This window comes from Hibiscus syriacus, unplaced genomic scaffold, assembly GCF_006381635.1.
Source record: "Hibiscus syriacus cultivar Baekdansim isolate YM2019G1 unplaced genomic scaffold, ASM638163v2 tig00110864_pilon, whole genome shotgun sequence".
NCBI classification, from domain to species: Eukaryota; Viridiplantae; Streptophyta; class Magnoliopsida; order Malvales; family Malvaceae; genus Hibiscus; species Hibiscus syriacus.
The window spans coordinates 3,677,028-3,739,947 of NW_024062893.1; the positions used below are offsets into that span (position 1 = coordinate 3,677,028).

The following is a 62,920-nucleotide window of genomic DNA, read 5'->3' on the forward strand; positions in this document are numbered from 1 at the left end:
TAATGGTAGCAAGAAGAGATTAATTTAGAAAGATACAGAGAAATTAAAAATTTTAATGATTGATGAAAAAGTGAAATCATCACTAACGTGATATCAGCAATGGTTGCTATTAAGATGATGTAAAAAGAATGCATAGCTTTTCTAGCTAAGGTGATAGATACTCAAGTATCTGAAATAAGATCATATGATATTTCCATAACTTGGGAATTTCCATATGTCTTTTTAGATTTATTATTTGGGTTACCTTCATATTGAGAGGTGAAATTCAATATTTATGGTTATCAAGGCATTGATCTTGTATCTATGGGTTCGTATCAAATGGTTGCAATTGAGTTAAGAGAATAAAGAATCAATTATAAGAGTTGCTAGATCGAGGATTCATTAGACAGCGTATTTCAACTTTACTTGGATTAATTTGAAGTGGTATGTATTAATGAAATTCTGGTATACTCGAAGACAAAGATAGAGCATAATGCTTATCTTTGTGTTGTGCTCGAAATAATTAAGGGTGAAAAGTTATATGTCAAACTGTCAAAGTATGAGTTTTAACTGTTAGAGTTATTTTTGTTAGTCATATTGTCTCTGCAGAAGGCATAAGAGCTAAAATAAAGAAGAAGAAGAAGAAAAGGGGAAAAAAGAAAAAAATGAGAGATGAGTAAAAAAATATATTTCACTTGTGAAAAAAATGAGACTAAAGATTTTGAAGTCAAGTCTGATGGGTGCCTATTTTATCAAGGAAGAATTCGTATTCCTCATAATGATGAGTTGAAGAAAGATATTCTTTCTGAGCCACATTATAGTCCACTGACTATACATCCAGGTGGGAAAAATGTATCAGGATGTAAAGAGTCATTTTGGTGGTTAGTTATGAAAAGAAGCATTATTAAGTTTGTTGTTAGGTGTTTGACGTGTCAGCAAGTTAAAGTTGAACATCAAGCTCATTCAGGAATGTAGCAACCAATCTTTATTCTCCAGTGGAAAAAGAAGAATATGAAAATGGACTTTATGACGTGGTTATCTCTAACTCCAAATAAAATAGATTCGATTTGGGGTGATAGTTGATCGATTGACCAAGTCAACACATTTCCTTCCTGTTCGAGCTTATTTTTCTACGGAAAAATATGTTGAACTGGTATGAACTCAAAGATCAGAGTATTGTTGGTTCGAATTTAATTCAAGATGTAAAAGAGAAAGTTCGAGAGATTCAACATAATCTCAAAGTGGCATACGATAGACATAAGTCGTATGTTGATCATAAAAGAAAAGAAATTAAATTTCATGTCAGAGATAAAGTATTCCTGAAAGTTTCTCCTTTGAAAAAGATTTTTCGTTTTGGGTGAAAAAGGAAACTGAGACCTACATTCATTGAACCTTATGAGATCTTTAATAGATGTGGATCTCTAATATAACAGGGAAATGCAAATAAGATATGAGTAGACAATTTCTCATCTCTTTGTGCAATGAAAATTCGAGGACGAATTTTCTTAAGGGGGAGAGATTTGTAACATCCCAAAAAGTGGGCTAGTGATCAAAATGCAAAATTTGAAAGTTTGAGGATCAAAGTAGAAAATTGGGGAAAGTTTAAAGACATAAATGTTATTTTACCAAAAATAATTTTTTTTCTATAAATGGATTCAGTTTAGTGATCAAATTATAAGATTTTGAAAGTTTGGTGACTAAAGTATAAACTTTGAAAAGTTTAGGGACCAAAGTGTAATTTTTAAAAGTTACAAATGGGTCATGAAAATAATAAAATAAAAATATTATTTTCACATTTTTTAAATGTTGGAAAATAATATTTAATGGTTTTATTTCATGTTTAATTTGAACCTTTGCATTAAGGTGACTAAATTGTAATTTTTTGAAATTACAAGGGCAAAATGGTAAAGTGGGAAAATATTTTGTCCATCTTTGACTATTGGAAGATGATAAGGTTACTGTAGCTTGGTATTAATGTAAATATCAAGTTCATTAAGGATAAATTAGTATATATATTTTAATTTCAAGGGTAAATTAGTAATTTAGTATTTAATGAAATTTTAATTCATTAAATATTAAAAAAAGATGATGAATTGTCAAAGCTTCATCATCTTCTCCAGCATCAATACGTGAGTTCTCTTCCAAGGTAAGAAAATATTTCTTTTCCATTTTTGAGCCAATTTCCTTGGAATTTAAGTTATGTCGTGAATTAGGAAAATGATCTACGCGAAAAACGCTATCATTTGGTACCAATATTTCTTTCTAATCTTGCTGAATTTCAAAGATCTCAAATCTAAGGGTTTGTGTTCATATAAGGGATCATGAAATTGATGATGAATCTTGATGTTTTTGAGGTTGTAGATTCATATTCAAGCTCGATTGATGGTTATAACATGTTCAATCTTTCTATAATTAATTCTTCAAAATTTGGTCAAATCATAAGTTGAATAAATTTGTGTTTTGATGAGAATTGATAAGGGATTTGATTATAGATATGTTATAAGGTTGATTGAAAGTTGATTTTATGCTTGAATCGAATCAAAATCGAGCAAAATCATGGAAAACCAAGTTTTTTATCTTTAAATCATTAGGCTTTTATCTTAAATGATGAGAAAAATTATGGAAAATTATATATGGGTTGGAGATGATGAAGAAAGTATTCTACAAGCCTTAGAAAAATTTGGGGATCATTTCATAATTTTTGAAAAGTTGGAGATCAATTTGTAAATTTTGGAAAATTGATGAAGAACCTAGGGATGAAGTTAAAAGAAACAGTTAGATTCTGAATTTGGCAGTAGGTTCGAAAATTCACCGGAAATTATATAAAAATAATTTGGAGATTATTTTTATATATTTGTGTTCATATATCGATCTAGTTTTGTTTAAAACAAACAGGAATCAATTTCAAGGTGAATACAAAAAGATATGAATTTGTAACCGAGGAAAGGTCAGAAAATTCAGACAGCAGATTTTGTAAAACAGATTCTATTTATCAACTTTAAAAATTCACCATAAATTGTACAGAATGAATTAGAAGGAGTTCTTTATATGGATAGATTTTTATTCGAGTATAGTTTTCAACGGAATAAACGGAATTACATTCCAGTGTGTATATCAATACATAATATGGAGTCTTTAAAGGTAGTGCAAGTTGTCTGAATATGGAAAATTGATGGGTTGTTGTGTAAGTGTTGTATAATTGATGTACTATGCTAGAAATGTTGTTTTGGAATTGAAATGAGTGTTAGATGTGAAAAATGACTATTTTGGAAGTTTAAAAGGATTGTTGATTTAAATGCAACAATTATATAGTTGGGGTGCTTAAAGGTAATTGTATCTTTGTAAAAGTAATTGGTTGGTAATAATTCCATTACTGGAATTTCTTGAATTTATGGAATTTTTGGTATTTAAAATTTAAGTGATAAAATGGTGAATGACCATTTTATATAAATTGGAAAAATTAGTGCCAATATTAAAAGGAATTATTAAGTGTTAAGTATTTTGATAGAAAATGAGTTTCAAGTATATTATGGATTTTGTTTTGGGGATGTATTTATGTTAGTAAAACACTAACATATGTATCGTTATAAAATTGTGATTTGTACAGATTGTGATTGATTTGTGACTAAGACAAGTCAAGTATAAAAGGATTGTTGTGGATTATATTGAGGAACATCGTTTGGATATATAAAGTGTCAAGGTGAGTGCAAATTTAATTTGTACTTATGTTATAGAATAAACATTGGCTTGCGATGAGCCAGTGATGGAGTTACTATGGTAAGAAGTGACTCCTAAAATGTTATTTGATTTGTGGTGCATGCAAAACATTATATATGGATATTTTATACATTATTGGGAAGTATTTTTGATAAGTATATTTCCATGTTTGAATGCATAATTCCATAAGCACAAGCATGTGATTGATATGGATATTATGTGTGCATGAGTACATGAAAGTGGGCATATGTGTCTTATGTTATAATATGTGATATTGTATTACATGAATATATGAGAATATGATATCAGTTGTGTGATATGTTTGACATGTTATTTTATGTGACATGATTGATGTGAACATATGAGAATAAAATATGAGATACGTGAATTTAATATATGTGAATACATTCATATGTGAGAAAGATATAACATATGTGTTTACATGAACACATGAGAAATGATATAAGCTATATGATATGATCTACATGATTACATGCACATATAATACATGTGATATGATATGAACCTATGTGAAATGGGTTATATGAAAAGGGATCTATGAGATCATACGATAATGTTATACAATGATCTATGAGATCATACAAGAATGATACAAGTGATGTGAACAATAATAAATGATAATGCCCATGTTATGTGATATGAGAGCTAGTGGTATAGTTGGTATGCCAAGAGTCAAGGGTTACATATGTCCTATGAGACATATGATAGGTCATACGGGATACAGATTACATCCTTCGGGATGATAGGTCCTTCGAGACACAGATGACATCCTTCGGGATGATAGGTCCTTCAGGACATTTATACGAGCTGTGGTGACAGCATCTGTGTGCACAATCTCAGTGTACTCGCATACCTTGAGTACTCATGGATTAATGCATTATTATATGATATTATGTTATTATTGTTTACACTGAATCAAAAATATACATGGGCTAGTGCATGTACTATTAAAAGAGATAGCATAAATACACTGTATGTTATGTATATGCTTTGTCATGTGAAAAATACATTACCAGATTTATATGTGATACTGTGTATATTACTTGGTAAAATGTATTATATGATATATTACAAAGGTTAAGTACAAGATGACATGTTTTATATGGGTTCATGATAATGGTATTGATGTTGATAATGACGGTATTTATGCATGTATGTATTATGTTATATGAAATGTTCTATGGTTTATATTATATGCTTTATAATCCTCATTAAGTCAATGACTTAGCGTGTGATTGTTTCACACGTAGGTTCCGAAAAGAGGAAGATTGATAAAAGTTAAACAAGACAGGTCAGTTTATCCTTTCTAAAGATCAGATCAGAAAAGAATTGAATAGTAAGTATTTTGTAATACTGATTGTAGTTGGCATGTAAATAATGATTTAAATCCGTTATGCGCTAAATTATTTTATGTAAATTATTCAGTCTTATTTGGCGAAAGTTTTAAAATTATTCACTATTTTGTACAAGTAAATGTTTTGAAAAGTCAATGTGACACCTCAGACTTGTATCCGGGTCAGGTACGGGTTGGGGTGCTACAATTATGCACCTCTATACATTCTTAGATGGCTCCCACTCAACTACGGCTTGAATCTTTTGAGGGTCTACTCAGATGTCAACTGTTAATATGACATGAACCAGAAATGAAACCTCTGGTAACCAAAACTTACACTTCCTAAACTTCACATATAATTAAAGGTCTCGAAGTGTCTGAAGGATGACACGGAGATGTTGATAATGCTCATTCTCTTATCGGGAGTACACTAGGATATCATCTATAAACACTATGAACTGATCTAGGTAGGGGTGAAAGACTTGATTCATTAAGTCCATGAATGTCGTTAGGGCATTGGTGAGTCCAAATGTTATTACTAGGAACTCATAAAGATTATATCTTGTCTTGAAAGTTGTTTTTAAAACATCAGCATCCATAACCTTCAACTTATAATAACCTAACCGCAAATCGATCTTGGAGAACACACGCGCTCTCCTAAGTTGGTCGAAAAGATCATTTATCCTTGGAAGTGGGTAACAATTATTGATGGTTAACTTGTTCAACTATTTGTAGTCGATGCATAACCTCATTTACCCATCATTCTTCTTAACAAACAAGACTGGTGCTCCACATGGAAAGATGCTCGTTCGAATAAATCCTTTCTTTAAGATCTCCTAAATTTATGGCTTTAACTCCTTCAATTATATCGGTTTCATGTGATAAGGAGAAATGGATATCAGAGATGAACCCGGAATTACTTTGATGTTGAACTCTAGTTCTTGGTCAGGCGATAAACTCGGTAACTCTTCTGAGAACATATCGGGGAAATCTCACACTACTCAGATATACTCAAGTGTTGGAAATGAAATTCGAGTGTCGACCATATGAGCCAAGAAGGCCTCACAACCACGGTTGATCATCCATTGAGATTTTATAGCTGTCATGATCCTCGACTATCTTGACTTCTTGCTAGTCACCACTAACTTGGTATCATCGTCTGTCCTGAGCTTAAGTTGTCTAGCTTTGTATTTCAAACTAGCGTCGTGCTTGGTTAATCAATCCATACCCAAGATTATGTTGAACTCTCTGAAGGGTAACTCCATCAAGTCTACTAGGAACGTCTGACCATGGATTTCTACTGGACATATTCACTGAATCTTATCTACTAGAACATCTAGACTTAAAGGGCTTAATAGTCAAAATTCTACCTATAAGTCTCTGACTGGGATTTCTATCTCTTAAACTAGGTCGAAGTATATGTAAGAGTGGGGGGAACCAAGATCATCAATGCAGTAAATGGAGTGGAAAAGATTGTGAATGTACCTAATATCACCTCTGCATACTGTTTGGAGGCTATCCTCGGCTCTATACCGGCCACAGATCTGGTTGTCCCTCTACTCTATTGTCTAGATATGTAATATTACCTCTGTAACACCCGAAATCCATATATTTATACCTATACAGATTACGGATGTCAACCGTATTTCGAAAACCATTATCCAATTAATAACAGCGATTTAAAATTTATTTTCTTAAAATGGTAATTGATATTATAAAAATATCAAATCATGTAATTTATATTTTTGTTATAACAAATTTAATTCAAAAGATTTTTTTTCTTTTAATGAACAGTACACGTGAACAGAGATGAACAATGAATAGTAACGTGAACAGTGCATCGATGCATCAAAACATCGAATTTATAATATGCATCGATGCGCTACAGTAACGTGAATAGTGTATCGATGCATCAAAACAGCAGATTTATAATATACATCGATACGCTACAGTAACTGCTACAGTGCATCGATACACTACAGTAACTGCTACAGTAATTTCAGCATTATACAAAACTCATAAAATTACCATTTTGTTTCCAAATTTATTCAACAAAATAAATTAAAACATTTATAATTACATGCCACTAATAAAATTAACATTACAAATGAGGATGTCTTACTGATATTGAAATATACTTCTTGATCTTTGATGATGCTTTAAACTCTTTATTCCATTACTGACTTTTTACCTACGCGTGAAAATCATAACACGCTAAGTATATACTTAGTGAGGCAATTAAAACAATAAACAGTGCAATACAAATCATGCATTTCAATGTCAAAAGCAAAATGCCATAAAATCATGTTATCAATATGTCCAATATTTTACCATGATCAAAATACTATGAAATTTCTTATCAATATACATACCATTTAATCCATAAGCTCGTAAGCTTATTTTACCAATATACTTACCATTATTCCATAAGCTCGTAAGCTTAATTTTACCAATCTACTTACTATAATTTCATAAGAAATTTGTATAATTCGTATAATTTCCTTATAATATTAGCACTCTAAGTGCTCTATCTGGAATATCATATACTTAATATGATTTCCTCCTCATTTTAGCACACGAAGTGCCCTATGCGAGAATCCATACCATTAGTATGATTCTCTTACCATTTTAGCACATATAATGCCCTATCTGGAAATCCATATATTCAATATGATTTTCTTATCACTTTAGCACACTCAGTGCTCCATATGGAAATCCATACACTCAGTATGATTCCCTTACCATTTTAGCACATATAATGCCCTATATGGAAATCCATATACAATATGATTTCCTTATCACTTTATCACACTTAGTGCTCCATATGGAAATTCATACACTCAGTATGATTCCCTTACCATTTTAGCACATATAATGCCCTATTTGGAAATCCATATATTCAATATGATTTCCTTATCACTTTAGCACACTCAGTGCTCCATATGGAAATTCATACACTCAGTATGATTTCCTTATCATTTTAGCACATATAGTGCCATTTGGTAATCACTATACATACATTAATAAATAATGTTATTTTAATTATTACCACATGTATGTGCATAATTAAATGCACTCACCTGGTTCGCCTTGCTTATAAATCCTGATTAGCAAGATAATTATTCTGAGACTTGGCCCTTGCCTTTCGCCTTACTCGACTCGGAAGCTTTATTTCGATCTATCTCCCATTCATTGAGTACATGTATATATTACCAATTGTTAGTGTATTTACTAACCATTATAACTTGAACATTAATCAAAATATTTATTATTAATCTTTCTACAATATTTTCGTCCCAACTTAACAATTCTGGCCCTTATGCATCGATGCACTCTATAGTGTATCATTGCACAGCCTATGAATCGATGCACTTATTGCATTCGATGTTTTTCAATTGAAGGGTGTATCGATGCACCACCTGTTCATCGATGCACTCTGCCCAGAAATCTCATTTTAAGCACGAAATATCACTCCTTGCAACTTCAATACTCCATGTTTCTTCCCCTTTCATGTTCTTAAGTCACATACACATGCTTAAACTCATTAATACTCATTTATCCCATCCTTAACCACAAAATCCTATCTTCTACATGAGATTTAATAATCATACTCAAATTTCAACATGTTTTAAATCCAGTTCTAACACCTCATATCTCTTAATTAAATTTATGACAAGTCAAATATACAATAAATTATCCATAAACCTTCATATTCCATCATGTCACTCAAAAACCCATTATCTTTAATCTCTAATATCTCATCAATAACTTAGTTTTAATCTCATTTAAACCTTCCTTTAGCTTTCATAATATACAAAGCTTCAATCCACATCAAAAATCGAAGGAAATAACCATTAAATTGAAAACTTACCTTTGAGCTGAAGGGGGGAGTTTTCCACGGCAAGAAGAGATGAAGATGAAAAGGTTGACTTCCAATTCCCTTCTTCATCTTATCTCTTATCCTAACCCCCATTAATTGAATATTAAATTCAATTTAATGCAAATGACCAACATATCCTTTTAATCATCCTTTCCTACCATCTAATTTAAACATGAATCATATTTATCCTCTTCTTTCATTATTTAATTTAATTAAATACTCATATTTTAAATCATTTCGATTTAGTCATTAAATTCTATTATTTCGATCAAATCTGACAAATTGCATATGTCCAAACCAAATTTCTCTGATCTAAAATATTAAAATAATATTTCCAACCATTTTATAACATCCTTCAAATTTTTGTAAAATTCCAATTTGATCTGAATTACCAAATCCTTATCAGCTTTAACCCTTTTCAAATTTTTCTTTACTAAAATTCCAAATCCAAATATATGATCTCCATAAAACTCCACTCTCAAGAGTAAACCATCTATTTATGGAATAAAATTCTTTTTAAGAAATTATCACTTAATTCCCTAAACTTTTTCCCAATTTTCTAATTTGACCATCAAACTTTCAAAATTTTCATTTTGGTCATTATCCAAATTTTTGGGGTATTACAACCTCTCACTAGTCCTAGACCTCTTTTTACAAATGAATCTAACCTATGAGTCACTGGTGGAGTTACTCCTTGAGTCCCTAGATAGTCTTTAACAAAGTGGTAAATGGAGCCACAGCTGAAGCAACCCCTAGATCCCTACTAACATGTCCCTATGTGTCTCCTCCTACACTTAGAACAAATAGGATGAGTGAAGACCCTCACTTAATCATTAACAGTAACTCTAGAGACTAAAGGTAGGGGTCTCTTCCTAGACTCAGACCTACCTCTATGGTCCGACCTCGGACTAACTCTCTTTAACTACGTCGTTAGGGGTCTCCATGACCCTTGACTATCCCTAGCCCTCTTAGACGAAGTCTGAGATGGCCTCACCGGCTTAATAACTCTCTTGGACTATCCCACCACCTTGCTCAGCTATCAAACCCTCCTGCTCAGGACCCTTCCAATCGTCTTTTCCTGGCAGGATAACTCAGTGAAAACTCTAGGAGGGTTGGCTGCAAGGTGTGATAGAATATCGAGGTTAAGCCCTCTCTGAATCTACTTCAGCGATGCTCATTTGTCAAAACCAAATCAGGTGTGTATCTACTTAGCCTGAGAAACTCTCACTCGTAGTCCATCACTGAGTGATCCCCTATAGCTAAACACAAGAATTGCTCTCTCAGATCATCGGTATGGGCCTATTCGATGTATTTTTGTTTGAACTCGAATAGAAATGGTTGTCATGAAGTTCTATCTGGTTGAATAGCCAACTCTATTATTTTTTAGTATTCGATAGCGTCATCTTTGAGTAGGGCGGTGACACATTTGAGCTTACTCTATAAGGTAAGGTACAACTATCGGAAGGTGCAAAGAGTCCCCCTAAGCCACTGGTTTACTGCTATGGGATCATCATCCCCTAAATTGTGAAATTCAGTGGTCTTGTATCTACGAAGTCTCTCTACTAGGGACTCTTGGGGAACTATTGAAGGTTGGACTAGAGGTGCTAGTAGGGGAGGTGGTACAGCTAAGTCATTAAGTATAACCTTAAAGATCTGCCTAAGTGTCAAGGTCAAATCTCCAAAGAAGGTCGCCTCTTCGACCTATACATCTATTGGTACATCATGTTGGTCCCTATTTGGGACAAACTAGTCATCGATATCGATTGCTAACAAGGTTGGCTCTCATATCTACCATTCTGACTATGTGATGGGTCATTTTCATAGGTTTTCTCAAAAATTATAATGAAACGTACAGACGCTGACTGGCTCTAACCCGCGGGTCCTAGGAATGACTAAACTTGATACTCTGATACCACTAAATATAACACCATATTCTAGTCTGATCCTAAGACCGATGGGTTATGATGTCACACAAGACCATTGAAGTGGCTAACCCAATTTTTTTAAAAACCATTGTAAACAATTATATAAAACATCATTCATAGCAACGTAAATAAAATATAATAAATATATTTTACAAATACAGGGGAGCTCCTAAATCAACCAAAATAAATACAATGAGTTTAAACCAAAATAAAGTTACGATTGAATATAAAAAGGGTCTACAATAGTACATGTCCTTTAACACAAATCAAGACATACTTTGGAGACTCTACTGAGTTGGAATATCTGGTGAAGATAACTCCCCACGTACAGTTTTCTAAGAACCTACACACAGAAACACATTTTGAACTTTGAGCTTATGAGCTTAGTGTCACACTAATAATTGTATTATAATACATGAACTCACTAAATGAGCATGTGAGTGACATAATTATGAAGACATAGAATACTTATATGACATGCTGAGATAGGAATCATAGTTTGATTGAGGGATCTGTATCTCGGAGCTTACACACCCCTCTAGCCTTACTATATACCCTTAGGTATCTGGGATGAGATCCAAAACTACATCAGAAACATACAGTCGACCAACTTACTCCGTCAAGTATTGAGCCATCTGCGCCCAGCTGGCAATAGAAGTGCCTTGGCACTGACTGGGATATACAAATTGTATGATCGTTATCTACTAAAGTAATTCGAGTGTCCTGACTATGTCCCGAGCATCAAACAAGGCTAGTTTTATGTCGTCTTGGCTTTAATTATTTTTAACTATTATGAGTTTATTACTGTTCTCACTTATAGTTTTATTTCATGGCTTTATGGAATTATTGGGTCCCTTAATTCTGTCCCTTAAAACTCTTGGATTTCTTATCCAAACTTTTTGTGGGTATCGATGTTAAGCCTCTAAGTATTAGTACTAACCTCTGGGTATTGATACTAACCTCTACATATCGATACTACTAACTTATTAAAGGCTGATAGAAAAGAGTTGGTATTAATACTCTATTTTGAGTATCGATACTTTTGGTCTAGGGTATCGAAACTTTCCTAAGTATCGATACCAATTTTGTCTTCGATGTTTTGAAAAATACCTAAGTATTGATAATCTTATGATTACCAATACCAAAAATGGCTACTGAAATCTACTGAGTAAACTTGATATCGATACAATCTTGAGAGTATTGATACCTTACCTAGAGTACATATACCCATTGATGAATATTGATACTTCTAACCCAAAAACTCTTTGTTTTAGCATCTACAGAACAATAACAATATTGTTCTTCCAGTATCGATACTCATGCCAAGAAATATCTTGTTTTGGGAATTAAAATGCCTCTCCAACACTCCCATGAGTCCTATTGAGCCCTTAAATGTTATTAAATTTTTATGTATGATAATAGGGGCATAATAAGTCCATAAATTTGCTGAGAAACATCAAACACTAAAAACTACCAAGAACATGCTTCATGACTCATGCAAGCTAACAAACTCACCTAGTGATCTATATTGTAGTAGAGTTGAGTTAGAAGTAAGTTACCTTTAATTTCTAAGTTGCTGGAAACACCCAAAGTTCAACCAAGCACTAGTTCAACCGAGCTTTAGAGTTTTATCCAACTTCTCTAACTATACAAGAATCAATCACAAGTGTTACTAACTTTGATAGGGAGTTTAGAAAAGATATTAGGACATTTCTTGAGCTTGAATCTCTAAAAAAATGAGATGGTATCTATAGGTTTCTAAAACCCCCACTAAACTCATATTTGGATACCTTGAAAAAATGAAAATATTGAGGGCTTGAATGATAGCTTGGAGGGAGGGGATTAAGATTCTTACCTTACAATTTTCTTGTTGTACCTAGAAATCCAAAAAGTTACTACCTTTGTAACTTAGGCTTGAGGAAAAAGATGAAAAGAAAAGATTAAGCTTTTGGGAGAGAAAAAATGACAAAGTATAGGGAAAAAAAGAGATGGTTCATTCATGATATCATCAAATTTTAATGGAATCAACCTTTCAAACTAAAGAGGGTATAATTTCTCTTTGGTCCTTCTAGCTTTGATCACAACATAAAATACCTTTTTTATCATCCATTGGACCCATGTCAAGCCTAAACCAAAGCTTTATTGGACCAAGCTTCTATACAAAGCTAATAGATTTATTCTAAGATCCACTTGGGTTAACCCAAAACTACTAACCTGGGATTCGAGGCATTATAGTATTCTTGCATGAGGCAAGGAAGATGTGGCATGAGAGATGATGAAGTTGAAGGTAGACAAACCGAAGAATAAACAAAGGTAATAAAAGTAAGTTTATGATATTAAGCATTGAAAAAACTCATATAATTTTATCATTTTATTTTGGAAATTATTGCTATCAAGGAAGAGAAGTTATAAAAGAATAATTTTGTTAAGGGGAGTGATATGAGTGCGATGGTTGTAGAGAAACTTGAATTATGTATAATGAGATTAAATGCATTATTTGTGAGGAATTTGTAAGACAAATCAGAATTGAGGAGATGATTGACACACTCAAGTTTCAAGAAAGATTGCCATATAATAAATTGGATGGGTTAGTTGTGAAATGAAGGAGATGAAGAGTTATGTTGGATCAATTGAAAAGAAATTTGTTGATGGACTTGATGAATTGAAAGAAGTTTGTAACATTTTAGGTTGTGCCTTTATTAATTTTGTATCAGTTAAGTTTTAAGGTTGCAACCAGATTTATTATTAAAACATATTATAAAGTTGGTTGTGAAGGTATCTTTTTAGGTTGTCTTTATAAATATATTTAATGGTTAAGCTTGAAGGTTGCAGAATTTATTATAAAACCTATTATAAATTCAGTTACGAAGGTAACATTTTAGGTTGCGTCTTTATAAACGGTTAAGTTTAAAGGTTACAATCAGATTTATTATTAAATTTTTTTTATAAATTCAATTGTGAATATGACGTTTTAGGTTGTGCCTTTATAAATATATTTAAAGATTAAGTTTGAAGGTTGCAGCCGAATTTATTAGTAAAATTGTTAGGATTTTGAGACTCTATGAATAATTGAAAGTGTTGCCAAAAATGGGTGAAATGGCCTTTTGAAAAATTTGGGAATTGAGGAGAAAGAATAGGAAATATTTACACAATGATTTATAGTGGTTCAACTTCTAAACCAAGTCTACATCCATTACCTTAGCTCCACACTAAGGATTTTCTAACAAATTCATTAATTTGTTTCTTTCCATTTCAAGTCTCAAGAATACATTTACAAAATTCCCTAATTTTTCAAAAGTTAAATTAAAACCACTTTTTTTTACAAAAAAAGATAAAAGAAGTAAACAAGAATATCTCACAAAGGTTGGTGTTTACAAAATTAAGCTCACAAAAATACTATGTACAAGAGAAAAGAAAGAATAAAGAGTGAAAGATATTTTCTCTTGATCTTGATTGCTTAGATAGGTGTTGTAACCTTATTCAAGTGTCCTTCACTTGTTTTTATATGTTAGAATGAGTTTGTGGCCTTATTTAACCATTGAGATTAAATTTCTACAAAACAACCTAGAATAAGGAGTATAGTACTCGATCTTGGAGTATCAGTACTTCCTTTATAATATTTAAATAAACTATATGTTATCGACCGTTGGGCTTGACTAGTATCGATACTAGGATTTCATGGTATCAATACTACTGTGTAAAGTAGTATTGGTACTTCTAGAGTATCAGTACCAATTTTGCATACTGGAATTTAAACACTTAGGAAAACAACATATAGTATCAGTAATATCATGAGAGTATCGATACTTCTCTTGCCTTTGGCATCGGTACTACAAGAACAATATCGGTACTGGTCATGCAATATTGATATTGTATAAACAATATTGATACTACTTACCCAGAAAATTATTTTATGTTCAAATTCAAGTTTTATGGACTTGGAATTATTTTTCAAAACTTTGAATAAATTTAATTCAGTTCAAAAACATTTTCCCTTAAATTATTATATCAAAATAGGTTCAACAAAAACCTATTATAAAGTTGGTTGCAAAGGTAACGTTTTAGGTTCCACCTTTATAAATATATTTAATGGTAACGTTTTAGGTTCCACCTTTATAAATATATTTAATGGTTAAGTTTGTTGGTTACAACTGGATGTATTTGTAAAACCTATTATAAAGGCGATTTTGAAGGTAACGTTTTAGATTGCGCCTTTATAAATATATTTAACGGTTAAGTTCAATGGTTGCAACCAAATTTATTTGTAAAACCTATTATAAATTCTGTTGCGAATGTAACATTTTTAGGTTGCGTCTTTATAAATATATTTAACGGTCAAGTTTAAATGTTACAACCACATTTATTAGTAAAACTTGTTATAAAGTCGGCTGCGAAGGTAATGTCTTAGGTTGCACCTTTATAAATATATTTAACAATTAAGTTTAAAGGTTGCAACCGAATTTATTATTAAATCCTATTATACAGTTAGTTGCAAAAGTAATATTTTAGGTAGCGGCTTTATGAACATCATTTTAAGTTGCAGCCTTTTAGTTTTTTAAGTTATTTTATATTTAAATTTATATCGATACCTGAGCATAAATATCAAAACTTTGTTCCCTATCAATGTTGGTGCATATGTAAAGATTGTAATCGAATTTATTATCAATACCTATTAAAAATTCAGTTGCTAATGTAACATTTTAGGTTGTGTCATTTTAATTTTTTTAAGATATTTAAAAGTTAAGGTACTATCCATCATCCTTACACTTCCCCGTTTAAATTTGTCGCTCCCCCAAAACATATATATCTCTTCACTAGGAAGAATCACCTAGAAATTGCATCGATCTATATTCCATAAGAAGGACTCCTTCAACCTAACCATTGAACCCCTATTTCGAAGGATTACGATCAAATTTTAACGAATATTATAAATGTGTGTGATATTTCCATTTACTAACATAAACTAGGAATTAGGGTTTATGATTTATGTTTAAGGTTTTATATGTTCACACCGATTTCGCTTGTAGTTATTTTAGGTTTTTAATATATATGTTCTTATAGTGATTTCGTTTCATGTTACAGGATCTATACACATTCAAAGTTTTGTTACCAAAATGGCTCCAAAATGTCTCCGAAATGTCCTCGACATAATATTGTTCAAGTAAAGTCTTTTGTTGAACTAAACTTTAGAATTCAAAAGGAGAAAACCAAATTTTCTAAGCATATCAATGGAAAAAAATCATGTTGAACGCGTTATAGACATAGATTTCATGTTTAATCATAAGTATAAATATAGTTTTAAAGACACCTTTATAAATTGGGGTTAACTCAAGTTACTTAGTGTATAGCCTAAATGTTGAACTAACCTTTAATTTTGATATAATATGAATTTTTAAATGTTTTAAGTTGTTAAAATATACATTTTATGATTCTATAAATAATTTGTCATAAACTATTTTCAAGTGTTTTTAAGTGTGAAAAATAATAATAAGTACTTTAAAGTAATTTCACACTTTACAAATATGGTTTTAAAGCTCAAAACACTTGATTTTAGCCAAAAACCACTTTCAGTCTCGAGACCAACATGGCAGTCTGGATACTAAAATTCTTTGGCATCGATACTGGTAGGTGAGTATCGATACTCACATGAACAATATCGATATTGGTGGTTCAACAGTAATAATTTGACTGTTAGGATGGTCGGTTTTGATACCCACTACCTGATATCAATACAAAATGTGTATGTAAGTATTAAATGCTCAAAATTAATGAATCCAATGGCTCTAATCAATCCCCAATAGCTCCAAACAGTTAGAATTATGTTAGAAGACATAAAAGGGACCAAAATTCAAATGGAGAACAACAAGTAAGCCAATTCTAAGATCAAACCAACATTAAAAGAGTTTTAGATCTAAAATTATCATATTCTTTGTAACACACTTATGAGTTTCTTTGTTTATTATTGCTCAAGTGCGATTTAGGTGTGTGCTTAATTTGTTGCAAACTCATTTTCCTTTGTAAGATTTTCTTTTGTTTATTAAATTTGTAATCCCTCTTGTGGAGAGATTGTAAGCAATGTTTTGGGGTATAACCTTGTGTGTTATTGTAAGGTTATACCTTGTCCTCAAAGGTTAGCATATCTAGTGGAATTGAGAAATCCTTAATGTGGATGCTAAGGTAGTAGATGTAGACTTTAGTTTAGAATGTCGAACTACTTTAAATTCCTTGTGTAAAAGTTCAATTTTCGGTTGCTTCCACCACAAAGTTTTTAAAGGCCAATTTCCTCCTTCTTAGCATATTTTAAGCGTTAAAGCTAACAATTGGTATCAAAGTGGGTCTCTATCGACGGTATAACAACCTTTAGAAGGTCCTTGAAAAGCTCTATAATCTTCTACAATCAACTGATAAAGATGGCTTTAACTTAGGACTTCTACAATTTTGAAGAATCTCAATCCATTACAAGACCTCCATACTTCAATAGTGTAAACTATTCTTATTTGAAGAATATGATGATGTTGTTCGTTCAAGCTACCGATTATTCGGTTTAGGATGTCATCATTGATGGTTCACCTAATATTCTAAAGAATAAGTCGGAATGGACCAATAAAGATAGGAAGCTAACTCAACTCAATGTCAAAGCCATGCACATTCTCTTTTGTGCACTTGGCCCTGATGAGTATAGTAGAGTTTCCTTATGTTCTAATGCTGAAGAAATTTGAGACAAGCTTGAAGTTAGACATGAAGGTACAACTCAAGTGACCAAATCAAAGATTGGCATTCTCACTCTCAATTATGAGAATTTCAAAATAAAGTCTGATGAAGACATCAAAGCTATGTCCGATCGATTCACCGCTATCATCAATGAGCTAAAGGGTTTCGGGAAATTATAATCAAATGAATAAATTATGAGAAAGTTACTTAATAGCTTGTCTATGTCACGGGAATCTAAAAACACATTCATTGAAGAAGCCAAATATCTTAAAATTCTTACTTTTGATGAACTTTTTGGATCATTTCTCACTCATGAGACGAGACTTCAATGGAAAGAAGTTGAAGAAGAAAAAGGATGTTGGCATCACTTTTAAGTCAACATATTAAGTTAAAGAAGTTTCTAGTGAGGATGTAGATGAAAAATATGAAGAGATGGCCAAGCTCTTCAAGAGATTCAAGCAGTTCATGTCATCCAAAGATAAATAGATGAAACATGAATCCAATAAGGACAAGGATCATATCATATGCTAATATTGTAAAAAATTGGGACACATTAAGTATGATTATCCACACTAAAAGAAGAAAGGATCAACCAAGCCAAAAAAAGAAATCTTTTGTGGCTACATGGAGTGATGAAGACGTCACTGATGATGAAAGTGATGAAGTAGCCAACTTTTGCCTAATGGGCATACAAGAATATTCAAAGGTATCTTCTAACTCATGTAATTCAAATTCATATACATTTGATGAGTTGCATATGATGAATTAGTGTTAGAATGTGAAGTTATAATTTCAAAACACAAAAAGATTCACTCAAAATTGAAAATTGAAAATGACTCACTTTCTAAGACTAATAGTGAACTTGAAAGCAAAGTAAATGGTTAGCAAGAAAAATTAAATGATTTTGAGAAAAAGAATATATACTTACAAAATTTGCTTTCCAAACTTCATGAGGATCATCAAAAGAAAATGACATAATGCAATAAAATACCCCTAACGTTTGACAATATTGTTAAATTTACCCTTATTTTTTTCACACATTTGGTCGCTTAATGTTTCATTTCGGGTCAAAAACCCTCAATGGATAAAAACTGTTAGTTAACTAATGGTCAACGGCTAACGCTGACCAAGCACGCACACGTGGAGGAAGATACTGACGTGGCGCGTCCAGGTCATGGTACATGATGACATGGTAGTGCCACGTCATAAATATTTTTTAAAAAAATAAAAATATTATTATTAATATTTATTACCAATCAAAGAGTGACACGTGTCCTCTCCAAATGGTGTTGGTTTAAAGGAAAATAATTTTTATTTCAACAAAATGATGACATGTGTCATCATATGGTTGGTTAAAGAATATGAAGTAAAGAAATCAAAACATATATAATTAATAGGTTTTGAACTCAAGACTTAGGGGTGAAGGTTAAACACCTTACCGTTGAAAGAACATGCTATGTTAGTAAGATTATACAAAAATCTATACTTATTTTATAGACTGGGTATACCATTTAGTATGGAGATTGATATATTTTTCTTAAAAGTAATATTATAATTCATAACATTTTATAATTAATTAAAGGTTAAAAATTACGTATCCATTCTCTTGTAAAAAATTAGAAAGCTTAAAAAATCATAGGAACTATTTACATAAAAATAATTTTTAATTTCAAATAAATTAATTTTTAATTAGATAAATATTTTGACAATCTAATTAAAAATTAATTTTTTAATATAATAAAAATTAATTTTACAATTAAAAACTAATTACGTATATAATTTTACAATTAACTTTTTACAATTAATATTTTAATAATATAATCAAAAATTAATTTTACAATTAAAAGCTAATTACATATTCATGTTGTAAATGGTATACCCAGTCTAAAACATAATTTTACAATTAATATTTTAATAACATAATTTTTAACCTTTAATTAATTATAATATGTTATGAATTGTAATATTATTTTTAAGAAAATTATACCAATCTCCAAATTAAATGGTATACCTAGTCTATAAAATAAGTAAAGATTTTTGTATATTTTTTACTAATATAGCATGTTGTTCTAGTGGTAAGGTGTTTAGCCTTAACCCCTAAGACTGGGTTCAAAACCTAGCAATTGTAGGTTTTGATTTCTTCCCTTCATATACTTAAATCCAACTATACGATGACACGAGTCATTATTTGGTTGGTTCTAATTAATGAAATAAAAATATTTTCTTTAAACCAACATCAGTCAAGAGTGACACATGTCACTCTCTGATTGGCAATAAATATTAATAATAATATTTTTATTTTATTTTTAAAAATATTTCTGATGTGGCATTGCAATGCCATGTCATCATGACCATGCATGGATGCGCCATGTCAATATCTCCCTCCACGCGTGCATGCTTGGTCAGCGTCAGCCGTTGACCGTCAGTTAACTAACGGTTTCCATCAACCGAAGGTGTATTTTGACCCGAAATAAAAAGTTGAGTGGTCAAATATGTCAAAAAACAATAAGGGTAATTTTGATAATACTATCAAATGTTAGGGGTATTTTATTGCATTATGCCAAATAAAATTGATGATATTGAGAAAGAAAAAGCTAATCTTATAAAATTATAAAAAAAAATTTGAAAGAGAAAATTGCTCCAAATCAAATTTTGTCAATAATAGTTTTTACAATAGACATGTTTATTCCCCTAAATTTTATAAAGGAAAATTGATTAAAAGTATATGAGTCCCTAAACGACTCATTGCTACCAAAGATAAAGATATACTATCTCTATGGATACCAAACGAGACTAAATTTTTTGAAATTAACATCAATGGACCCAAAAAGATTTGGATACCAAATGTTGTATAATTGTCTCTTGTAGGTGTGTTAAAGTTTTTGTGAGCAAAGTCAAGCTATTTTGAAGCTCTAAAACTAATAAGTTTTACAATAATTTATAGCCATTAGATTTAAATAAATAAATGACTTATATTTAATTAAAATTTATAACCAATAAATAAATATCTTTTAACTCGTAGTAAAACAATATCTCTTTTTACCCTAATCCTAAATCCTAAATCCTAAACCCTAAAATTACAAGCTATAAACCCCAAATCATAAACAAAAAATCATAAATCATAAACCCTAAAACTTAAATCCTAAATCCTAAACTCTAACCTTGAAAGGAAAAAATAGTTTTTAAGAGTTAAAAAAATATTTATTTATGAGTTATGAATTTTAATTAAATATAGGTCATTTGTTTATTTAAATCTAATAACTATAAATTGGTATAAAACTTATTAGTTTTACACGGTGAAAGTGAATCGTAGGCTTATATATATATCGGATTCCCTTGCCACCATGTTAGGTATAAAAAAATGTTAGGTCTTTCGATGAAAATAATATAGAGGGAATTTAACGTGTGAATATGAATAGCCTTAGTCTAAATTTAGAGCTAAGAATATTCCACCTTCTTGTCTCTTGGTTTATTAGACTTTATGTTAGAAAAGCGTAGCAAATTCAAGACTAGATTATCGGTGGTTAGAAAAGTATAGATAAAAAACATATCCAAACATTGCAAAAATCATTTTCTTTCATCTTGTTAATTTTGTGACTAAGGGTGAATGCATTACAATTTCACTACCTTATGCACGTGTCATTAGCCATATTTTCAGTAAGTTTTAGTTAGATGTTCCGCTTAACAACCTGTTTCATTTATCCTAGAAGATTGACATTCATTCGAATATAAATGTGGGTATGAATTTATCGGAAATATTGATTAGACTACAAAGGGTGATAAGAAAGATACCGTTCAAGCGACACAAGACGAAGATCAATTGGACGTCATGGATAATAACGAGCAACCATACATGGAAGACGATGGGGCTGAAGAGAACATTATCACAAAGTCACTTATATACTACATAGTTAATTTCCAACAATATTTTGATTCTTAAGTGGGCCACTTGAATAAAGATGTCGAGGTAATGCGAGCTAAAATTTTGTCAACGCGTGACGAGATTCGAGTAAAAATGTCTAATATGCGTAATGAATTCAAACCAAAAAATCTAAAAGTTAAGTATTTAATACTTGATGTTCTAACTTGTAATATTAACATCTTATCTTATTTTATTGTATTTTCTTTTCCTATAATAGAGCTGGAGATTGAAGAGGAAGAACTTACAAATAATGAAGATAAAGACCTAAATAAATATTTATTATATGTAACACCGTCTTAGAGAAAATTTCTCATTTTTGATGTTAATGGAGTTCTTGCCTGTTTTCCAATTAAACCAAAAAGTATGATAATTTTTTTTAAATTCTATACAGGAGTTAAATCCCTCAAAGTACAATTCTCATTTATTTTTGTCTATGTAGTAGATGTTAAAATGAGACTAGTTGTATCACAATTTATTCAATTTTTTTTAGATAACTTCTTGTTGCCATTTGGTTTTTTAAGTTGAGGAAATAAATTTTATTATGTTGAAATACTATAAATAATTTACCATTGTATGTTTCTCATGTTAATTATTACTAACAATCCAGACGTAACATTGATCGTGCACTTAATCAATTGCATGGTTTATCTGAGCAATTTCTATTCACTTGGGTAAGATATATGTATTTTTAATTTTTAAGGGTAAATTATACCAGTGACCATCTAACTATAGTCATTTTTCATTTTAAACACCATTTTTGAATGTGTCAATCAGGTCACCAAACTATTTAAATGCATTCAATCATTCCACTTGTTGTTAACGTTTAACGGGAGTGCTGATGTGACAGTTAATAAAATTCATATAATTACACATTTAGTCCTTATAACTTACACAATCTATCAAATTTGACATGATTTTAAATTAATTCAATATATTTAATCGTCTAATAATATGACAACACGTGCCACAATATCATTGGAGGGTTTTTTTAATAAAAAATTATTGTTATTCCTTGAGTACCCGGGTTCGAGCACCATAGATGCCAGTGGTCTGAGCGTTCAATGTCGAGAGGTTGAGAGTTATCTTTGAACAGATATTGCCTTGTACTTATCCCAGATTAATAAAAATAAAATAAAAAAGCCCTCCAATGATATTGTGACACATGTTGTCATATTATTGAAAGATTAAATATGTTGAATTAATTTAAAATTATGACCAATTTGATAGATTGTGTAAGTAATAAGTACTAAATGTGTAATTATACAAATTTTATTAACTGACAAGTCAACACTTCCGTTAAATGTTAACGACAAGTGACCTAATTAAATATATTTAAATAGTTAAGTGACCTTACTGATAAGAATTTAAAAATGGTGGTCAAAATGAGAAGAGACTATAGTTGAGTGGCCATTGATATAGTTTATCCATTTTTTAATTTTGTGTACGATCTTATTAGAAAATATTGTTTAATTCTTTCTTTAACTGGGATCAGAAAAGTGAAGATGATTTCACATTTTGTAAAGATTTATACGATGTCAATGTGATTAATAGTATTTACCGTTTATAATTTATTTTATTATTGTTTATTATATTTTAGGCATAACTGGATATATTATTACGATTGATAACATTTCTAATTGTCAAACTAATATTTTAAAGTTATTATTTTGTTTTTCTTATTTTATATAAAATGGTAACATTTTTCATTTGCAATCATTATTGTTATCGATATGATTAATTTTTTCGATTCTTATTTATTATATTTTGTATTTTATTTTTAATATGTCACCGTTTTAAGCAGTAAATAGGTGTGTGCAAATTAACATGTAACTGTTAACAGGAACAGTTAAGTGGTATAATTGTCATATTTTACAAGTTAATTAACCAAACCGTTAAGATTAAACAGCTTTGGTTAACCAAACCGTTAAAAATAAAAATTAATGATTACAGTTACGTTTACAGATTTTGATAAAATGGTTAACCGTTATTAAATTAATTTAGGAGACTCGTCCTTTTATTTTTCTTTCTTGGTTTATATATATATATATATATATATATAAACAAATTTAACTTGCAAATTGAGAATTGCAAATTGATTAAGGGTGCTGCAAATTAAATTATAAATATTATAAATTGAGTCACGATTGATTCAAATTGATTATAAGTGATGTAAATCGAATTCGAGTGTTATGAAAAGATAAGTTCAAGATTCAAACTACTATTTTATTATTGATTTTTTAATTATTTATTTAACTTTAGAAATATATATTTTATATTTTAGTTGACAAAAATAATAATAATAAAACATATTAAAAAGAAAAATTCATCCTCAAGATGGCTGAAACAAATTTCATTTCGGAGGAAGTCAATGAAGACTTTGGGTATTGATGAGTTGATATTTGAGTTAATTTTTTGTGACTTACAGTACTACATCATAGAAGTTTCATTTACCTTATGTTGGAATTATTAGAGACTTTGAGTTGTCATATTTATTTTTATGTTTAACAAAGATTTATCTTTAAAAACTTTGATTGTGTTTTGGATCATTGTTAATTGATATGTGCTTAAATTTATAGAATGTTTAATTATGTATTTTGTGTATATTGAAACTTTAACCTAATATAAAAATATGCAAATGTAGTTTGGATATGTATTAAGTACTATGTAGAGTCAATATATATTTTTAAAAAAAATTAAGGAGTAAAAATATGAAAAATATATATATAAAATAAGTTACAAGTTAGTCTATTTCTTAATGGTTAGATTATGGTTAATAAAATTCAATAATTGTTTTAATGGTCAATAAACTCTGAGTAAATAGTAAAGTTAACTGATCGCGAACACCCTATCAATAAAGTGACGCCATTTATTAGACTTACTTTAATTCTCTCACACCATAATCACTCAATAGTAGGATAATATTTCTAAAATTAGAAAATTAAGTGTTTAAATAAATGCAATTAATTTTCAGATCTGGTGTTTTTATCCAAATAAAACGAACTTTAAAGGGCCGAAGCGGTAAGTCAACAAAGGCAGAACAGGTAAGGGTGTTAAATAACAAGAGAAATCTGAAAAATGTCTCAAGTTACTAAAGAACATTGAAGTTCAACTTGCATCGAAGATATCTTCTTTTATAATCTTTCCATATATTACATTTACACTGCACATGAGTGTAAACCAACAGTAAAGCAAAGACCCACAGCAATGGCAGATCCCGTAAAGAAGAGAATGCTGAAAGAAGAAATCGTTACCTACGCTTATCTCATTCTCTACATCGCTCTCTCCAGCGGTCAAATCTTCTTCAACTAGGTGCCTTTTCTCTTTCTCTTTCTCTTTTGGATCTCTCCTTTTTCATCTCCTTGATATGAATTCCTGACGGTATTAAGTTCTAGGCTTGGCTTTGGTGAAAATGCTTATAACTTCAATTAATTTAATTCTATGTTTAGCTTAATTATTCTAGATGGAGTTGTCGTCCCTTCCCTTCGAAAGTAAGCTCGTAATCTGATGTTTTTTAATTGGTAATTTTATATTAAAATTAGCGGTAATGCTTTGCTTGTAATTTGATAAAGATGTGGATGTTGAAATTTTCAAAGTCTTATAAAATTTGCTTCAGAAAAAAAGAGTTTTAGTTCTATTCAATGATTCACCTGGATTCCCCTAATTGAAATGCATAATCTTCCAGCATTCAAGCAGGAAATGAGTGTCAAGTAGCTATAATTTTGGCCTTTTTATGAGTTAATGCGAGCAGATATATTTCCTTTATAGTCTTCTCGCTTTCTTGAGTTCTTTATATTTCGGTGACACTAGTTTTAGGGTATCTATGTGCATTTATGCACAAGGTTTATCATGATGCTGGATACTTAGAACCTCATGTGACAAAATATTGTTATCGTTTGTTACATGTGCCCGAAAATGGTGCCCATTCAGGTGAATGAGTTTAATAGGGGTCTAGAACTGTGTTAACAGTTAACTTCTTATGCATACACCTTTCTGGCAAACCTTTTCGATTTCTGAGTTCAGATCTATGTTGTTCATGTCAAATGCAATGCATTTTGTATAAGTTTTTAATATTTTGTGTTGTTCGTTTGGCCATATTATTCACGATTTTTTTAGTGTTGTTATTTTTCCTCCATAAAATTGTTGTTTGAGATGGTAAAGATCGAGAAATGCTTTTAATTTTTCCGGTAATCTTCTTGTTCACTTGAATTCCCCATACTATATTGGCAATAGGCCGACAAGGATTTAGAATCTCATGCGTAAAGAATGTCATTACCCTTTGTAACATTTGTCTGAAAATGGTCCATTCAGGTGAGTGGGCCAAATTTGCTATTGATAACTATGGTAATCCCTATGCATACCTGATTGTGCAAACTTGTTTGACTTGAGGGTTCAGAATAGTGTTGTTAATGTCAAACTCAAATACAATGTTTTCTCCCCCAGTTCAAACATTGTATATATTGTTAACTTAACCATGTTATCCATTAATTTGCAGTGTTGCTCGCCATTTTTTCTCTTTAGAATGATTGTTTGATATAGTAAAGAACAAGAAACACTTGTGACTAAAAATTAGGATAAGTGGAAAAGTTCACGTGTTAGTGAGAGAAGCTCTAGCTTCTCTCTAACCTAGGTGTTTTTCAAATTTCAAATATCCCAGGCGTTTTTGAAATTTATTCTCCCCTCCGACATTCATTCGTTGTCCGCCGCCGCCGTCCGCCACCCACCGCCGCCGTTTGTCACCGCATCGGCCGCCACATCCGGTGGCTGTTGACCACCAAATCTTCCAGGTTTTTTCGTCTCGGCGCCATCATCTCGGTTCTAGGCATCATTACGTCAAGGTGAGCCTTCAACTCAGTGGATCTTGGACGAGGACCTTCGGCTTTCAGTTGTTGGCGACGCATCTTCTTCTCCGTCAAAGATCTTTACGCCTTGGTTTCCGTTTTGCCAGCGTCTCATCGCCTGTACATCTTCTTCCCGCTGGACTGGCCTTTTTCTTGCGAACATTACAATTTTTTTCCTATCTTCCAGACCCATGGCGTTTTTCGTGTTTTAGTTTTTTGTCGGGATAACTACGAAGTTCATCTGTCTTCAGGTCCTATATCTACCTGTTGGACTCTATTCATCACCTACTCCCTTCTTTTTTCGCCGGCAGTCACAGCCTCCATCGCCGGTAGTCACAGCCTCCATCGTCGGCAGTCACAGCTTCCATCGCCGGGCGCTAACAGAATAGTTCCGTCAAGTCCCTGGGTTGTTTTTACTTCAACGGTTTTCTTCATGCGGGGTGCTGGAATCCTCCCTTCTGTCCAGCAGAAATCGAAGGGCCAAACTCCTTCATCCTCTGCAGACGCGCTTTCTCCGTCATCTCTCCCTTCTCATCTTGAGGAGGTTCGTACCATCTTCATTATGGGTCTGCCTGTAGATGTCAAAGAGAGAGAGCTGCAGAATCTTCTGAGATGGCTTCCATGCTTTGAAGATTCTCATTTGAGTTATAAAGGAGAAAAGCTTAAGGGTTTCACTCTCTTCTCAAATGCAGAATTTGCAGTTGCTGCCAAGGATGCTCTCCAGAAAATGGTTTTTGATTCTAAGTTGAAGTCCCTTTTGCACATTGAGATGGCAAGGAAGAATCTTGTTGTTAAAAGAGGTATTATTTCTAATTCTGATGCTCCTGTTCCTCCAGTACAACCATTGCCAAATCCAGCCTCTTTAGCATCTCCAAGTATTCATGTGCCTTTTAAATCTGGGAGTTGCGACGAAAAGTCAGCAGTTGATGGTGTCCACGATGGAACCAGGGAATCTATCACAAAGGAGTGCAATGTTGATAAGTATGGATGCTACACATTATTTGTTGAAAATTTACCAGAGAATATCCATTGGAAGAGGCTTGGATCATTTTTTTGCTCCCATGGTCGGGTTATTGATGCTTTTATTCCAAATAAAAGAAATGCAAAAGGAGTTCGTTTTGGTTTCATTCGCTTCGCTTCAATTGAAAGAAGCAAGGAGATCGACCTCAAAAAATGAATGGCTCTTATATCGACGGCAGCAAAATTGGCGTTTCTTTCGCTAAATTCAAACCTCGTCAATCCTATTGGAGAAAGTCTTCCACAGGTGTTCTCCACAAGTCCGGGATGGAAGATGATTCGAGGAAGAAGCATTATAAAGTCGAAGGTGTTATTGATGAAGAAAAACTTTAGGTGTTGAATTATTGTCTAGTGGAGTGGTGTAAAAATTTCATCAAAATCAGTCATCTCGCTAGACAAATGCATGCGAAGGGCCTCACTGGCTTCTCCTTAATGAGAGCTGCTGGAAATGCGGTATTAATGATTTTCGAAGATTCTGCTTCATTGAGAAGTGTGAAGAACGATAAATCAGAGACTCTCGCAGAGTGGTTCTCTATAGTCGAAGCTTGGTCAGAGAGTTTGGTATTGGAGTGTCGCCGAGTATGGTTAGTTTGCGAGGGTGTTCCGTTTCACGCATGGAATTGGGATACCTTCAAGAACATTGCTGATAGTTGGGGTCAGTTACTAGCAATCGACGAAAGCTGTCAGTCACCATCATCCTTTGATCGGGCAAAAATTCAAGTCCTAGCAAAGGTTGGTGCGAGAATTGATGCGACGTTGGAATTGAAGGTGGGTGACAACTCCTTCAAGATCATGGTGCATGAGATAGAGCCTTCATTCAAGCCAAACTCGTGGGCTCCTGAAGAAGACGAATCTAATTAGATTTTGCCTTTCTATTTGTGGTTTAATTTAGTTTATATGGTTGCAGGTGTTGCTTTTATTTTGTTTTATGTTCTGTTGCGTTGTTTAAATTCTATTACTGGAGGTGTAATTAGAAATAAGGTGTTTAGATTACGACTTTGGTTGAGGTTATATGAGGTTAAGGTGTTTGTTGTAATGGTGTTTATCACCATAGGAGGATATTTCGTGTAATCTTTTGTATTGGGTATTGTTATTAATATAATTTGAGGTACTCTTTTCTTCCTTCCAATGTTCGTTAACATACTTCTTAGTATGTGAACGAATAAGAAGGGAGTTTTTAATGAGACCTCCAACTTCTATCAAAAAAAAAGAAACACTTGTGACTCTGATTCATAAGGCTGCTATTATTATTTTATGTTCTTCTTTTTCTGTGAAAACTGGAGTGGGCTTTTTCATCAAAGGAAATTAATTTTCCATATCCCCTTGGGTTGACTCTGCTTCACATGGCCTTCTCCTCTGTTCTCTGTCTCTTACTCACTAAGGGCTTCAAGGTAACCCAGCACTATATATTTATGTAAACTGATATATGGTGATGATTCTTAATTTCTCTCATGTGGAAACCTTGATCACCCTTTTTTCCCATGTCAGATTTTGAAAGTTGAAGAAGGAATGACATTAGAAATGTAAGTTAGTAATAGACCACCTTATTTATGATGCTTGAATTTGTAAGGTTTGACTTTGTATAGAGAAGCAGCAGGCTTATTTACTGCTTGATTTCATTAATGTCTTTACTGGTGATTGAATATGACTTGTTTCTCTTCAATGAAAGTTTAAATGACAGATGTGACGAACCAGGGAAAGAGAGAGAGTAAAACATGGGGTAAGCACACTTATTAAAAAAGGGAAAGAGATATATAGAAGGACAAAACAGTTGCAGAAAGAGAGAAATTAGACAGAATGAGAAGAAAATATTCAACAGAGTGGAACAACAACAACAACAACAAAACCCTATTCCCATATGTAATGGGGTAAGGGGGAGGTAGGGTAGTAGGCTGCCCCCAACGCCAGGTTGAGAGCAGCTTCCGTGTAAGACCTCCGACAGTCAGAAAATTAAAAATAAAGATAAAATACAAGGCATGTATAAATAAATAAATACATAGTTGAACAATCTTCATATGCAGAGAAGGATACACAGAAGTCATCGATAGCAAACTACGAGAACGAATAAAGTCAAATGGGTTAAAACCTAGACTAAGGCAATACTACTCCACTATCCTAGTTCTAAGCCTTCATAAAATCCAATGACAGAAACGTATAAAAAATAGAGGTCAATGGAAATTACTACAAAGGCAAATAAAAAGAAGAGGTCAATGAAAGAAATGGGCTGGTTGCCTTTTCTTTTAGTACTCAGGCAAATCATAAACTGAAATGATATAAGCAGTTATAGATGACTTTCTGAAAGTGATTGATAAATAGTAACCTTTTCTTTTTTCCAGGTAATTTCAATAATTTAGATGACCCAAAATACTTGAAACTAGAAATAAAAGTTTAAATTGTATGAAGTTATAACGATAAACTCCTAAACTATGCAGTCTCTTTATGTGCATCTTCTCTTGCATCAAATATTCTTAACTAGTTGTTGATTGTGGTCTTACTAGTCATTTGCTTTTAGATTAGGGAAGGTATCATTATTATGGTGCTCAAATAAGAACTTGGAAAGGGAGAGTTCTTTTTCTGTTGGTGATTTAGAGAAGCCCTTCAACCTTCCATACCTTCCTCCTTTCTGAAATTTGTTTGTATTCTCTCTCTTTACAATAATTGCACAGTGTAGCTGGTCCGTCCTTGGCTCCATTGGGGTTAGTTACTCTTTAAGCACCTTACTTAATAGGACTCCTATTAGAAAAGAAAGTTGTTTTTAACCTAGTTTAGCTGTCTCCCTATTTTTCTGGTATCATGTACTCTAGAATATAGACAAACACTTCCAGTAAGTTTTAAAAATCATAGAAAGATGAGATAAAGTAAAAGATTGTGTTAATTGATTTCACTGTTTCTGATTCATCTTGTTTCTTGCTCTGGTACTTGATCCAGTCTAAATATTTAGAACTCATGCTATTCAACTCATGCCAATTCTCTTTTCTCTTTGGAAGGTTAGTCATGTTTTTTTTTGATAGGAATAAAAGGCCTCCAAAAAACCCCCTTGGTGGTTAACGGAACTTAAAAATAGTTCCTTGACCCACACAAGGAGGAAAGGAGTGCCCTAGGATTCAATAAATTCAAATAAAACAAAGTATACAACCCATCTCCCTCAAGAGAGATAAAACCAAAAAGAAACAGTCCTTAACAGAGCATAATTCACCCAATACCCGCCTTAGCTAGGACATCCGCCTCTATATTGGCTGTCCTACTAACCCACCTAATAAAACCTTCAAAAACACTAAGCTTTTGAATAATGTCTTTAACTATTTGAACATAAACAACAGGACAAGAGACCACATCCTTAATCCAGTCAACTGCCACCTGACTATCACTCTCAATAATCAGTCTATCTTTAACCCTATGACGAATAGATTCAAAAAAATCTAAACCCTTTAGGATAGCCTTCAATTCCATTAAAGTTGGGGGCCCCGGACCAGCCGGCTCTTTGAAGGAACCAAGAATCGAACTAGACATGTCTTTCAAAATACCACCTAAGCCACTCCTCTTCCAATCACTCGAGGTAGCCGCATCCACATTAAGTTTAACAAAACCTTTTGGAGGTGGGGACCAAGGAAACACGGTTGAAACCCGATAAGAATGGGATGAGTAGGAATCCACTATGGACGGGTCAGCAATAATATCATCCTTGGAAATACTAACATGAGTTTCCTTAGCTAGAAACCATGAAGCAAGCCTGCACCTTGCAAGAAAGAAAATCTCTGCTCGATCAAGCTTCCCTCCTTCAAACACAATAAAATTCCTGGTCTTCCAAATTGTCCATAGAACAGCTCCAGGAATGAATGGCCAGATAAGAGAGTTGGACTTCAAGTCATTCCAAGCCAATAGGAATCTTTTAGCCTCTGTATGAAAAACCGATTGAAAATTCCAATATCCCAAGAATTTCATCCAAATTGGCCAAACAAACGAACATGAAAAAAATAAATGCGATGAAGACTCCTCTTCAAGATTACAGAAAGAACACAAAGTATCATTTATGCCCTGAACACCTCTCTTAACCAGAGCTGTCTTGACCGCCAACTTCTTTAATATAACTTGCCAAAGAAAAGTCTCAACTCTTGGAGGCAACAGACCCCTCCAAACATTAGACTTCCAAAATTTAGCTTCCTCTGAATCGGGAGAACCCGAATAAGATAGGTTGACACATGATTTCACTGTATAAACCCCTTCCCCATTCCCCTTCCAAAACAATCCATCAGTGGCATCAGCAGAAATAGAGAAATCAGAGATCACAACCATCAAATTTGCCCATTGCTCAAATTCCCAGTCATTCAACTCTCTCCTCAACTGAACGTTCCAAATCCAACCCCTTGAACTGAACTCCCCAAACTGAGTTAATCTTCCTTCTTTATTTACTGCAATAGAAAATATTCTAGGGAACAATACCATCAACGGATGATCCATAGTCCAATTGTCTTGCCAAAACCGAATGCTCCTCCCATTGCCAATTTTAAAGCTATATTTACCTCTGATACTACAGCCCAACGAATCAGCATTATAATGGTTTCTCACCATATCTCTCCACATCCAGGATAGTTTAGGAGAGACTTTACTGTCAAACTGCATCAAGGAAGGATCCAATTTATATTTGATGCAGAGCAATTCCCTCCAAACCGCCTCCCTCTCAATAGCAAACCTCCAAGCCCATTTTTCCATGAGTGCCCTATTCACCACCTTTAAATTAGGAACCCCCAATCCTCCTTCAATTTTAGGTTTACAACATCGGACCAGCTTACCCAATGTATCCTCTTTCTCCCATCACCACCTCCCCACAAAAAATTTGACATGATAGAATTTAGAGTCTTGTAAACTGATGCTGGAACCTTGAACATTGACAAAAAGTAAATAGGGAGTGAGCATAGCACTGATTTAATTAGAACTAGCCTGCCTGCCAGTGACAGAGAGGAGCCTTTCCATCCCGCCAGCCTCTTATTAAAGCTTTGAACCACTGGATCCCATAGGATGTTGGAGTTCCTATGTGGACCTAGAGGGAGTCCCAAATATTCTGAGGAAAAGAGCCCACTGAACATCCAATCATAGATGCCCAACCCTTAATTTCCTCTTCCTTTAAGTTCACTCCAAATAATTTACACTTCTTTAAATTCAGCTGTAGACCAGAAATAATTTCAAACACCCGAAGAACCCTCTTTACATTCAAGATCTGTTTTTTCGACGCCCCACAGAACGTAATAAGGTCGTCAGCAAATTGCAAATGGGTTAAATTAAAATTCCTCTCCTCCTTTCTAATGACCAGACCCGAAAAGAGCCCTCGTGAAACAGCCTTCGCTATTAAAAGATTCAATAGTTCCCCAACTATATTGAACAACAATGGAGACAAGGAACAGCCCTGCCGAAGACCCCTCGCCATAGGAATTTCCTCAGTTGGGACTCCGTTCACCAAAACTGAAACAGTCGCTGAAGTGACACATTTCGAAATCCAACCTATCCATCTAGAACCAAAGCCCATTTCCTTCATTATTCTGAACAAAATAGGCCAGTCAAGAGTATCATATGCCTTCTTGAAATCAGCCTTAAAAACACACCCTTTCAAACCATTCTTCCTCCAAAAGTCAATCCCTTCATTTGCTATAAGAGAACAGTCCAGGATTTGCCGACCGGGGATAAAAGCGAATTGACTTGGACTGATCAAATCTGAAATGCAGCTCCTAAGTCTTCTTGACAGACATTTCGATAGTATCTTATACAATCCACCAACAAGGCTTATAGGTCTAAAATCGTCCAGTCCACCAATGTTAGAAATCTTAGGAATAAGAGTGATGAAAGTGTGATTTACACCATGTTCCCATTCCTTCCCCAAGTAAAAATCATGAAAGAATTTCATAATATCTACCTTCAGGACCTGCCAAAACCTCTTAAAAAATCCCAAATTAAAGCCATCAGGACCCGGAGCTTTGTTGCTGCCACAAGATTTCACCACTTCCCACACTTCCTCCTCAGAAAACTCCTGTTCTAAGAACTGCTTCTGCTCCAAAAAAATTCTGGGAAAATCCAGATTCAAATCATCAAGCTCTAGAGTAGTTCGTTCATTATAGATCTTAAAAAAATACTCTTTAACTATGGCCTTAATTGCCTTTGGGTCTTCCACTGTTTCCCCTTTGAAGTTTAAAGCAAGTAGAGCATTCCTTTTATTCCTAATCGTAGCACAAGTGTGGAAGTATTTAGTATTGCGATCCCCATCAACAATCCATTTAGTTCTCGAGTACTGAAACCAGATCTGCTCCTGAATCCTGTAAAGCTTCCACAATTCTGCTCTTAGATTCTTCAATTCAACTAATACCTCACTGTCAACCGTTCCTTGCTTCTGTTGAATATCATCCTCTATCAACGAAATTTTCTTCTCTAACTCAGAAATCAAAGCACCTGGATATTTCACTCTGTTCCCAGACCACTTCTTAATTGCATGTTTGGTGTTCCTCATCAGACTAAAAACGCCTGCCTCGTTCTGACTACCCTTACCACTCTGAAAAGAAGAAACAACCAGATCCTCAAAACCCTCCTCATCCATCAAATAATTGAATAATCTAAAGGGTTTTCTGCCCCAGTCCACCCCTTTATTCTCCAGAACTATAGCATTATGATCTGACAAGGATCTTGGTAGAAGCGACTGCACAACGCCCGGAAACAGCTCTAGGAAGCGACAATCAACCAAAAAACGGTCCAATCTAACAAAAGTGGGATTATCTTGGTTATTACACCAAGTGAACCTACCCCCGTTCAAAGGAAGATCAATCAAACCCGTATGGAGAATGAACTCATTAAAGATCTCCATTGAACTCCTACTTTGACCCTTCCCAATTTCTCATCTTCTTGTAAATATACATTGAAATCCCCTCCGACACAAATGGGATAAGTCTGTCCACTAAGAAAACTGCTTAATTCTTCAAAAAAACCAGATTTCTCCTCCTCCACTGATGGACCGTAGACATTGATGAAACCACACCCGGAATCAATACTCCGAAATTTACCGAAAGTAGCAATGAATCTCCTGCTAACAAACTGATTCTCCAGCTCAAAAACATTATCATCCCAACAACACAACAGGCCCCCCGCTGATCCAACTGAAGGAGATTCCAAATTCCTTTAAGTTTATTAATTCCACTTCTCCTAAAAAAAGACTTCCTAAATTTCTCAGTCTTAGTTTCTTGCAGCCAAAGAAAAGTAGGGTTAAAGTTGGAGACTAAATTCTGAACAGCCCTCCTTTTCTCGTTTTTCCCCAAACCCCTAACATTCCATGAACATATTACTAGCTTTGTCATCATCAAAAAGGAAATAGGTGCAGACACACTCCTCAAACAACCAATCCTTTATTAACCCCATTTACGCCTTTCTCTAAAGCTATGATTTTATCCAAAAAGGCTTCTTTCCCTTCCTTAAAAGACACACCCAAAAGCTTGCTAACCTCCCAAGTTTCCACCGCTTCTTTCAACAGAATCGAAAAAGCTGAGGAGGATGCTGTATCAATGCTCACCTTGTCAAGGGCTTCACGATACAGGATCCTTTTAGTTCTTCTCTTCCTTCTAATCAGCAAACCAGATTTGGACTTTAGGCCACCACCTTCTGAAAAGTAACCTTCAATCTCCCTTCCTACACTCCCACCCCCATATCCTTTGTCAAGATAAGGATCAAGACTCCCCTCAGCAATGTTCTCTGCTGATAAACAGAGCTGAATATTCGTACTGGAATCAACATCTAACTCCCTCTGCTTAACTACGGCATCCCCTGTTTCAGACGAGATGTTAATGCTGGTAAATGAAGAACCAAAATGTTAGCAGGGTTTCTAGTAAAGAATTAATCAGAAACTTAAGGTTCAAATGCAAGCCAAGAATCCAATCCAATTACAATTGATTTACAGCAACCCTTATCTGAAAGTTAGCAAGATAGGAGGATATTTGTGAAGTAGAGAAAGTTAAAAACTCTCTGATGATAAATTGAAGTTCCCTTTCAATGCAGCACATGTCATCTCCTTGGTCATACCATATCTTTCTAAGCATTCTGATATAATTCCATTATCATGCTTCTAGTCTTTAATTGATATTATCTTAAGAATAGTAATTCATCTTTTTTACCGCTTCATCATTCTGTGTATATTGTTATTCTTCTTTTATATAATGTACCCTTAATTTGATGAAGTTAAACATGCACAGATATACGACATCTGTGGTTCCGATTGGTGCCATGTTTGCAATGACTCTTTGGCTGGGAAACACTGCCTACCTGTATATATCTGTCGCATTTGCACAAATGCTGAAGGCAATTAGTAAGTTGTCGAAATTCATTGAGCAAATTACACTTAATACCCATGTTCTTTTTGTTGAATTCCTTTTGGTCACACGTGCCATAAAAATTTATACTTAGCCCTGTGGTTGTTGCTGTTTGACTAGTGGGGTTATGCTGTCAAAAGATGGCATATACTGTGATGTTATCTGATTAGTTTCTGAAATAGAAGAGCATCACCTGCTTCAGTTTCTTGGCCCTTTTCTTGATTTTGAAGTGAAGCAAAATCTTGTTGTAGATAATGTGTAGGTGTATATACGTACATATATCGGACATATTGATAAGGTTTTTTGTTTGATAGTACTAATAAGGTTATTTTTGCTACTCTATTCAAGTAGGGAGTGGTGTGACTTGTTGATAAGTCAAACAGTGAGAATTGTACTAGGTCAAGAGAAATGTTTTATATCTTTTTAGATGAAGTTAATTTTGCCCGAACCACCAAGGATTAACTGTTATTATCTCTATATTGAGTTTCAGATGGGTAACTAATGCCTGTATAAATTGAGTTGGTCTCAATGCTGCAACATTTTTTTTATTTTGTGAAAGATATTAGGCTGGTGATTAAAATCCTTGGCCAGATGGGTAACTAATACCATGTATTAGGGTCATGAATGTGCCAATAAATACATTTCTGTATATTACTGTTATTTAGATGGCAGGTAAGAAGATTGTAATATCAGTACTTTTCTTGAATGAGCTTTCAGTGCCAGTGGTTGTTTTCATCCTTGGAGTAGCAGCAGGACTGGAGGTAATGAGCTGCAGAATGCTTTTAATAATGTCAGTGATAAGTTTTGGTGTTCTGGTGGCTTCTTATGGAGAAATAAATATTAGCTGGATTGGAGTTGTTTACCAAATGGGTGGTGTTGTCGGAGAATCTTTAAGGCTTATATTCATGGAGATTCTGGTTAAGCGAAAGGGTCTCAAATTAAACCCTATATCTCTCATGTATTATGTTAGTCCTTGCAGGTACTTAATACAACATTCTTCTTATTTACCTTTATTCTCTTGGCAACATTCCATTTCTTCCCGTATATAAATTTAATTCCAGTTGGGATTGAAGGATCGTGTCTCTTGTGCAGTGCTCTTTGCCTGTTTATTCCTTGGCTCATTCTGGAGAAACCAAAAATGGATGCCCATGGGATGTGGAACCTTAAGCCTCTTGTGCTAACACTCAACTCTCTCTGCACATTTGCACTCAACTTGTCAGTTTTCCTAGTGATCTCGCACACTAGTGCTCTAACCATTCGTGTCGCTGGAGTTGTCAAGGATTGGGTGGTTGTTTTAGTATCTGCCCTACTCTTTGCAGATACAAAGTTGACAGCCATAAATTTACTTGGTTATGGCATCGGTAAGTATCGTAAAGTGAATTCTTTTTTATATCTTCATCTCTTGTAACGAGCATTATCTATTACACCATTTTGAGGGAATAGTCTAAATCCAACAATCCATTCATATGGAGGGCAAGGATGTGGTTCAGCCTTTCTGGTTATTCTTAACAGTACCTTAGCAACAGCAGATGGTTTTAAGTATAAGCGAATTATAGAAATTTGAATTAGTTGATAGAAACAATGGATCTTTCAAGCATGGTGGAGCTAATCCATGGTTTTTCTGGACTGGCCTTGAATACTTATGCCTTAGATAAGCTAAACACTGCATCACTTCTCTTGTTCTTCAGAAGCTTATGCCATGGTATTGCTGGAATGTTTAGGAGTATTTATACCCCTTTATTTAACAAAGCTATGCAATCTGCATCACTGGTTTAAACTGTTCGTAGAGGTATCTGATGCTACGTGCTATTAGTGATTTACTCTGATGGGGTCTGTGAGCGCATATATATATTGGGGGAGAGCATTTATACTCACTTTTTATATTTATTTTCTCAGTTGGAATGAGACCCTAGACCCTAGAGAAAGCTAAGTGAAGTTGTGTTGTTGCAGTAAGGATGCACATAAGTCACAACTGAACTAACTAGTTTGATATTAAGGCCGACAACAACTTCAATAAATTTGATATGATAAGCTTAGTTAGTTCATTTTTTATTTACTTTATTTCTCTTAGTTGTAACTACCAACTGGTTTCTCCATATACTTTTAAGGACAAGAATCTCTTTTTCTTTTCCTGAGGTAATTTATGATCATGGAGGTTACCAGCTTAAGATAAAAATCTTTTATAATTAGATGCATTTCTCACATACATAATCACCAAATTTCCTTGTGTTAATGTGTGGTTGCTTCGACTTTCAATGAAGTACCATAAGGCATTCATTTCATTATTGAAAATTGCATGGAGTTTAAATGGTACCGAAGTTCTGCTGTCAAAGACAGGTTCTTGGCTGGGCTTATCCTGATGCAGTCCTAGGGTTCATTATGGTTTTTTGTTGTATTGTTATATATTTAGAGTAATTTCTAGCTTTTGTTGTGGCATTTTGAAGAAACCATCTGCTTCAGACATAAACTCTATCGGTCTTTCCTGTTTCTCCTATAATTTTTTTATATAATTATTATTATCATTATTTTGTGTAGCCATTGCTGGTGTGGCGGCATACAATAATCACAAGTTGAAGAGGGAAGCATCTCGGAATATATCTGACAACTCCCAAGATACCCTGACCATACCGACGACCACGTCATGTTCATTACAACATGAACAGATAGTAATATACAACACAAATCTGCCAAGATGATGTTGAAAGTAAAAAATAATTGCAAGCATGAGAGCTACCCAGAACCACCAGTTAATCTCATTGCCCCAACTTATTTCGGCATGTTCATTACACACCGCAGGCAAAACACACTACATCCGGACTTTTCAATTACAGATTTGCTGTAGTTTTAACTTGTTTTTCCATTGATTATGCAGCAGATTATTTGGGGCACTTGTTTCTGCCATTATCGCCCGTTATATTTGGAGAAAGTGTCCTCCTGGGATGAGGAAAAGTAAACTGTAAAGAAATACTTGGACTGTTTTAAACTAGTGTTACCATAATTTTTGCTTTTGCTGTCTTAAATGTAGTCTGCTTTACTGGATCGGATTTATAGTTTAAAATAATATTAAATACGAAAAAGATCTATATTTTGTCAAATTTTAATAGTTTTATTATTATTTAAATACTAAATGGAATGTATTACTTTTACTAAATTAAAAAATACATCAAAATATTATCCTAACCTCTACCACTAAAATCTTGTCAGTAATTTTTAATATATGAAATAATAATAATCGGAAGCTTTGAAATCTATCTAAATATAATTTGTATTTGTAGCTTTCAATTTATATTTAAATATAGTTATTTTATTTATAATATTACCTTTAAATTTCATTTTTCTCTTAAGATTTAAGTAGCACATGAGAAAAGGAGAAATAGGTCTAATATCGCACTTAGAAAAAAAAATGAGGGTTCGGACACAGACTTTTAATTGGGAGTTTACGGTATTTATTATTGTGTTTAACAAACTCGTCACATTAAAGTGATAAATTTATCTAAATATGACGAGTTTACTTAAATAATAATTTTTTATTTAAATTCGTCACTTTAATATAAAAAATTTCAATAAAATATATTTTTATTAAAATTATCATTCTAACATGACAATTCTATACACAGCAACAAATATCATAAATCTTAGTTTAAAAGTCAAGAAATGACCATCCAGCTCAGTTGGTAGAGCACAAGGTTCTAAACCTTGAGGTCGTGGGATCAAGTCCCACGGAGGGCATTTTATAATTTGGAGGTCTCCTACGGAAGCTGCTCTCAACCTGGTGTTGGGGGCAGCCTACTATCTTACCTCCCCCTTACCCCATACATATGGGAAAAAAGGGACAGCCATTTTTTTTTTAGTTTAAAAGTCAAACTGTTATAATTCTCCTAAAAGAGGTTCAGAGGTTAGAGTTTACAGTATCAACTAATTTAGGAAAGGAAAAGAAATAAAATCTAAAAATAAATTAAATTAATTTTCGAAGCAACTAAACCTCGAGAGATTTTTCTTATTCATTTGAAAAGTTCGTAAACGGGGAAAAGGGGAAATTTTAATTTTGAGAGCAAATTTTCCCGGAAAAATTGAAGGAGATGTGATTCTGGCGGTGTGGGTGGTCGTCCAATGAGAGATCGACGGAGGAGGATCATCGCCATTGATGGGATTTGTCGAGTTACAACTGACTTGGCTGCTGAGTCTACTCGGTGAAAAATGGAAGAAGGGACCCCCTTTAGGCTTAAGAAACCTCGGCAACTCGTGTTACCTCAACAGCATTCTTCAGTGTCTCACCTACACTCCACCGCTCGCCAATTTCTGCCTCCGCTCCAAACACTCCTCCTCTGACGCCTCCGCCTCCAAAAACCCCCGCGATTGTCCCTTCTGTATACTTGAAGCGTGGATTACATGCTCCTTAACGCTCAATCTCACCCTCGACTCGTCTTCCAAGATCTTAAGTTGCATTAAAATCTTCACTGAGCACTTCCGATTCGACCGACAAGAGGACGCCCATGAATTCTTGAGGTATGTTATCGATGCTTGCCATAACACTTGTCTTTGTTTAAAGAAATTGCGGCGAAAAGGAAATGAAGGTGTTGGAGGTGCAGGAGAATCAATGAATGGCAATACCGTAGTTAAGGAGATCTTTGGGGTTGCTTTGCAAAGTCAGGTTAAGTGTTTGGGCTGTGGTGGGGAGTCAAATAAAGTCGATGAGATTATGGATATTAGTCTTGATATATTGAACAGTGGTTCTCTCAAAGAAGCTATGCATAAGTTTTTTCAGCCTGAGGTTTTGGATGGAAATAATAAGTACAAATGTGACAAGTAAGTTAATATTTCAATTAATTGCATTATATAGTTATTATTTTGTTTAGGTATGGTTTCATTGTTGTTCTTCTGACCTGTTTTTTTTTTCCTTTTAAGTTGGGATAACATTAAACATTATTGTTGAAGAATATCACATTCCATTTTGTTTACTTTATTGTTGCTTTTCCGACTTGTTTTTTTCTCTTTTGAGTTAGAATAGAAATAAACTTATTTTTGAAGAATATTTCCCTTTAATAACCACTTAATAAGCAAAAAACAAATTAAAAAGAAGTTTTGAAAGTAACAATAAAATGGAGACTTATTTGCTTATGTATTGTTGTCTTTTGGTTGCTTTCGATACATGCTTCTACTTTGGTGAAATGTGAAAGAAAGAAAGAAAGAACTTAAAAATAGTAATATAGTGTTGAAAGAACTTAAAAATAGTAATATAGTTCTTCTAGAGAACAAATTTATTTGTTTTACCCTTGTATATGTTAGAATTGGCCATTTCATTGGTCATTTCCTTTAATCTTCTTCTCATTTTAGATTTATTATGATCTTTTTTTATATGAAGTTTTTTTTTTACTTTATTTGGTCTCTTTAGGATCTATAAACAAATATCAAAATGCAAGAAAAATAAACAAACTAAATTGAGCCTAGTTGAATACTTTGCTTTTAATTTGTTTTGAATTAGAAGCTTATGGTTGTTTAGTTGTAAGAAATTGGTGGCAACAAGGAAGCAAATGTCTATACGTCAAGCGCCAAATATCCTTGTTATTCAACTGAAGGTGATTTACATAATCTCTTTAAAGTTTTCATTCTGTTTTTATAGTTTCTTGTGTTAGTTTTTATTATAATTATTTTTGGAGTAACAAAATAATTGTTAAGATTGTTAAGGCAAAGATTTGAGGGAATACTTGGTGTGAAGATTGATAGGCTTGTTACATTTGATGAGGTTTTGGTTCTTTCAAGCTTCATGTCCAAAGCAAGTCAAGTTTGTTAAGAAGTTGGTTTTATGAATAAGTTTGTGTGGTTGATACCAGTGGCTGCATTATATGAATTCTAGTATTAAATTTTATGAGCCTTTCATTAGCCTTCCAATGGTTAAGGGAATTAGACAGGGTTGCTCTCTCTCTCCATTGTTATTTAATTTGATTGGGGAACTTCTTAATTTATTGTTGTTGAAGGCGGTTTCTACTAGGTTGTTTTATGGTTTGAATATTGATAAGAATGAAAGATCTTTCAAATTGTCGCATCTATAATTTGTAGATGACCTTATAGTTTTCAGCAATGCTTCGAAGACTTAAATTAGAAATGTGAAGAGAGTATTATGTGTTTTTGAAATTATGTCTGGTCTTCTGCTGGATTTCTCCAAAAGCAAATTATTTGACATTAACACAAGTGAATAAGAGGTGAATGATTGGGTGCCTTCTATCGGATGTGCAGTTGGCATATTTCTGTCTGAACACCTTGGTCTTCTGCTTGGAGCTAAGAGGAATTCAGCAACTTTGTGGGAACCTGTCATTCAGAAATTTTACAATAAACTTGCTGGTTTGAAGGCATCAACTCTCTCTTTGGCTGGGAAATTGGTTATTAAAAGTTGTTTTGTGTTCTCTCCTAACTTATTTCTTGTTAATTTTCAAGCTCCCATCAAGTGTGAACAGGAAGCTTAATTCAATTATGGCTAGATTCTTACGGGGAAGAGGATCATAAAGGAATAAGATACATTGGGTAAATTAGATGATTGTATGCAAATCTAAAGATAATTGAGGTTTAGGAGTGTTGGATATCAACCTAACGAATAAAGCACTTTTAGGGAAATGCCCTTAGAAGTTTGCAAATGAAATGGATTCTGAGTGGAGGAAGTTGATTTCTAGTAAATACAATTTAGATCAAAGTTCGCTGCTACTCAATAATAGTGTACCAACTCAGGCTTCCTGGATGTGGAGATCGGTGGTGAATAATCATTTTAAAAATGATTCTTTTGGTTCCAAATATCGCAACCAGTTTCAAATCAGAGTGGGTAATGGTGAGAATATTCGCTTTTGGCATGACATTTGGGTTTTAGAATCCCCCCTCAAAGAAGTTTTCCATATACTTTTTGCCATCACTACTAATCAAAATGGAAAGTTAACGGAGTTTGGTGAATTTGGAACTTTAGGATGGTTTTGTCATATTGAGTTGAAAAGGAATTTGAGCGATTGGGAGTTTGATCAATAGGCCGATTTGTTGGAAACAATTAGTAATATAAGTCTCTTGGAAAATTTGAGAGATAGTCTAATTTGGAGAGGAAATGGGCATTGTATTTTACTCATTTTTTATAAGAAGTGGAGACCTCGTTAAAAAATCCCTTCATGAATATTATGACACCATATGGTGTTCCAGAAATCAGTGGAATGAGGAAAAGAGTCTCAAATTTTATATATAAAAGAGTGATACAAAGCCGAAGACGACAACAAAAAATTTCCCAAACAACCACAAGACGAGAAAAATCAAACCCCAACCCATCTTCCTAGCTTAGCCAATTTCAGACTATGCTAAAATGTCTATCTCTAAGTTAGTTGGCCTAGCTATCCAACGGATAATGCCTTCCAAGTTCCTAATCTTATCCACAATTTCTTTCGAAATTGAGGTATACAATATAGGGCAATTATCCATATTCTTAATCCACTCCAAAGACATTTTACTATCACTCTCCACAATCAACCGTCCCTTAGAGCACCATTTAGAAGATTTGAAGAACAATAAACCATGTTTAATGGCCTTCAGTTCTATTAAGGAAGGGGGACCCGGACCATCATCTTCTTGAATTAAACCCAACACTGAGTCAAACTCATCTCTTAAAATCCCACCCAAACCACTAGCCTCCCAATTACCATTGACCCAATTACTATTGACATTAGCATCCACGTTCAGCTTTAGAAATCCCGCTGGGGGAGGGGACCAGGAAATCTGTTTAGCTTGAAGACTTTCTAAAACAGAACAAGAATCACCGAGAGATGGGTCACCAATAAGGAAATCCAACAAAAAGGCCATGTTGGAGAATTTGGATAAGAACCAAGATGCTAATCTGAACTTTGTTGTAAAGAACAATTGAATCGGATCGAACACTTCATTCTCGAAGACAATGGCATTCTTGTATTTCCATATTGTCCATAACACTACACCAGGAATAAAAGTCCAAATAGTTGAATTAGACATCAATTCCTCCCAAGTAGAAAGAAAATAGTAAGCATTCTCATGTAAGATAACAGAAATCTTCCACAATTTCAAAAACCTATTCCACAATAGCAGTGCAAGAGAATAATAAATTTGGAGAGGACTCTAGTTCTAGCTTGCAAAAAAGGACACAAAGGCAAATATCCTCGGTACACCTCTCTTTCATAATTCAATCTTTACCGCTAGTTTTTTTATAAACAATTTGCCACATGAAAGTTTCCACCCTTGGCGGCACCAACCCCTTCCAAAGGTAACCCTTCCAAAAATGATCGACAATCTTATCAATGGAGCATGTTTTCAAACAAAAGCTAACTATGTAAATGCCATCCCCATTCCCTCGCCAAAATAGATCATCTCTCAAGATTTCTGAGAGGCTTATATTGCTTGTTGCAAAAAATTTGACCCATTTATCAACCTCCCAATCACTCAAATTCATTCTCATCTTTACAAGCAAAACCCAACCTAAAGTTTCAAATTCACCAAACTCACTTAACTTTCCGTTTTGATTAGTAGAGAGGGCAAAAAGTTGAGGGAAGATTCTATAGGCCAAACATCATACCAGAAGCTAATATTCTAATCATTTCCTACTCTAATTCAAAATTGGTTACGACATCTAGAGCCAAGAGAGTTATCTTTAAAAAAATATTCACCACTGATCTCCATATCCGGGAAGCCTGAGCTAGTAAACTATTATTAAGTAGAAACGAACTTTGATTTAACTTGTACTTGCTACAAATCAAGTTCCTCCACTCGGAATCCTTTTCGTTTGCAAACTTACAAGGCCAATTCCCCAAAAGGGATCTATTAATTAGATTGATATCTAGCACTCTTAGACCTCCATTATCTTTAGATTTGCATACAGTCGTCCAGTTTACCCAATGTATTTTGTTCATCTCTGATCCTCCTCCCCATAGGAATCTAGCCATGATGGAATCTACCCAATTTCTAAAGAAATTGCAGAAAAGATAAGGAACTTGGAGGGCATTATTCATTGGATTGCTAGGCCAACAAACTTAGAGGCAGACGTTTTAGCAAAGTCTGGAATTGGCTGAGTTAGGGAGTTTTGGTTCGGTTTTGTTTTTTTCTCGTTTTTTTTGTTTTATCTAGTGTATGGGGGGTAAGTTTGGTTGTAATCATATGCATTGTACTACTATTTTATTAATAAATTTTGAGGCACTCTTTTTCTCTTTCCGCTGATTTCTGGAACACTTTATGGTGTTCTAGTAATCATGAAGGGGGTTTTTAACGAGGCATCCACTTCATATCCAAAAAAAGATAACATGGTGTGGTTTTGGGTTAGCACTTTCTGTGGGTCAATGAAACAAATATTACATTTACTTCAATCATGTTGTTAGTTTGTTAGCAATGTTGAGTAAGTCTGGTGCCATTATGTTGGAGGAAGGAGAGTGAATGTTAGTGATTTACAAGGATTGCATGATTTGTTCCTTAAAATTTTTACATGGTTCTACCAATAGAATTTCGTTATTCTGTACAAAGTAATCTCATATACTGGTTATATTCAGTTATCCTATATTCCTTTTTTTTGGTATTTTCAATGTAGGATCCACAGCCAGTGTATAACCTATTTGGTATTATTGTGCACTCAGGATACTCACCAGAATCTTGGCATTATTATGCATATATTAAGGTTCTTTTGTTCTCCGATTTCATCAATTTTTTATATGTATGCTTCAGTGCCATAAATGTTGATTAGTTGCTGACATTAGTTCTCTATTTGTAAAGGATGGAATGGGCAGGTGTTATTGCTGCAATGACTCTTTTGTCTCACTTTTAACCCTATAAGAGGTCTTATCCGAGAAGATTTATATTCTTTTCTTCTCTCGTGCTAACCAAAGGCTAGGGTCTCAAGGTACTGCATTTTCTTCCAATGGAGTTAAACCAACTGATTCCAATAGAAGTGAGGCATCCAAAATTCTGAAAGCAATTCAATTGAAACCAGTCCAAAAAAACCTAGTGTTGAACTATCTTCACAGAATGTGAGGAAATTGTCTTCTAGCTTACATGTGAAATTCAATATTTTTGAAAAGCCTGGTCCTAGAAAGCTTCCTGTTATGAGTAACAGAAAGATTGGCTTCCATAAGACTCAGAATATTGCTGGAAATGGAGTCTCAGTGGAGTCACTTTGTTTGGAGAGTGTAGACACCCATTTTTGTCCGGGTCTACAATAACATTATATTATTATTTTATTATTATTATTATTTTTTTTATTTTATTTACACATATTACATTTTGTTTTTGCAGGCCTAAGGTACAAATAGACCACCCAGACCCAAAATTTTTTTTGGCCCAAGACCCGAAGACCTAAACAGCAACCCAACAGTCCACTACAACCTGAAACCAGGAGTCCAAGATCCGACTCGGCCTAGTTTTAAATTAGGGTATCAAAACCCTAACCCTAAATATTACAGCCACCTTAAACCAGTAGGTGAAGAGACGCGTCACCGCCACTGTACCGACCTATTCCTGACGATCCGACCGCCATTTCAACCGCCCCACCGTCATCTACAGTAAACCACATCAAGCAAATCAATCCAAATATCAAAATCAACAAAAACGTCAACAGTGAATCTAAATTCATTAAAATACCGAGTTAAATCCCAAAAAATCAGGGATCTCACCTGTTCAAGCTAGGGAAAATAATTACCGTACAATCGATCTACAAAAGTAACCATAAATCAAGGAAAAATCAACCATTTGGAAAAAAGAAGATGAGAGCACTCGGGGGGCAGAAAAAAATAAAATACGGGGAAACATTCGAAAAAATAGAAGAAAAAATTAAACAAAAAAAGAAAAGAGAGTGAATCGAGAAATTACCGTTCGAGCAGTCATCATCGGGATTTTCACCGAGTCAAGCTCACCGAGATTCGAATATAACCACTTGATCTTTTAGATCTAGGGTGAGGGGTTGTGTTCTATGGGTTTAGGTTTGGTTTTCAATTCAAAAGAGAGATGTGATAAGGAGGGCTTCTAAGGATATTTTGTTCCCCATGGCCACTGATCTACGGTGGTCGGGGAACTGCGTTTATGTCTCCTGTGGTGGGGATACGAAGAGAGGAAGAAAAGAGGGAGAGTGAGAGGTTATTTAGCATTAAGGGAAAAATGAGAGCTGCTGGGATTTTCGGGCTTAATTGGTTATATAATCCACGCACGAAGTGACGTTGTTTTGCCAAAGAGGATTAGCGTGTTTTGGGTTTGGGTTTATTGGCAATTTCGATCCTTCACCTTTTGTAATCTCACCCGTGTCTTTTTAATTGTTGTGGGTTAATTTCTTTTCAGGTCCCTCTTCGTATGTAACATTTTAGTTAGCCACTAATGAAACTTTTGTGATATACTACTTTGATCACTTATCTTTCAATTTTTTCCCTTAAGCTATTATCCTATATATTATGATAATTATGTTGATTTTGGACTCTGGTCATAGTATTTGTAGTTCATTCATTTCAGTCCTGCCTTTATATATTGTGGCTTTTAGGTATAATTTTTATTTACCTTACGAACTTCTATTTTGTTTCATTTTGGTCCTGAATGTAACTTTTGGTTTTATTTCGGGATTAGTACTCATATTAAATAATATTTGTATATTAGCTATGATTTTATGTTTAGTTATTATTATGACCATAAAGTTTTTGTTTTGATGATTTAGTCCTTTATTTTACTAAGCATGTCTATTTTTTATTTGTATTTTAGCATGTCATGTTTGTAAAGGAGCATTTTAGTCCAAATTTGTAAATGATTTAGTCATTTATTTTGTAAAGTTTATGCTTTATCGATCATTATAATTTTATATATGTTTTTATATAAATTACGTATTTGTTATAAATATTCTTTGTATAGAAATTTTTATTTTTCTTTGTTTTATTATGTGAATGTTTAAATATTTATTAACATTTTTATGAACCATCATTGTTTTCTAATATACGAAAAGGGTAAAATTTCATTGTAAGAGAAATCTACGAAGACATTTCCCAACTATAAGAGAAGATATCTTTTCGATGATTTTCTCACAAATGTTTTTCTTTGTTTTACCTTTACGTTATTTATTTTGACTATTTTTTACGTATTTTCATTTTATTTTATCTTTTCAAAAAATTTGAAATAACGTTTTTGTTAGGGGAATCTATAGGAAAGTCTCCTAACTATAAAGGAAATGCTTTCCTGAAGATTGTTCATACTTTTTGAATAAAATAAATTCAAATGAATAAAACGATCATAATTTTAATACATTTTTAAGTTTGTAATTCTCAATATTTAAACAACATATAATTGTTTAGGTACCAAAATTTAGGCGTTGTGGGGGTGTTTACCCTTCCCCACACGTAATCGACTCATGAATCCTTAAAAACAAATCTTTGGTAAAACGCAGACGTTTTTTTAAGGTTTCCAACCTTTCTAACTTAATGGTTTGTGGCGACTCCGAAATCAAATCGTTTTTCAAAATCATATTTCATCGTCTTTCCCCTGAAAGTTAAATTTTTTAAGTCTAACGGATTCCCCCGCGGAAACGTTATGACAGCTTAGCGACTTTGCTGTTGACTTCGAGAGTCAGGCCATGAACGATTACATATTTTTATTTTTGGGAATTACATATTTAAATATTATTTAATTTATGATCCTTTTATTTATTTTGAGTTTCAACATATTATTTTTTAAACTAATTGATTTTTTATTTAAGTGGTTTTCATATTCGAGCCGATTTTGGAAATTGTGAGTGTTATTTTTGTTATGTTTTTAAATGTTTGTGAGTTTCTCCTCACACACAGCACATACATTTTCATACCATAAGCTCACTTACGAGCTTTGTTCCTTTTAAGTTAATGTGAAAGCTTAGCCTACATGAGATAAATTGTTTCTCGGCATGACTTTTAGAAATTAAGCGTTGGGGTTCATATACATTATGTCTACGTGAGAAAAATTGTTTATCCACATGGACATAAGGGAATGTATCCTCTCGAATTGAACTCGATCCGTATGAGCCTATAATAGGCTAGGTTAAGGGTTTGGAGCCTAAGGAGGCACCAACATGAATAATTCGAGTACCTTTTTACTCATAGAGTCGAAACCATCCATATAGTGAACCATATAACGGTCACCCCGATAAAATTCATGTCGAACCTCTGTTCATAGATAGGTGCCCGAATAAGTGTACACAAAAGAGAAACAACTCTAAACCTCTTCTCTTTACCTGTATTATTTTATTTTCTTAATATTGGCTTGATATTTGACTTCTTTTATACTGACACATTTTCTATGTTTATTTTTTTTTATTTTGTCATTGCATGATCATCATAAATAAAAGAAAGGTGTTGATTAACCAAGTAATCATTATAGTAGAAGAGCGACCATTAAAATGGAAAAGAGTTTTCATAACAAGAAAGATTGCAATTCGGTGGTCCGAGCTTGGCATTTTTCCTGAAGGTTACATATCACAAACCATATTTGAGTATGGATCTCTCTTGTAAAGATGAAAATTCTTTTGGGTGAATGAAACTCTTTCTAAAAATGATTACTTTTAGAAATCGATACCTTTTGTATTTGCATTATACACTGCATTTATTTAAACATTTTCACTTTTTTTACATCTGCATTTGCATATTCGCATTCTGCATGGCATTCATTGAAGTATTTTTTAAATGCATTAATCATGGAATAATGGGTTTAACTCGTGGAGGAATTTAAAGAAGTGTTTCTGATTATGCAAATTCGTTCACACAGTACTGAGAATGGAAGCCAAATTTGAGAACCTAAAGAAATAACTGGAAGAGAGTTTGTAAAAGATGCAAGAAGAGTGGGAAGCCAAAATGGAGCAAGAGTAAAAGGCCACCATGGATCGTATTTTGCAAAACCAAAACAACCTGATGAATCAAATGGTAGCCAAAATGATTGTACTCAACCAAGAAAGAAACCTCTGAATACGTGAAGGCACAAGCTAGTTCACAACCACTCATTTCGCCCCACAAGCTTCTAAGCCACCAAGCACGTGTCTCCACCGCTAAAACGCATGCAACTGTTCTAGGTCCTCGGGATCATTCTACTGACCACAACATATCCACTCCAGATAAGATGAAAAGATCCAACAACGAGATCCCTGAGAACTTGAAAAAGTGGTACAAAGAGACATTCAAGGGAATGAGAGGACAAAGCTCTCACAACGAAATGAATGCAAATGAATTAGTTTTAGTTCCCGACTTGATGTTTCCTCATAATTTAAGATGCCCGACTTTGAGAAGTATGATGGAACCAATTGTCCTAGTGTCCATCTCACAATGTTCATTCGAAGGATGACTGAGTACACCAGCAATGATCAGATGTTAATCCACTGCTTCCAAGACAATTTGACTGGACATCTTCTAGATGGTATAACCAATTAAGTCGTGCCCAAATTTGCACTTGAAATTATTTGGATAATGCATTTCTAAGCCAATACAAACACATGACTGATATGGCCCCCGATAGAACAACACTTCAAAATATGAAGATAAGGAATGATGAGCTTTCCACAGTACGCACAACGATGAAGGGATGTCGCATCTCAAGTACATCCACCGATGACTGAAAGAGAGTTCATCACTTTATTCACCGATACATTGAAGTCTCCATATATCAACCACATTATATGAGCTACCAATAATAGTTTCTCTAACATCGTCATGTGTGGAGAAATGATCGAAAGAGCTGTCAAGAATGGCCAGATAGGTGGCACTATCTATACCGATAATGAGGAAAGAGCTGAGATTAACATCATGGGATCTTATCTAGCTAGTCTGGGGACCAAACCTCATAAGGCATTCCGTGAAAAGACTCACATTGAACCAATCCCAAAGATGTATGAGGAATTGCTCTCAATGCTAGTTGAGAGGAACCTTGTGACTCCAGTTCAATCCAAACCAAGAGAAGCCCCATATCCTGAAGGCTATGATAGTAGCGTCATATGCAGCTATCATATTGGGAGCTCGGGAAATACCACTGAGAATTGTAAGACATTGAAGCGCAAGGTCCAAGATCTAATTGATTCTAGGTCATTGACATTCAATGTGTGATGGGGCATTCTAATCGGGAGTCAGCTGGGGCATCCATCAGGAGATTTTGTTGCATGACAGCTTGTTTGAATTTGTTTTTCTTCTTATGTTTAAATGTTTGTAATTTACGTGAAGTTCAAACATTTTCAATGAAATGCTTCTTTCTTAGGAAATGAACAATGAGCAAGTTTTAATCTTGAATTCTTTAAATGTCATCTTAATTAAAAGCTCTTTAATAATTAAGGTTGTAAATCTTTGACAAATGACAAGATTGAACCCAGCAAAACAAGGACCCTTTTATCTGGATCTAAAAGTACATCAGAATGTATACCCTTCACTTGAAGGAACCAAGCTAGCTCTCTCCTCGCATGTTTAGTCAATCATCTTGGCATTCAGGTATGTGTTAGGAGTAGACAAAATGGGGCAACTAGCAAATGAGTTTGCAAAACTAATTGGTTTCTATTTCTGTTGATGATGTTCAATGATGACCATAATCTTCTTAGATGGAATGGTCAAGTAGATGAATCTAGTTTAGGTTAGTTGCTTGGGACTTGAACTCTAACCATGAGATTTTCTGACCATAAACAAACATCGGAACTATAGCAGGTTTTCCTCAGCAAACTTAAGAAATGGAATACATATAGCCAGGAAAATATATATGTATATAATAAAGCTGAGCTATTCCACTAAAGCTATTGGTTATACAGTAAACTTGAAAGCCATGGCTTTATGAATATATTACATTCAAACTATGACATTGATCGAGTACTAGGAAATCTGGTGTATGCTCCACTGTGGTTGTCAAGTCGAAGATTTTGTGACGACATGAATCCTTTAGCTAGCGAAACAAAGGCAATTATAAAATATATATACAATAAAGTTGAATTCAGTTAGTCAAACAATGGCAAATTAAATCAAATTTACTAAATAAGGAGTTTTGTGAATATGGACTAAGGGAGTTGAGGAACATCTGTTATAGTCAACTTCACACAAGCACTCAGAAATCTCATTTTTAGACCGATATTTCTGCATTGCCTTGACTAGAGGAGTCTACGAAGGTTGAACAAAGGGAAGATTTCAGAGAACTTAAATAGAAGTGTTCTGAAAAGTCTAGCTATTGACTATTCTAGTTGTGGCATTTTGTTCACCTCTGATTAAAAGGCTAAACCAGGAAAGAGGGGCATGCCATGATCTTCACAAGGTCAAATCGATGAAATAAACCTTAGAATTTAGGTAGCCAACCTCAAAACCATCCTTTCTATCTTTATATTTGTCAAAGATTTGCAGCTATCAAAGATTAAAAGAGCAGTTGATTTTTTATATTCAATGAATTCATATTTTTGTGATTTGCTCCAATTGTGAGGCCGAAGAAGGGGCATTATTTTAGTTCATATAAAAATTCACATATTCTTTCTTCGTCAAGTTGTTTTCAAAAGGAGAAAAATATCTTAAAACAAGATAATCTCTCTAGAGACATATCTTGGAATTCAACGAATATCTCTCTGAAGCTCAAGATTGAAGCTAGGGCAAGGGAAGCTAAATTTTGGGGCAAAGTTTGATAGAGCAAGGAAAAAAAATTGTTTCAGGTCGAGGTTTAAAAGAGTACACCTTGGTGGAAATGAAGACAAACTAAATCAATGATATAGTGAACAATGCTCTCGCAATAATTCTCCGTCCAGATCGAGAAAGCATACATCAACACATATATACATACATACACATGCATACATGACGCATGAAATTTGCATCTTTACATTCATTATCATCTGCAATAAAGACTTTCATTTTCCCTCTCTTGAGGAAAAATTCAATAATTCATCAAATAAAATACAAACTTCATCATGGCACCTATAAACATCCCAAAAAGGCAGTCATAAATACATCATTTAAATTTTTCAGGAAATAAGAGCTCGGAAATAACCAGATGTCTTCAACCTGAAAGAACAATGCCATACACATATTTGACTTCATGAAGTCAATAATCAGATCATTTGAAGACATTTCCTCAACATGCTGGAATCGATAGACGGACTATGAGCTCTTGAGATTATCTTCTTAAAAAACAAAGTGTCGTCTCGCTAGAGACAGTTTTCTTAAAAACAAATTTTGTCTCGCTTGAGACAACTTTCTCTAAAAACAAATTTTGTATCGCTTAAAACAATTTCTCTCGAAACAAATTTCGTCTCGCTTGAGACATTTTTTCTCTGAGATACAAAATTTAAATTTGTTTCACTTGAAACAAAATTAAAACCACTGGAGATTTTCAAAACCAATTCGTCTTACTTGAGACAGTTTCCTCTTTAAAAACAAATCCTGAAATTGTTTCACTAAAAACAAAATTGATAATCTTTGAGTATTTTTCTCTTGAAATAAGTTGTCTCTCTTGAGAAAATTCTTCTTGCAAAATCATCTATGAGTAATTTTCCTTGAAACGAATTTTGTCTCTTTTTAGACAGTTGCTTTTGAAACACATAATCTTTGAGTCTGTTTCTTTGAAAACAAATTTTTGTCTCTCTTAAGATGATTTCTTTCAAGAAACAAAATCTTTGAGTATGTTTCTTCTGAAACAAAACCATATTTGCGTATGTTTTATTTGAAATAAAACACATATCTTTGAGATCGTTTCCATGAAATAAATTTTGTCTCTTTTGAGACAGTTTCTCTTGAAGCATCATCTCTGAGTCAGTTTCCCTTAAAACCATCATCCCTAAAGATGGCATATCTTCCGCATCACGTAGGAACCGTGTCATCTCCTGACCAGAACTCCTCATCACATAGGAGACGTATCACCCTAGATAACCACCGTCCTCATCGCGTAGGAACCATGTTATTGCCCTTCCTAAAGATTGCCAGAACTCTTCGTCATGTATGAGCCATGTCACCCTCGACCAAACCTCCTCATCACGTAGGAGCCGTGTCACCCTTGATAACCAGTCGACCTCATCACATAGGAACCATGTTATCATCCCTAAAGATGGCCTACCATCCTCATCGTGTAAGAACCGTGTCATCCCCCGATCATACCTCCTTATCACGTAGGAGTCGTATCACCCCTAGATAACCAGCCATCATCATTATGTAGGAACAGAGTTATCACTCTCCCCAAAGATGGCCAAGAACTCTTTATCGCATATGAGCAGTGTCATTCCCCGACCAGATTTTCTCATCACGTAGGAGCCATGTCACCCTTAGACGACCATACCTCTTCATCACGTATAAGTCGTGTCGTCCCCTTAATACCAAACACATCAAATTTTAAAAACAAAAAGAGAACCGGACAAAAACTTGTTATCTTTTTCATCTTTGCCCTATTCTTGTTAACACAAGAATGTGCAAAGAGATGCAGCTGTAGACACTCGTTTTTGTCTGGTCTACAAAAACATTATTATTATTATTATTATTATTATTATTTGCATATATTACATTTTGTTTTTGTAGGCCTAAGGTACAAATAGACCATCCAGACCCAAATTTCTATTTTGGCCCAAGACCCGAAGACCCAAACAAAAACCCAACAGTCCACCACAACCCGAAACCTGGAGTCTAAGATCCAACCCGATCTAATATTAATTTCGGGTTTTAAAACCCAAACCCTAAATATTCCAGCCACCCAAAACTAGTATGTGAAGAGACGCGTCGTCACCACTGTTCCGGCCCGTTTCTGAAGATCTGACTGCCATTTCATCCGCCCTACCGTCATCTACAGTAAACTACATCAAGCAAATTAATCCAAAGATCAAAATCAACAAAACCATCATCAACAGTGAACCTAAACCCATTAAAATATCGAGTTAAATCCTAAAAAATTAGGGATCTCACCTGTTCAAGCTAGGGAAAATAATTACCCTACAACCTATCTACCAAAGCAACCATATATCAAGGAAAAATCAACCACTGGGAAAAAAGAAGAGGAGAGCACATGGGGTAGAAAAAAATAAAATATGGGGAAACATTCGAAAAACCAGAAGAAAAAATAAAACAAAAAGGAAAAGAGGGGGAATCGAGAAATTACCGTTCGAGTAGTCACCATCGAGATTTCACCGAGCCAAGTTCACCGAGATTCAAAGGTAACCACTAGACCTTTTAGATCTAGGGTGGGGGTTGTCTTCTATGGGTTTAGGTTTGGTTTTTGATTTGAAGGAGAGGTCGTAATGAGGTCTTCTAAGGATATTTTGTTCCCCATGGACACTACTTTACGGAGGCCTTGGAGCTGCGTTTATGTCTCCTGTAGTGGGGATGCGAAGAGAGGAAGAAAAAAGGGAGAATGAGATGTTATTTAGGGTTAAGGTAAAAATGAGAGTTGATGTGATTTTCGTGCTTAATTGGGTTATATAATCCACGCACGAAGTGACGTCGTTTTGCCAAAAAGGATCAGCGTGTTTTGGGCTTGGGGTTATTGGTAGTTTCGGTCCTTCACCTTTTGTAATCTCACTCGTGTCTTTGTAATTTTTGTGGGTTAATTTCTTTTCAGGTCCCTCTTCGTCTGTAGCATTTATTTTAAAAACTAATGAAACTTTTGTGATATTATACTTTGATCATTTATCTTTCAAGGTTTCCATTTAAGCCATTATCCTATATATTATGCTATTTATGTTGATCTTGGACTCTGGTCATAGTATTTGTAGTTCATTCATTCAGTCCTGGCTTTATATATTGTGGCTTTTAGGTATAATTTTTATTTACTTTACGAATTTCTATTTGTTTCATTTTGGTCCTGAATGTAACTTTGGGTTTTACTTCGGGTTTAGTACTCATATTAAATAATATTTGTATATTAGCTATGATTTATGTTTGGTTATTATTATGACCTTAAAGTTTTTGTTTTGATGATTTAGTCCTTTATTTTACTAAACATGTCTATTTTTTTATTTGTATTTTAGCCTGTCATGTTTGTAAAGGTGCATTTTAGTCCAAATTTGTAAATGATGTAGTCTTTTATTTTGTAAAGTTATTGTCTTATCGCTCATTATAATTTCATATATGTTTGTATATAAATTACGTATTTGTTATAAGTATTTTTTTATGGAAATTTTATTTCTTTGTTTATTATGTGAATGTTTAAATTTTATTAAATTTTTTTATGAACAATCATTTTTTCTAATATACAAAAGGGTAAACTTTCATTGTAAGGGAAATCTACGAAGACATCTCCCAACTATATGGGAAGGTATCTTTTCGAGGATTTTTCTCACAAAAGTTTTTCTTCATTTTACCTTTACATTATTTATTTTAATTATTTTTTACCTCTTTTTTTTATTTTGTTTTATTTTATTTTATTTTATTTTATCTTTACAAAAAATTGAAATAACGTTTTTGTGAGGGGAATCTATGGGAAAGTCTCCTAACTATAAATGAAATGTTTTCCCGAAGATTGTTCACAATTTTTGAATAAAATAAATTTCAAATGGATAAAAGGATCATAATTTAAATACATTTTTAAGTTTGTAATTCCCAATATTTAAACAACATATAATCGTTTAGGTACCAAAATTTGGGCGTTGTGGGAGTGTTCACCCTACCTAACTTAATGGTTGGTGGCAACTCCAAAATCAAATCGTTTTGAAAAATCATATTTCATCGTCTTTCCCCTAAAAATTAAATTTTTTAAGTCTAACGGATTCCCCCGCGAAAACGTTATGACAGCTTGACGACTCTGCTAGGGACTTCGAGAGTCGGGCCATGAACGATTACATGTTTTTTTTTTAGGAATTACAAATTTAAATTGTATTTAATTTACGATCATTTTATTTATTTTGAGTTTCAACCTGTTATTTTTTAAACTAATTGATTTTTTTAAGTGGTTTTCAGATTCGAGTTTCAAACCCATTATTCCGATTTTGGAAATTGAGATAGTGTTATTTTTGTTGTGTTTTTAAAGGTTTGTGAGTTCTCCTCATACGCAACATATACATTTGCATACCATAAGCTCACTTATGAGCTTTGTCCCTTTTAAGTTGAGGTGAAAGCTTAGCCTACGTGATATAAATTGTTTCTCCACACGGGTTTTAACAAGTAAAATTTGGGGTTCATATACCTTATGTCTACTTGAGATAAATTGTTTCTCCGCATGGACATAAGGGAATGTATCCTCTCGAATTGAACTCGATCCGCACGAGCTTGTAATGGGCCAAGATTGAGGGTTTGGCAGCCTAAGGAGGCACCAACATGGATAATTCGGGTACCCTTTTACTTATAGAACCAAAACCATGCATATAGTGAACTGTAGAATGGTCACCCCGATAAAATTCATGTCGAACCTCTATCCGTCGGTAGGTTCCCGAATAAGTGTACACAAAGGAGAAACGACTATAAACTCTTTTACCTGCATTATTTTATTTTCTTGATATTGGCTTGATATTTGAATTCTTTTATACTGACACATTTCTATGTTTGATTTTTTATTATTATTATTTGGAATTAAATGATCATCATAAATAAAAGAAAGGTGATGATTAACCAAGTAATCATCATAGTAGAAGAGCGACCATTAAAAAGGAAAAGAGTTTTCATAACAAGGAAGATTGTAATTTGGTGGTCAGAGCTTGGCATTTTTTCTGAAGGTTATATATCACAAACCGCATTCGACTATGGATCTCTCTTGTAAAGATGAAAATTATTTTGGGTGAATGGATTTCTAAAAATGATTACTTTTGGAAATCGATACCTTTTGCATTTTCATTCTGAACTATATATTTAAACATTTTCACATTTCTTACATCTGCATTTGCATATTCGCATTCTGCATGGCATTCATTGAAGCATTTTTTACATGCATTAATCATGAAATAATGGGTTTATCTCATGGAGGACTTTGAAGAAATGCTTTTGACTGTGCAAATTCGTTCACACAGTACTGAGAATGGAAGCCAAATTTGAGAACCTGAAGAAAGAACTAGAAGACAGTTTGCAAAAGATGCAAGAATAGTGGGAAGCCAAAATGGAGCAAGAGCAAAAGACCACCATGGATCGTATCTTGCAAAACCAAAACAACTTGATGAATCAAATCATAGCCAAAATGATTGTACTCAACCAAGAAATAGGTAAATAAAAGATTCCATCGACTATGGAAACCTCTGAATATGTGAAGGCACAAGCTAGCTCACAACCACTCATTTTTCCCCACAAGCTCCCAAGCCACCAAGCACGCGTCTCCACTTATAAAACTCATGCAACTGTGCTAGGTGCTTAGGATCATTATACTGACCACAACATGTCCACTCCTGATAAGATGAAAAAAGCCAACAATGAGATCCTTGTGAACTTGAAAAAGTGGTGCAGAGAGACATTCAAGGGAATGAGAGAACAAAGATCTCATAGTGAAATGGATATAAATGAATTAGTTTTAGTTCCCGACTTGGTGCTTCCACTTGACTTTGAGAAGTACGATGGAACCAGTTGTCCTAGTGTCCATCTCAAAATGTTTATTCGAAGGATGACTGGGTACACCAGCAATGATCAGATATTAATCCACTAATTCCAAGACAGTTTGACTGGACCCGCTTCTACATAGTATAACCAATTAAGTCGTGCCCAAATTCGCACTTGGAAGGATTTTCTAATGCCTTTCTGAGCCAATACAAGAACATAACTGATATGGCCCCCGATTGAACAACACTTCAAAATATAGAGATGAGGAATGATTAGAGCTTTCGACAGTACGCACAATGATGGAGGGATGTCGCATCTCAAGTGTATCCACCGATGACTGAAAGAGAGTTCATCACTTTATTCATCGATACATTGAAGTCTCCATATATCAACCACATGAAAAGAGTTGCCACTAATAATTTCTTTGACGTCGTCATGGGTTGAGAAATGATCAAAAGAACTGTCAAGAATGGTCAGATAGGTGGCATTATCCATACCGACATTGAGGAAAGAGCTAAGATTAACATCGTGGGATTTTATCTAGCTAGTATGGGGATCAAACCTCATAAGGCATTTCGTGAAAAGACTCTCATTGATCCAATCCTAATGACGTATGAGGAATTGCTCCCAACGCTAGTTGAGAGGAACCTTGTGACTCCAGTTCCATCCAAACCAAGAGAAGCCCATATCCTGAAGGCTATGATATTAACGCCATATACAACTATCAAATTGGGAGCTCGGCGCATACCACTAAGAATTGTAGGACATTGAAGCGCAAGGTCCAAGATCTGGTTGATTCTAGGGCATTGACATTCAATGTGTGATGGGGGATTCTAATCGGGAGTTGGCTGGGTATCTATCAGAAGATTTTGTTGCATTCTCATGCATGACAGCTTGTTTGAATTTTTTTTCTTCTTATGTTTAAATATTTGTAAGTTACGTGAAGTTCAAACATTTTCAATGAAATGCTTCATTCTTAGGAAATGAATAATGAGAAAGTTTTAATCTTGAATTCTTTAAATATCATCTTAATTAAATGCTCTTTAATAATTGAGGTTGTAAATCTTTGACAAATGACAAGATTGAACCCAGCAAAACAAGGACCCTTTTATCTGGATCTAAAAGTACATCAGAATGTATACCCTTCACTTGAAGGAACCAAGCTAGCTCTCTCCTCGCATGTTTAGTCAATCATCTTGGCATTCAGGTATGTGTTAGGAGTAGCAAAATGGGGCAACTAGCAAATGAGTTTGCAAAACTAATTGGTTTCTATTTCTGTTGATGATGTTCAATGATGACCATAATCTTCTTAGATGGAATGGTCAAGTAGATGAATCTAGTTTAGGTTAGTTGCTTGGGACTTGAACTCTAACCATGAGATTTTCTGACCTTAAACAAACATCGGAACTATAACAGGTTTTCCTCAGCAACCTTAAGAAATGGAATACATATAGCCAGGAAAAAATATGTATATAATAAAGCTGAGCTATTCCACTAAAGCAATTGGTTATACAGTAAACTTGAAAGCCCTGGCTTTATGAATATATTACAATCAAACTATGACATTGATCGAGTATTAGGCAATCTGGTGTATGCTCCACTGTGGTTGTCAAGTCGAAGATTTTGTGACGACATGAATCCTTTAGCTAGCGAAACAAAGGCAATTATAATATATATATATATATAATAAAGTTGAATTCAGTTAGTCAAACAATGGCAAATTAAATCAAATTTACTAAATAAGAAGTTTTGTGAATATGGACTAAGGGAGTTGAGGAACATCTGTTATAGTCAACTTCATACAAGCACTCAGAAATCTCATTTTTAGACCGATATTTCTGCATTGCCTTGACTAGAGGAGTCTACGAAGGTTGAAAAAAGAGAAGATTTCAGAGAACTTAAATAGAAGTGTTCTGAAAAGTCTAGCTATTGACTATTCTAGTTGTATCATTTGTTCGCCTCTGATTAAAAGGCTAAACCAGGAAAGAGGGGCATGCCATGATCTTCACAAGGTCCAATCGATGAAATAAACCTTAGAATTAGGTAGCCAACCTCAAAACCATCCTTTCTATCTTTATATTTGTCAAAGATTTGCAGCTATAAAAGATTAAAAGAGCAGTTGATTTTTTATATTCAATGAATTCATATTTTTGTGATTTGATCCAATTGTGAGGTCGAAAAAGGGGCATTATTTTAGTTCATTTGACAATGAAAATTCACATATTCTTTCTTCGTCAAGTTGTTTTCAAAAGGAGAATAACATTTCAAACAAGATAATCTCAGAGGCATATCTTGGAATTCAACGAATATCTCTCTAAAGCTCAATATCGAAGTTGGGGCGAGGGAAGCTAAATTTTGGGGCAAAGTTTGATGGATTAAGGAAAACAAATTATCTTAGATCGAGGTTTACAAGAGTACACCCTGGTGGAAATGAAGCAAAACTGAATCAATGATAGAGTGAAGATTGTTCTCGCAACAATTCTCCTTCCAGATCGAGAAAACATACATCAACTCATATATACATACATACACATACATACATACATACATACATACATACATACATGACGCATGAAATTTGCATCTTTGCATTCATTATCATGTGCAATAAAGACTTAGATTTTCCCTTTCTTGATGAAAAATTCAATAATTCATCAAATAAAATACAAACTTCATCATGACACCCATAAACATCCCATATAGGTGGTCATAAATACATCATTTCAATTTTCAGGAAATAAGAGCTAGGAAATAACCAGATGTCTTCAACCTGAAAGAACAATTTCATACACATATTTGACTTCCTGAAGTCAACAATCAGATCTTTTGAAGACGTTTCCTCAACATACAGGAATCGATAGACAGATTATGAGCTCTTGAGATTATCTTCTTAAAAACAAAGTGTCGTCTCGCTAGAGACAGTTTTCTTAAAAACAAATTTTGTCTCGCTGGAGACAACTTTCTCTAAAAACAAATTTTGTATTGCTTGAAACAATTTCTCTTAAAACAAATTTCATCTCGCTTGAGACATTTTTCTCTAAGATACAAATTTAAATTTGTTTCACTTGAAACAAAATTAAAACCACTGAAGATTTTCAAAACGATTCGTCTCGCTTGAGACAGTTTCCTCTTTAAACACAAATCTTGAAATTGTTTCACTAAAAACAAAATTGATAATCTTTGAGTCTTTTCTCTTGAAATAAGTTTTGTCTCTCTTGAGACAATTCTTCTAGCGAAAATCTTTGAGTCGTTTCCCTTGAAACAAATTTTGTCTATTTTGAGACAGTTGCTTTTGAAATACATAATCTTTGAGTATGTTTCTCTGAAAACAAATTGTTGTCTCTCTTGAGACAATTTCTTTCGAGAAACAAATCTTTGAGTATGTTTCTTCTAAAAACAAAACCATCTTTGGGTTTATTTCCTTTGAAACAAAACATTTATCTTTGAGATCATTTCCCCTGAAACGAATTTTATCTCTTTTGAGACAGCTTCTCTTGAAGCGTAATCTCTGAGTCGGTGTCCCTTGAAACCATCATCCCTAAAGATAGCATGTCATCCTCATCGCGTAGGAACGTGTCATCCCTTGACCAAACCTCCTCATCATGTAGGAGTTGTATCACCCTAGATAACCACCCGTCCTCATCTCGTATGAACCATGCTATCGCCCTTCCTAAAGATGGCCAGAACTCTTTCTCATGTATGAGTTGTTTCACCCCGACCAGACCTCCTCATCACGTAGGAGCCATGTCACCCAGATAATCAGTCGTCCTCATCACGTAAGAACCGTGTTATCATCCCTAAAGATGGTATATCATCCTCATCGTGTAGAAATCGTGTCATCCCTCGACCAGATCTCCTCATCATGTAGGAGCCGTGTCACCCCTAGATAACCAACCGTCATCATCGCGTAGGAACCAAGTTATCACTCTCCTTAAAGATAGCCAAGAACTCTTCATCGCGTATGAGCAATGTCATCCCCCAACCAGATCTCCTCATCACGTAGGAGCCGTGTCACCTTTAAACGTCCAGACCACTTCATCACGTATGAGTCGTCCTCCCCTAATACCAAACACATCAAATTTAAAAACAAAAGAGAACCGGACAAAAACTTGTTGTCTTTTCTTCTTTGCTCTATTCTTGTTAACACAAGAATGTGCGAATAGGGGCAGTTGTAGACACCTGTTTTTGTCCAAGTATACAAAAATTATATTATTATTATTATTGTTATTATTATTATTATTATTAGTATTTTTTACACATATTACATTTTGTTTTTGCAGGCCTATGGTACAAATAGACCACCCAATTTCAAATTTCTGTTTTGGCCCAAGACCCGAAGACCCAAATAAAAACCCAGCAGTCCACTACAACCTGAAACCTGGAGTCCAAGATCTGACCGACCCAATATTAAATTAAGGTTTCAAAACCCTAACCCTAAATATTCCAACCACCCTAAACTAGTAAGTGAAGAGACGCGCCGCCGCAAATGTTTTAACCTGTTCCCGACGATCCGACCACCATTTCAACGTCCCACCGTCATCTAAAGTAAACCACATCAAGAAAATCAATCCAAATATCAAAATCAACAAAAACGTCATCAACAGTGAACCTAAACCCATTAAAATACCGAGTTAAATCCTGAAAATCAGGTATCTCACTTGTTCAAGTTAGGGAAAATAATTACCCTACAACCGATCTACCAAAGCAGCCATAAATCAAGGAAAATCAACCATTGGGAAAAATGAAGAGGAAAGCACTCGGGGGGCAGAAAAATATAGAATACGGAGAAACATTCGAGTAGTCACCATCGGATTTTCACCGAGTCAAGT

General features: G+C 34.0%; 2 protein-coding genes and 1 pseudogene across 2 annotated transcripts; all 3 read left to right on the forward strand.

The window, feature by feature from the left end:
* Positions 1–26,759: 26,759 nt before the first annotated feature.
* On the forward strand, positions 26,760–27,503 carry LOC120143908 (protein couch potato-like). The gene has a single exon (XM_039158109.1). The coding sequence runs from the start codon at positions 26,760–26,762 to the stop codon at positions 27,501–27,503; it is 744 nt and encodes a 247-aa protein (XP_039014040.1).
* A 1,113-nt stretch (positions 27,504–28,616) lies between these two features.
* On the forward strand, positions 28,617–38,609 carry LOC120143802 (probable sugar phosphate/phosphate translocator At3g14410). The gene is made up of 6 exons (XM_039158032.1): positions 28,617–28,734; positions 28,832–28,866; positions 35,563–35,675; positions 36,397–36,658; positions 36,772–37,040; positions 38,215–38,609. Exons 1-6 carry the CDS (start codon positions 28,687–28,689, stop codon positions 38,373–38,375), a joined length of 888 nt encoding a protein of 295 aa, XP_039013963.1. The 5' UTR covers positions 28,617–28,686; the 3' UTR covers positions 38,376–38,609.
* Positions 38,610–39,823: 1,214 nt separating this feature from the next.
* On the forward strand, positions 39,824–46,781 carry LOC120143909 (annotated as a pseudogene).
* Positions 46,782–62,920: the final 16,139 nt, after the last annotated feature.

Coding starts and splice junctions, on each gene's coding strand:
- LOC120143802 (XM_039158032.1), top strand. CDS start 28,687: ATGGCCTTCTCCTCTGTTCTCTGTCTCTTACTCACTAAGGGCTTCAAG. Junction 28,735..28,831: donor TACTCACTAAGGGCTTCAAG/GTAACCCAGCAC, acceptor TTCCCATGTCAG/ATTTTGAAAGTTGAAGAAGG. Junction 37,041..38,214: donor TTTACTTGGTTATGGCATCG/GTAAGTATCGTA, acceptor TATTTTGTGTAG/CCATTGCTGGTGTGGCGGCA.
- LOC120143908 (XM_039158109.1), top strand. CDS start 26,760: ATGCGGGGTGCTGGAATCCTCCCTTCTGTCCAGCAGAAATCGAAGGGC.